The sequence below is a fragment of the Argiope bruennichi genome, chromosome 3, assembly GCF_947563725.1.
Source record: "Argiope bruennichi chromosome 3, qqArgBrue1.1, whole genome shotgun sequence".
Taxonomy (NCBI): Eukaryota; Metazoa; Arthropoda; class Arachnida; order Araneae; family Araneidae; genus Argiope; species Argiope bruennichi.
In genome coordinates this window covers 112,963-185,051 of record NC_079153.1, presented here as the reverse complement: position 1 = coordinate 185,051, position 72,089 = coordinate 112,963, and the positions used below count along the sequence as shown (strand labels likewise).

The 72,089-nt window shown below is 32.1% G+C and overlaps 1 protein-coding gene across 3 annotated transcripts; it reads left to right on the top strand.

The window, feature by feature from the left end:
• Positions 1-28,360: 28,360 nt before the first annotated feature.
• On the top strand, positions 28,361-71,575 carry LOC129963743 (juvenile hormone acid O-methyltransferase-like). 3 transcript variants are annotated; one of them, XM_056078276.1, is made up of 5 exons: positions 28,361-28,447; positions 46,036-46,332; positions 55,186-55,396; positions 55,482-55,629; positions 71,223-71,575. In XM_056078276.1, exons 2-5 carry the CDS (start codon positions 46,037-46,039, stop codon positions 71,387-71,389), a joined length of 822 nt encoding a protein of 273 aa, XP_055934251.1. In that variant the 5' UTR covers positions 28,361-28,447; position 46,036; the 3' UTR covers positions 71,390-71,575. The 3 variants fall into 3 exon arrangements, with proteins under 3 accessions (XP_055934251.1, XP_055934252.1, XP_055934250.1); XM_056078277.1 differs by having other exon boundaries at positions 28,370-28,451; XM_056078275.1 differs by lacking the exon at positions 28,361-28,447 and adding an exon at positions 31,230-31,293.
• The last annotated feature ends 514 nt before the right edge of the window (positions 71,576-72,089 follow it).

The window sequence follows — 72,089 nt, the reverse complement described above, 5'->3', positions numbered from 1 at the left end:
AATTATAATTTCATAAAAATGTGCACAACTTTTTAACTTACGTTAAAACAGGAAGAACAGATGAAAAGGAAACAATGTTCAATGAAAAAGGGCGACAAAAAATTAGAATAAATATTTATATAAATAAAATTGTAAACATCCGTTTGCCCGAAATCGGTGATCTCCAAAAGTTCTCCGCTGATTGCTTTGAAATTTTGACACAACGTTGCATTCGAATACAGGTGGGTTTTCATTTAATTATAAAAGATAGTTTTTAGTAGTTAGTTTAAACAGATAGTTTTTTATACTGTTTTTGATAACAGAAAGTAACAGATAGCGTGATGTCAGTCAGCGCCATTTCTTGGAAGTAAAAACAACACTCGCTATATTAATTATTTTGCGATTCCATTTCAATGTTTGCGACTGCATTGTTAAATAAAATATTCATAAATTTAGATTCATTTTCATTTTGTTTTCATTATTTCGTGTGACATTTCGCTGGAATTGAGTTGTGTATTTTATCATAGCGCTCATTTCGTGCACTCAGCAGAATGGTAAAAGAAAGGATTTCAACACGCTCATATACAAATTTGGATCTATAACAAAATAACTTCAAACGATATCGACAATTTAATATGTGCTGGAATACACGTTGCCGACGTCGAAAAAGACATGCATGAAGTTGAGACGAAAAATAGGATGCATGTTCCTTGCGGTGCACTGAATCCAGTTTCTCCATGCATGACAGACGAAGAGGCTCTAAGCATCTCTCGGGCATTCGTATCCAACGCAATTGCAGGAAACCAAGTGTATTCTTTACGCAGCAGAAGATGCATTACCAACCATAGAAATGAGAAATGGCCGTAACGATATCCCACTGCTTCCAACAATCATTCACAATGGATACATTCAGGCTAAGTCTTTCAGCAATATCGCGAGAAGAAAGTCCACCTTCTAATAGCCCTATTACACGACCTCGTTCAAACTCATTGAGCTATTGATAATGACTTCTTTGTCTTCTTAGTGGCATTCTTGGCTAACATCAACTCAATGCGTTAAATTTCAAAGATAAATAACACTCACGAACTTTACAGCAAGCATTTAAAGCAAACCTGATTTAGCGCCACACTTATGCGCAAAGTGAAATTTGAATCGATGTCATCTTTCAGATGTATAAACATGACTATCAAATTTTGTTTATCTAGCGAAAATCCTTCTTGGTGTTGGGATTTTTTTTCCGCCAGTGTATATGCAGTCAAATATCCCTCAGCAAACGTCTGAGAAAAAAAAATACATTTTCGATCAAATAATACAAATTGTCCACGAGAAGGTTGGAAAAATCTTCTTCTTAGATATGCTATGAGCAACTGGAATGAAAATACTAATTCCTGAAATACTCTAGACGAAGTAATTAACTACAATTTTGCCAGTTCAGCCGAAAACGATTGAGTAGCCGATATATATTAAAAGAAATTACCAGAAATTGGGAACAAAATGGTGCCGATTGATCTGACACCAGGATGAATTTCATCACCTGAGTTGATAACTTCTACATTTTAGTGGCATCAAAAGAGGAATAGAAAAAGTGTTTCTCAATATTCAAATTAATTACAAGAATTAAGATTGGCTGAACGAACAAGTCATTTTTTCTGCCACGGTTATCATGTTGTGAAATAGACATAACATAGCTTTGCAACCGCTGTTACTTGCAGTAAAAGAAAAAATGAATGAGTGATATCACAGAAGCAATAATCTTTATTTCACTTTTCAATGGTGAAGGTGTCCTCATTCTTCGCATTCCTGTGATGCCTGCAAATATGCCATTTTTCAGTCACCATCAACAGAGCTCTGGTCTAATCTTTAGAATTGTGCGGTTTAAATCTGTTCATGGACTTTTCTCATACGGATAATTGTATCTTTTGTGTTCAAGAGTGGACAAACTAGACAATTTCTATATGTGCACAGACAATTGAACAACAAAAAATATTGTATACTTGCAAACATTGTAAAATTAATCATATTCGAAGCATTCTCTTTCTCTTTTCTTCCTTTCCCATTTGTCCACTAAGCCATAGAACAGCTAGTGCAGTATTAAAAATCAATGTAATTTCCCTCAAAGAATGGACTTGATTTGAATTCAGCGTGAAAGACAAAAAGAAATTTTGGAAAATCGAAGTTGGAAGAGGGGTCTGAGGAAAGAGTGGTTCTTGTAATTTCCTTATATTTCTTTTTTTTTCCCTCCTTCTTCTTCCTTTTTTTTTTTTAATAACTAAAACGCACATTTGTAGCGTAAAAGACAACGAAAAAGAGAAATTAAAAAAAATGCAGAGATAAATTTCGTTTGGTCATTGACTAGAATAATGCATCCCGATTTCGGATACCAATTTGTCACAAAAGTATCGGTAAAGCTATTTTTTTTAATAGTAGCAACACGAACAGTAAAAAAATATGGAATACCAAAAATTAATTCCAAAGTATTAGTAGCATTCGAATTATGTCTTTTTTGCGTGACTTTGAAAGTCTCAAATGTAGTTTCTACTTTTAAGATATAAAAATTCTTGGTTTAAATTTTAAGGATTAAAGGAAATTGCCATACGAAGGAATTAATATCTTATAACAACAGAATACTTCCTCGAATACATAAATCTCTTGATAGGATCAATCTACTTCTCCACTTCTTCACACTGAGACCATCGGGAGTCATCAAATGGAAGGCTTTTTAAAGTGTCCAAATGTTCATATATGTGCTACATAATTCGTCTGAAAGGACATTATAATAAAGGAAAATTACTCTGAAGTACATGCCAGAATGCAGTATTTTTTCGCAATGATTTCTGGAATCGAATTCTTCAGAAAAGTTACTGAGTAAAGTCTTTTCAGAATTTGGATACAGAACTAGCTAAATAATAATTAGATACAAAATGAAGCATACAATTTATTCCTTTTCAAGACAAATAAGGGTAGCGAATGTATTCAACCCGAAGTTGTGAACTAACACAATACAATTAATATATACCATATGTTATACAAGGCAGTTCCATCTGAAATATCTTAAACCCTACAAATCCTTTATCTTCAAATGATCAGTGTCTTAAAAGTATTGTGTAATATTAGGCTGCAAAAGTCGCATGCTCAGTTAATAGGATGTCCGTAAGCGGATTTCTGTAAGCAGGCGCTTTCGAGAGTGCTTATTTCTCATTGAAAGTGCACTTCATTTGGAAGGCAAAAAACAACTCATTATGTTATTTAGTTTCAGTCATATGTGTTTGTTGCCAGGTCCAATTTTATGTTATTTATTTCAACATTTTTGTATTTTCTGCCGTATATTACCTGTATTTTTAAGGGGTTTCTTTTTTCCCCTTTAACTTTCCTTCAATGTTTGATAAACTTTTTAAGTAAGATTAACTAATTAATTAATTAAATTCCCTCTTCTTTTTCAAATCATGATATGTTTACGTGAAATCCAAACAAATAATTTTCAATAAAAACAGCATTATTATATTTTCGTTTTGCATCCATCTTTTGAGTAATATATCGCTTTCATAATCCTGTAAATTCCTTCAAAAGTAATTGTTCCAGTAAACATTAATGAAAATATTTTTTTATTTAAATTCTACAGTTATGACGCGGGAATATATTATCAGGGAGTGAGGCCTTGAAGACGATAAAATAACAAAGAGGAAGTCAAGAATCATCGACTGTAATCACTTTCTTTTATTTTGAAAAGAAAATTAAAAACAAATTTAGCGAAGAAACGTCGAGTAGCGCAATGCATTCATACGTAATCATCCGAGAAAACTGCTTCGTCATTCATTCTTCCATTCAACTTTCAAATGAGTGAGACAGTTTTGATTCTTAGAAAATTAAAACCAAGTTGCCAAACGCTTTATTCATAACAAATATTTTAGTAAATCGTAATCCTACCATGAGTTAAATAAGACCTCATGTGGATCAAAATTTTAAAGAAGAAAGAAAAAAAAAGTATTTTTCTGGGCTGGCTGGAAGGCAAAAGTCGATTTCTTTTCAACTAAGTTACTATTTTTAGATTCCTTTCAATTCTTAGACGAAGACAGGAGAATGGTCTCCACGAAACATTCTCGTTTACCCTCCAAATAATCTCATCTCCCTCTCTCCCCGCATAGAATAGTGGATCTTCTACATAGGTTGGCCCTTATATGTTAAAGAACAACAAATATTGGAACTAAAGTGTCGAAATCGTATAACAACAGGTGAGGCAAGTATACTTTTTAATCAATCAACATGCACAAAATATTCTACAGCCATCAAAACAATTCTACAGGCATCAATTATCGAGATCGAAAAAATCCTTAATGACAAAACAGACTCTATTAATTCAAACTATTAATGAAAAAATGGCAATCAAAATCTCTCTTGGAAATGTTTGAAAAAACAGTTGACACTCTTCCTGAAAAGTTTTCTAACACATTTAATCAGAGTGAAAAGGCTGACTCGCCGATCAGAAGAAAAAAAAAGCACTTCAAAATCTGGTCAAATCTAAGTGAGTTCCCATGCAATAGGATGCAAGTATTTACGGTGAAAAATCTGGGACTTAATTTTTCCATTTTTATGGTCTCATTTTTTTCTTTTATTTAATTTTTCTTTCTTCCCTTCTTTTTTCTTTTCCTTCTTTTTTCAATCTTTTCTTCAAAGTTCTATCTACTTTTTTTTGTTTTTGAGTGTGTGTGGCATTTCCTGCAGGGCAATTATTGAGTGGAATTGCAGAGGTATTAAAAAATTGTCTTAACATTCCTCCCTTTTCTACATCAGAATTCTGGATCTTTCAGGTGACTCACACAGACCAGATCGACCTGGCGGAGGTTAAGCGACAGATATCCCCAAGACTGCATCTGATATTCCAACAAGAATTCCTTACAACATTAACATTGAAATGTTAGCAGGTGAAGTAGTCTACAAAGATCTAAAATTTATCATCATAAATTTATATGCTCCTCAAGACATTAACCCCTTAACTGTTTTATTTTCTGTATTATCTAATAAGATGACACCTTCTATTTTGGGAATATTTTCTTATTTTGATTCAAATAAAAATCCATTGAATACTTCACTTATCTATTTATTCGAAGCAATTTTAATATTGAATTATAATCATTATGAATGGTTCATTTTTTGCTTACAACTCTCAAAATTGGATAAATCGATGCACATATGGCATGCGGACAAGACAGTTAAGGGGTTAATATAGAAAATACGAAATTAATATGGTAAATACGAAATACTTTATTGATTCATTTTTCAATCTTGTTTTCATCTTCGGTGACTTTAATCTACATCATCCTTTATGGAGTTCAAATAGATCTACTCCAATAGACTGGCTACAAAACTTCAATTTTATCCACTTCAATTCTTCAAATCCTACACATACTGCTTACACTTGCCAGAAAAAGTCTGCTGACAAATGCACAGTAAACATTCAACCAACAAAAGAGCAACTGTAGTGACTATATTAATTTAATTTTTATTTAAAGTCTCTATTGAACAATTCATTAAATATCAATAACGATTTCAGAAATATAACACGCATTGTTTTAAAGTACTAATAATAATTTAAAATTACATAAAGAGTTATCAGAAAAAGTTTGCGTACAGGTACAAATTAAAAGGATATTTGGAAATTAATTTCCCTTTTTTAGCTTTCATGAATTTGCGTGAAACGAAATATCGCTTAATATACGATATTATAAATTTATATATTATATTAATATAAAAAAGTTTTGCTACTTATTCATTTTTGACTGAAATTGATAGGTTCCTACTCTGGTGGCAATACAACAAATAGAATTTAAAAAAACATGGTTTTTTTTATATGATATACATTTGCAAACAAGTATTTAGTTTTATTAATTAAATTAAAAATTGCATTTTGAAGATTTTTGAAAGATAGTACATATTGTGTGTTGACTTAAAATGGATTCTAAAGGAAAAGAGATTACTCCGGAAAATTAGGGAATGAAGGTAAAACTCTTCGAGCAATTCGCAAGATAGTTGGGAAAATGCATTCTTCTATCCAAAGAATGATTAACAATTACAAGTAATCAAAATGTCTTATTTCAAAGCCGCGTAGTGGCCGCCCATCTAACATCTTTACGAGAAAGGAGATACATCCTGAAATCCGTATGCTTAAATCCAAAGATTGCTGCATCTCAAATAGTAATTGGTATCAGAGAAAAATTTTAAATATCTCTTCATGAAGACAATATACGGAAAATATTGAAAAAGGCTGACTGCCGGGGGCGTGTAGCTCGTAAAACTCCACACGTTTCAACTGTCAATAAGCAAAAACGTTTGAATTTTGAGCAACAGCTCTGGTTATTGTACAATATCAAAAATCAGTTACATACTCCCCCATAACCGTCAGACTTTAACCCCGTCGAGTATTTATGGGACTTTTTGGAATGCAAGATTTGGCAACATAATATAACATCGAAAGGAAGAGTGATTATGATGGAATGGAATAGCATTCATCTTAGGAAACCACTAGGCTAGCCTTATCAATGCCTAAACAATTGACTGACATGAAGATTATCCAACCAGATATTAAAGTGTTACTGACAGCCCATGAAAGCTATTTTTGGAGACTTTTTTCATCTCTAGGCAAACTTTTTCTGATAACTTTTTGTGTAATTTTAATTATTACTATTATTACTTTAAAACAAAGAGTGTTATATTTCTGAAATTCTCATTGATATTTAATGAATCGTTCAAGAAAGACTTTACATAAAAATTAAATTAATATTGACAATATAATGCACTTTTATTCTCTCTGGAATGTTTACAATGAGTTTGTACGCAGACATTTTCTGGCAAGTGTATTCCGGTACGATTTCTTTACTTGATCTCATTTTATTCTCTTCATCCATTTCTCTTCAAGTTTAATTCCACTTTTCAGATTCGAATTTCAAAAGTGATCATAGTCCAGTCATAACAAAATGTCAGATTTGAGAAAAATATCTAGAGAAATCAAAACCATTGATTGGAATAGCGCTATGAAAAAATATTCAAAAATTTTATCGACAAAAAGTAGTTTTGATTCTTTAAAGAGCAATATTTCAGAATCCGTCAAGAGGAAAACAAAATCTGTTACATTACCAACTGACAATTATCACCGGCAGTGGAATATCTCATGCCATAATTTCAAGAAGCTCAAGCAGTTGTTTCATAGAAAAGCCCTACATGACATTTCAGTTTCGTACTGGAACAAGTACAACAATTTCAGTGTAAAAACTTCTTTACCGCATTGAAAAAGCAAGACACAAAATGTGTAGCGTAACCCGAAATCTTCATATGTTCTACTCCATGCTTAAGCATTGAGTAGAACATAATGAGGGTTGAGTAGAACATTACATAAGGAATTTCAAGATTATTTTATCATCCCCACTGATGCATCTAATATCTTCTTTATCGCAGGCCCTTCAGACACTCAATCCTTCAGCTATCGTATTCATCCTATTAATTCTATCCTTAAAACCGAAATTTTAGCAGTTTATCTTGCCATCGAGACGCTCACAATTCCAGGAAAAAATCTTCTGCTGTTAACAGATGGTTTTTCTGTCCGTTATACTTTGTAAAATTCATCTCCCGAATCTCCGAAAATTATTCATAGAATAGCCAAAACAAATTCTAGTTATAACAAATATCAATCAAAAAATTTGTATTGTTATGAATCCAGGGAATTCAAACATTACTTAGAAAAGATTATCTCCTAAAAAAATCATGGAGTCGTACCATTATTTGGATTGCTGTTGAAGGTTTAATCTGAATAAACCTCGCTCCAAAATATGCGCCAAATGTATCGGAATAGCAATAATCAAGGAACTCTAGGGGATATTCCATCTGTTCTTCCCTTTGCCTCATGGCTTAAAAGTAGAAGAGAAGATGTGATAATAGCATGTCTAATTACGCCGATGATCATCACCCAAGCTCTTCTGGATAAATTTGAACTTTGTAACAATCCTGATTACAAGGGGTGTTCAAATGAAGAGGTACAAAACGACACTGTGGGTATAAATGAAGACTTTATTCAAAGTATACACCATAGGCCAGATCACAACGATCGCACTGATTTACGAATCGAAGGATTCCTTTTTCTCGGAATTCCTGTGGCCGTGATGAGATCCAGTCCTTCACAGCGCCCTTGAGTTCGCCATCCGAGTTGAAGCTCCTCTCTTTCAGATGTTTTTTCAGGTGACCAAACACATGAGAATCACAAGGCGACATGTCCGGGCTGTAGGGTGCATGGTCGAGCTGCTCCCATTTGAACTTGGGCAATTCCACTTGTGTGACCCTGGAGACATGTGGAAGCGCGTTATCATGGAGCAGAACCACACCCTCAGTGAGTAACCAAGGTCTTTTGTTCTTGATAGACTTGCGTTGTCTTCGGTGTGTCTCACAGTACACATTGGAGTTATTGGTTCTGAAATAAACACCTGAAAGGGAAGAGCTTCAACTCGGGTTGCGAACTCAAAGACGTTGTGAAGGACTGGATCTCATCACGCCCACAGGAATTCTAGGAAAAAGGAATCCTTCGACTCGTTAATCAATGGGATCGTTCTGCTCAGACCTATGGAGTATATTTTGAATAAAGTCTTCATTTATACCCATAGTGTCGTTTCGTACCTTTTCATTTGAAACCCCTTGTATCTCTTCTGTAATCAAGAAAATGGCATTAAATATATTCCCGTGCACTGTTTGAAGCATTCAACTGAAAGAATATGCCTTTGAAACTAGCTCTCTTTCAGTCACCAAGAAATTTCGTCTCTTAAAATTCTGCTGTAAAAAGACTGTTTTTCATAAGTGCTTTCCTCAAATTTTTTCTCGTTTATTGAAGTCTTTTTATATTTATTAACTCTGACTGTCTGGCATTTGGGGATAATAGCCTTTGCTGCTGAAAATTCCCAATTCTCCACTTCAACAATAATAATAGGACTTGAAAATCAATTTTAGTCCCTAACTTCGAAGCAAGTGCAGTTATCAAAAATCTATAAATAAAAAGTTGTTCGTCTTAATGAGGTTCTAAGGACCATAATCGGTGAAGAATGACAGAAACTTTCCCGAAATCGTATCAAGGGAACCATCGCAATAAATATTATCTATCTATATATCTATATATATATAAAAAAAAACGTTTACGTGGACGCAAAATCAGGCCGAATTTTTTAATCGCCTTTGGCAACCCTTGACACCGCCAAATGAGTAAGGCTTCAGTCCCCCCCCCCTCCCCCACTCTAACGAGGTTAGGTTTAGCATGTTTCGACCGATTATTTCAAACGATTCTGTTGATTTTCTTAGTGTTTGATGCAGTTAAAATTAATGATGATTAACTAATCTATCTTTCTTCTTTTTTTCATTCTGAAGTACTTTTGAATTAAAATAAAGCAGAATAAAGGGAATTAAAAATTTCTAATCTGCATTGCGTTACTTCAACTGGCGAAGGAAATTCACGCATGCGCAGAGTGTTCTGATTGTTGACAACTGTATTTTTAAACTCAGCCAACATCAGCTTCACATCATCAGCCCAATCACCATTACCTCCACATCATTAGCTTAGCCATCTGCAACTCTCACTCTCCATGTCCACCCAACTGTTTAAATAATCGTTAAGATTATAGTCGCAGGGGCATGGAGAGGTGTTAAGTGTATTTTCATCTATCTATATAAAACGCTTACGTGGATGCAAAATCAGGCCGACTTTGTTAATCGCCGTTTGGCAATGCTTCGACCTCGCCCGGGAACATCAATATGCAGTTTGATAAGATTTCAAGCGAACACTATTCTTGCATCGTTTTGAAAATTTTTTAAACAAAAAAAAGTAACGGTAAAAAAAAAAAAAAAAAAAAAAAAGGACAAACATTTTTACGATGGGTTTAAGTCGTGCTATATCGATTTTAAAATAAAATCGTTGAAAAAGAGAAAACATGTGAAATGAAAATGCTCAAGAATTGTTCATAAGAAGATCCATTCATAATGAACAAGATATGGTGAGACGTTTATGTGTATGGAGCGAAGTTTCCGAACTATCGGAGCATAGTTGTGGGATTATGTCAGGACTCTATTCTTTTTGCCAGAAACGTTACTGGTAAAAAGAAATGAATTCAAGTGGCAAATACACGAAATGTTGTCATGATTTTTTAAAAATTGTTTTGGGGCATCTTTTGAATACGCCAGAAATATTGAAAGACTTGCTGATCAGTGATTCAATCGAAGAAAGAAACTATCGGAAGCATATAAGAGAATATAATTCTGCTTTAGCTTAAATGGAAGCTCAAATTAAACCTCTTCCTGGAACAGGGCCATAATGCTATAGGATTGATGGTTGATACACCACATGGTTTCTTATTTATATAGTGGTCATAACAAACCAGGTTATGGTCAATTATAGGTGCATGATATCAGTGAAGCCACTGTAAAACGCATGGAGAGAAATAAAGGATGTTTGCTCTCTGTGATGGAAAGATTGAATTCTATGTTGGTAGCAATCAATCCGTTCATCCATTGTTACCTGCAGATGCATCGTATAATTGAAGAAAATCCTGCTACAAATATTAGGATGGTTTTAATGTTGACTAGAAAAGATATACATAGATATAATCAACCTATTACAAAAACAGAAATTGCAGCGATATTTGTTGGAGATAAAGGTGAACCACCTGCTAATCGAGACATCTATTTATATTGTAGGTGATAGCTGCAAATATATTTCTCTATTAAATCAATGTTGTGATCCTATGGTGTTATTTAATGAAATAATTATTTAAATGAAAGGTTATTTGTGTTTACTGAGAACTTTGATGCAGGTGATATTTGTTAGTGTACTTTTTGCTTTACATTTTTTATTTCTTTCATTGTTTTATCATATTTTAGAATAAATTGAATCTGAATATGTCTGTTGCTATACTGAAGTGGTATAATGGATGGCGAGCGAGCGAAGCGATCCGAGAGGAACTGCATTAGTAGTTCCTGGGGGTTGGCGAGCAGAGGGGGGGGGCTCCTTATTTGTAGGAATCTATCTAAAAAAACCTCCCAAAACAAGATATTGCCTACTATTTAATTGGACATAAATGCTGCTATCCAGGAGAGAATTACTCACGGAAAGAATAAAGATTGATTATCTACACAAACGTTTTTTAAAAGAATTAGCTTTTAATTATAATGGTTTATTTTGTGTCAGCGGTATTTGAAAAGGTATCTTAGTGGACTTAGTGGAAAAAGTGGACTTAATTTTAAATCAATAAAAGACATCAAAATACGGAGAATCCTACACATAAGAGCCAAAATCGAACAATCGATTAATAGTTTGTTGTTTAGTACCAGAAGTCTTTGTTTCTAAGTACCATACTTTTCTTACTTTAAGAAGCATAGAGAAAGTATTGTAATCATCAAAAGATTTGAACTCGAGACTTGGATGAATCTCTACATTTTCCCCCTCCCATGAGTTCGAAAAACGCAAACATAGATTTCTTATTTTTTTTTAATAAATCTCTCGCAGAATGATAATTTTATAAATTTACATTATCCAGTTAAAAACTTTTATTTAAACGTCATTGAAATCAATTCGATGTAAAGCAGAAATACCAAAACCAAAACATAAAACGTTAATTAATTTTCTAAAAAGAAATGCATTGAGAAATGATTTTCTGCCCGAAAAGTTTCATCGAAAATATGTTGAAAAAGGCACTTAATGTGTCAATCGGATGAAAAGGCTGCTTGGGGAATTCTTACTTTCACCAGTTCCGCAAAGAAATACATCAAATACTAAGAAAAGTTAACATTGTGCAAAGCTTAAAATAGATTTGAATGCTCACTTGGTCACTCTTTTTGGTGAGGCGGGAGGCAACAAAACAAAATGAGCATCCACTATTTGAAGATAAATGGCAGTTGATCCCATTCAGTGCATATTCCTTGTTTTCCAAGACCGTTACATTTCGGCCGAAAGCCTTGCGCAGTTGTCCGCCGTTTCCGTCATCTGTGTCCATGTCCCATTCTGTGCATGATGAAATTTTTAAATGAGTTACCTTCACTGCTTTTTGATCTTTGCAATAAAAACAAAAGTATGCTGTGAATCGGAATGAGAGATGAAAGCAACTCCTCTGGTACTCTGACATTTCAATAGATACGTGGCAACAGTTTTTCAGGAAATAAAAGAGTATTATCGATTCTCTAACCTGTGGGGGTTTCAAATGAAGTACCTTTCTGTGTTTAAACAATAAATTTGTATCAGAAGTTTTTGGGTTGTGTGAAATAGAACAAAGAATCCATGGATTCTTCCGAGAAGCTTACTTTCCAATTGATAAGTTGTTTCCTATTCAGGTTAATGGCTTTGCATCAAAATAAAATATTGGCATATTTTAAATAAGATTTTTTTTTATATTTGTTCAATAAACTAGCTTATGAGAAAATTACAAGTTCAAAAAAGTAAAAAAAAAAAAAAAAAAAAAATGCCGTTTTTGTGTTCCAACATTTTTGCTATTCATCCTTATTGTATACAATTTAGATTTAAAAAAAGAGAGAGGTTTTTCTCTATTCTCTCTTCTCTCTCCTTTTCTTAAGTTGTTTCTCTTCTTTTATTTTTTATTTTTCACTTTCTGTTTTCTTTTTCTTCTTTTTCTACTCTTTCGTATTACGCTTCTAGTTTTATTATAAATATTATTTATTTAGAAATTTTTGGAAATTTTATATTAAAGTCATTGGGATGAATTATTAACTATGAAATCTTTTGAAGATTGATTAAATTTAACTGTTTTAAACCGAAACTAAGAGTAAATTATGCATAATTTTGAACAAGCTTATGATTAAGTGATTATCTTTTTTTTATCAATTATAATAAAAGTAGATTTTTTTTAAAATATAAAAAAAGAATTTATTTATTAGAAACTTTAATTTATCGTTATTTCAAAATTCAAACTACATCGTCTTATTCTTTCAATATGGAATTTACTTTGAATAATCAGTGTATGCGATACCATCGTCATTTGGTAGGTATCGTCAAGGGACGAAGAATATAACTTAGTGAAAAAATAATGGTAATGAGGCCGTATAATTAAAAATAATAATGAAAATAAAGCTAATATTTACTTTTGTGTTTTGAATATTCTTCATTAAATCAATTTTTCTATTTTACAAGCTGTACCCGGCGACACACAGGGATAGTGTGCAGCAATTCTATCCAAAATGATATATCATTTTGGAATACACAGTTTGGAATGACAATTCTCAGTTAATGGAAAAATGCTGTATTTGACACAATTATTAACAGCACGCGAAGAAAGACGCATTCATCTTGATTGGGATGCCCGGTGTACAATCTGCCTACCATTAGATTTTACGAATATGCTGTGCTGTCCACCGAGTCGTTTTCCGCGTGTGCGTCGTAATAAAGCGGAATGCGGAACACCCGCCCAATTATCTCATTTACCGCCATCTTCTGTGGAACCTCTTCTGTATAAAACATATCGATAGTTTCTTGTAACTGTGTCGGACATATATGCTCGAGTGATGTTTAGAGCATTTGTCATCTGTCATGCATGGTGAAACTGGATTCTGTGCACCGCAAGGCACACGTATCATATCTTTCGTCTCAACGTCAGGCAAGTCCTTATCGACGTCGGCAACGTGTATGAAAGGGCATGTTGCATCGTTTGGGGTGATTTTGTTACAGAGCAAGATTTGTATGTATGCAATCCTTTCTTTTACCATTTTTGAAATGAATATATGATAAAATACCCAGATTAAGTACATCGAAAAGGCATGCAAAATAATTAAATAAAAATAAAAATGAAATGAAATGTATGAAAATTTAATTTAGCACTGCAATTGAAACACTGAAATGCAATCGTAAAATAATTAGTATAGCGTGTATTATTTTTACTTCCAAAAGATGTCATTACGTAAAGCAGCGTCATCATTATCAAAAATAGTAAAAAAGGATCCTTATTTTTATTTGTTACAAGTATGACATCTATGTAATAAGTACATAAAACCCACCTGTTCTCGAATATAATGCTAAGACAAAATTTCAAAGCAATCGGTACTTTCGGAGATGACCGATTTTGAACAACCGAACATTTACATTTTTTTATATAGATATTTTATTGATAGGCCTGTAATTTTTTTAAAAAAATTTCTACTGTAATTTTTTTAACTCATGTAAAACTTGTGTAAAAAAAAACCTTTTTTAAACAACAAGATTAATTGGTTTTTTTGGCTCAAGAACCGATGCTAGCCTAACTAAGCCAGGCATGTGATTAAAATGGGCAGCTGTACTTAAAATATTTGAAGAATAAAGTAAAAAATGAGTAAAAAATCCGTAAAATGAGAAATTTCTGATAAAAGTATCAAATATAGGTATTTAAAACAATTACTCAAAATTATGTCAAAGAAAGAATAAAAGCAAAGAAAAAAAATAAGTGCGTGCAAATTATACAACAGTTTTTAAAAAGTTAAAAACATTGAAGCGAAATTTTTCACCCACCAAGTTAGGCAAGTTTGGAGAAGATGAATGAAGAAAGTACTATTTATGAGAACTGAAAGCTGGGCATTCAATTAAAATATGTTTCACATTAAAATCAGTATGACATGCCAGACGGTGCTCTCTCACAGAAAAGGAGATGACGATGTGTGAAGTGAATGTGAGCTATACGAGAGCTAATCAACTTGACATCCACCTCTCGTACAGGGAGAATCGGACATAAAGCAACTGTGGGAATATAACTTGTTGTTGGTATGTGAGTCCTTAGTCTTCGGTAAAATAAAATGGAAATAATGAATGTTTTACATGCTCGTGTAGCAATGTGGAAGTCCATCTTGTCAGAACGGATGTAATCTGTTTAGCAGCAGAGTCGGCCTTTTCGTTTCCGGAAATACGAGATTGACGCGGGACTCAACAAAAAATGACATTAAAACCTCTATTGTGTAGGAGTTATAAGGTAAACAAAATTCGGGAGGCAACTGGCTTTATTCCACCGCGATCTACGAAATTTTCTTAGGCGTGAGGAAGTATTGGGAGTAGGGATTGCAATACTGGTATACCGGAATACCGAATACCGGTATTTTGAGCCATTTGTACAATTTTGTAATACCGGCATTCACAAGTTTAAACACCGTTTTTTCGGTATTTACTAGAATTTTTTAAAATTGTCTCCATTATATGTTCAGGGATCGCCAACATAGCAAAATAGTATACGCTTTTGTTTTTATGACTCTCTAACGGGCGAAGTTAATTAGACTGTGAATACAAAGTTGCATCGTACAATCAAGAGAAGTGAAAAAAATATGTGAATCATTCAAGGAGGCGGATCAAAACTATCCTATTACAGTTCCCAGCAATATTATACACTCACAGGATTCGTAGTCTGATATTCATATCTGTGAAAACAAGGTTGTAGTTGTGAAGAAAGTGCGTAATATTTCGATATTTTTTAAACTGGTGAGTTTGTCATTCACATTGTTTTTGCATATCATACTTTAGGGTCCAAAATATTTATCAAATTTATTATAGATACATACTCATAAATAATATCCCATAATAATGAATAAGAATAACTTTAAAAATCAGTTGATAATACTTCGGTGTATGTAAAAATGTTGTTATTCACAATGTAAAAAATGTTCAAAAGTTATTAAAGTGAACGGAGAAAGTACAAGCGGACTCCATGCACATTCAAAAACGAAACATGATACAAATTTGTTAAAGAATAAATAATCTAATTGCAATGAAGATACAAATTTAAGCACAGTTTCTAAGCCCAAGCCATCTGGGATTTTAGATTATTATGGAAAAAAAAGACATTTTGGATGAAATTTTAAGTAAAATAACAGCGTTAGATGGTTTGTCATTTCGAGTGTTTTGCACCTCTACTGAATTAAGAAAATCACTATCCACCAGAAGTTTTAAAAATCTACCAAATCGATTAACACTATAAGAAGAACTATTATAAACTACAGTAACGGTTTTCGCAATTCTTTGAAACACGAGCTAATACAATTAGCTCGTAAAAAATGGTGAAAAAAGTAAATGTTGAAAAGTTTAGTCAAGATTACTAAAATTTTAGCTAAAAAATAGACGCTATATAAATATAAATATTCATTCAGAAGAAAAAATTGGAATATAGGACTTACGCATGTCTCGGAAAGTATGCCAGCTGAAAAATGTCTGAAAGAAGATATTGTATCCATAACGACTGATGGAGCAACAGCTATGAAAAAAGTTGGAAAGCTGATTGGTGCAAATCAGCAATTGTGCTATGCTCATGGAATTCATTTAGGAGTAATAGAAGTATTATACCAAAAAAAATAAAGAACAAAAGAATCCAAATACTGTGGATATAGAAACTTCTGATCTCGACTTTGAAGAGAGTGAAAGTGATATTGACAATGAAGATAATGACAATATAATTGTTGAAGAATATATTGCTAATGAGGATGAAATATTAACCCATCAAAGATTGCCTCCTATAATTTATAAAGTTCGAAAAATTGTTAAGATATTTAAACACTCCCCTAAAAAAAATGCCACATTACAATAAATATAACTGAAAATAAAACAGAATATATTTAATATTAGATTCTAAAACACGTTGGAACAGTTTACTCCTAATGATGGAGCGATTTTTGAAACTGAAAAATCCAATCCAAAAAGCAATAATCAACTTAAAGCTGCAAATTAATTTTTCAGATAGTGAATTCGACTTAATATCCAGAACAGTATTAGCTCTACTTCCAATAAAACTGGCTTTCGTAGAGATACTAATTTATTAACAGCTAAAGAAATAATAATTTTCACTGAATTGCAGTCACTGAAACAACAGCCCACATCACTATCTGAAGAATTATATATTACATTGAAAAATCGCACAGAAGATAGGCACACCGAAATAGAAAATGTCTTATGGTATTTACATAATTATAATGATTTTAAAAATGAAAATGAAAAAGAAAAAAATATATTAACCAATTCAAATCTGATCAAGTTTATAGTAAACTTTCTTAAATTTTTTTTACCCACAAACCTATCCACATTCAGAAGAATTCGGTACAGTTATCGAAGGTTATGATGACACTAATGTCGATAGTGAAAAGGAATTGTCTCTTGAACGAGAATTAGACTTCGCGATAAATAAAAAAAATCAACGAGATACAGAAACAACCAAAATACAACAAATTCAACAAACCAAAATACAATACAGAAATCAGCTATATCCAAAACTATCCGACAAAAAATCGATTTATTTGAAGATGAGGAATTTTGAGGTAAATACGTGGAAAAAGTATATCGCGCATTGCTATACTCTGTTTCACCCTAACTTGGCAGTATTGTAAAAGGTAGAAAATGTGACGCTCCGCGTTGGGAAAGAGTTCCCCATGAATTCCGACTTTAAAATAGTTAAAATGCGCGGAAATTTATCAAATAATATCATAAATTACTGAAATCCTTTTTTGATCAGTATGTATTTAAAATTATTCTCAAGTTAGAAGTGCTTATCTGTTAAGTATTTTGTAAATAAAGCGAACGAATGAAACTAAAAGATTGACATAATGAATTCCACTTTGGCTAGAACCGGTCTTCAAGGTCAAATATTTGGCGCGCTTTTCTTTTACGTTTCTGCCAACTCAGCTTCATTCAGTTCGCAACCGTTATCATCTTTCGTACTTCTTTATTCTCGCTTTTTTACCAGCTGATATTTTTGATACTATTAATCACATTAGTAGTTATTAGTTTTGATTGTTGAATATTTATTCGATTCGTCATTTTTATTCACTTCTAAAATATCTGAAAAATAGAAAGTGTTATCACCGACTAAGCTGTGCACACCTTCAAGACGAGTGAAACCAACAAAAAGTGAAGCATGCAGAAACATATTAAAATGTTTATTCTCGACTCCGAGAAAACCCTCAAGATTCCATCAATCAAATCGTCGATAAAGTTTCGCACCTTACAGTTGTTTCGCAATGAACAGTTTTCTTTTTGAAAAAAAAAAAATAAAGGCATCCAGTCCTTGAAGTACCCCTGGAAAGAAGCGACCTGGCTTAGTAGGTAAACATTCAGGTCTTGTAAAATATGATGATTTTACATTATCCCATATTTGACGAAAAATCCATGCATTTTTTCGTAGAAATGAGATCCCAACATTAGATAAAGTTTTAAAAGATGTGAACGATGATACAGATATCTTTTCGAAAAACATTAGCCGAACTACGCTTTACAGAATACTGAAAGATTTAGGGTTTTCTTTTCAGAAACGATGAAACGAAATGAAATAACATTAATGATTTATTAAAATAATGTATCAATAATATTGAAAAAATAATGAAAATAAGGAAACAATTAATTCTCCGAAAAAAAGTGATAATATAATAAAGTAAATAAATATTTACTATTTGGCGAAAAATTTGCGAGATAAAGTTTCGCCAGCGATCTGCATTTCTAGTAACTTTGTACTTTAAAGTAACCCAGTTCCCCTGACAACGACTGCGATTCGGCTAGCCTAGAATATACACTACTGCCAAGTTAGGGTGAAACAGAGTATAACAGTACCACCAACTAGCGTAGATGCCGAAAGAGCGTTTTCGACAGCTGGTAATTTTTGCACAAAATTACGTTCCAGGCTGATGACAGTACAGCTGATGCATTGTTTTTTAAGATCACATTTCAAAAATGTGTAATAGTACCACAGACTCAATAGTGATATTTACACTTTTTTTGTGATTTAAATAAATAAGATATTCCTTTACTTTTTTGTGATCCTTTATATATTGTTATAATTAACAAATTAAACTATTTTTTGTGATATTTACACTCTCTAATAAAACTGGCAAATAAAACAAAGAAACACCTGTGTTTTCTTTCTTTTTCTAAAATTTCTACTACCGGTTTTAAAACCGGTATCCCGGTATTAAGATCTAAAAAATACCGAATACCGGTATTGAATTTTTGGTCCGATATTGCAATCCCTAATTGGGAGGGTGATATTCGCGACGTTCACTATCGTATCAATGGCATTTTGTGCTGTTTTAGAAATGTCTGCATTACTGATCATAGTCTCTGTTATATCTGCCAACTGAGAAAACGCAGTCCAGTCTTCTTGATGAAATAGGAAACCCAGAGGACGAAGAATTCCCAGCGCTTCTGTCAGAATGGAAGGCAATAATACGAAGGTGATCACTGTTGCAGGGATCTTCACTAATAGCAAAGTTCAACAACGGCAGGAGTTCAGGAGAATGTGCGGCCAAGTTGAGACTAAGAAAGTACATTTTCTCGAGATTATTAAGCTGGCAGTGGCAATTGTTTATGATAAATGTTTCCATCTGCTACTCACGAGACTTTGTACTATCCGAGTTCCACGAAGTGCTACTGCTGTTGAAATCCCTTAGTAGAATATCTGCATTTTTCCGAGTACAGTTATAACTGTGCAATTTAATGGGAATGCTGGGCGTCAAGAAAGTTTCTAGAGCACCGAAACAGATAGGATGATGAAAAAAGATGAGTACCGAAACAGATTGAAAATGGACTTGATGTTCTGAAGTCAGGACCGAATGCCACGACAATTCCAGGAGAGGAAGGTATCCGTTAAAAAAATGTATTTGATGGAGAACGATTGAAAGCATTCATTGGAGTTGCCTGATATTCGCAACTCATCTCCAAGACATCTTCATCCTCTGACAGATGTAATTTTGTATCGTCGCTATAGAGCACGTCACCAAAGATGCATGGCACATCTTTATGGATAATACCTTCCGTCGGAATCCCCAGATTGATTGAATTTTTTCCCTTAGATTTTTTTAAAATTTTAAACTAAGTTCTTTTTGCAAAAGGCCGCGTTTGCTGTAATGTCAGCAACTTTTGAGATTTACTTTTCGGTTTAGATTTTTGTCTTTCAACTTCAAATATTTCAGGAGAATTTGATGTGGAATGTTCTGCATTTCAATCCTATTTTTTCAAAGTGTTTTAGATTTTGTGTCATTATTTTGTGCAATTTCTACCAGAACAGTTTACACAGAATGATTATTTTACGATGGAAGCATAAGTGATTTCAGGAATAGGACGCTTACGCTAGGCTTCAAGGTCGGATAAATTTTCTTTTATTTTAATTGCAGTTACCTGTTTTCCCACTTTTTAGCGTGGGCATGATCGCCACTGTATTTCACGCATTTTCTTGTGTAGAACATTACTGGCTATCATGCCCTCTTTCAGTACAACGAGTACATCCTAGTAACCTGTGGTAATTCGAATGGTCAAAGCGATGGTATTGGAAACATCTCAATGGGTTAGGAATATATGACCTCACTGTACATTGAGAGACCACTTTATTATAGTCAATCAATAGTTCTGTGAAAACGAACTATTGCGTCACAGTGTGCCGCTAGAGGGCGGGATAGCTACAGAAAGGAATGCAGGAACATCAATTGCATGGTGATGCTTGCGAAGATATGGACAAAAAACGTGATTCAAAGAATTTTGAAAGCGGGATAATTGTAGATACTTGGAATGTTGGAATCAGTAGCAGTAAAACGGCTGCACTTGTGAAGTGCTCGAGAGTAGCAGTTATTAATGATTACAAAGAGTGAATACGAAGCAGAAAATCGGATCTCAACGCTAGCATTGTGGTTGTCAAAGGCTACTGAACATTCGATCTGAAGACAGATATGCCAGAATTATTCAGTCCAATAGAAGAGCACAAGTACGTCAAATAGGGAGGAATCTAAATGAAGGAGAAACTGTAAACTTCTCTGAACGAACTGTTTGCTGCGCCTTACACCATATAGACTATGGAAGCCAACGACCTGTTCGAAAGCCTCTACTGTTGGCCTTGAACAAGAGAAGACGTCTCCAGTTTGCAAAGAAGCATAAGGATTGGACATTATATGACTAGAAATGGATCATGATGTCTGATGAATCACTTTTTTCAATTACACTTTGTAGATAGTAGCGTGCGAATATAGAGAAAACAGCCGAAAACATTTCCACAACATTTCAGGCTGGAAGAGGTAATATTATGGTTTGGGGATGTTTACTTGGTATTGCACTGGTCCGTGAATTCCTATGAAATAACGTTTGAATGCCCAAGGTATTGGCCTGCCGGGGTTGAACAGATAATGCTCCCTGTCATTAAGCTGGCATTGTCGTCAGATGGGTCGAAGCGCATGACAGAGCATTTATTTTGCTTCGTTGGTCCGCACGATCACAAGATCTCAATCCAATTGAGAATTTGTAAGATGAGAACGAGCGGGACATCAGGCAGTTGAATCCAGTATTATCAACTCTTTCGGAACTGGAAAAAGCAGTTCATTGGATATGGTTTCAGATTCCTCCTACCAACAACCAATATCTCATAGAATCCCCACTAAGAAGAATTCATGCACTATTAAAGGCGAAAGATAGCCCATCATTGTATTGAGGAGGTAGTCATAATAATTTCAACGCTAGGAGTATCCCTTGCATAAATGTGCTCTGATAATTTTGGTGTTTGAAAAGTTTGAATATGTTGTTTAATTTCAAGAAGTTGTCTATCGTTCCGTATTGTGATGCGATGGATTCCTGTAACACTTTGCGGTTTCATTTCTACTTTTATTAGTTCTACGGAGACATTTAACAGCTGCTCACAAATAATAACATCTTTCGAGGTATTTAAGGATTGATAAAGACTGATATTAACGGCTATTGTAGATAACGTTCTTACTTTTTTGAATCTGCTGGGCTTGCTTTCAACAATTCACCTCTACTATCAAGTCTCCAGAATGCATCTTTTTTTATAGAAGTAACTTCATCGACAGTTACAGATATGGTCTTTTGAACTACGAATGCTGAGACAATTGCAAAGAATTCATTCTTGTCTGCGATTCTTTTTATCGCAAATAAAGTATCAAAACGATTATTAAAATTAAATAATATTAATTTACATTGTCTACTGAAAAGACCTTATGACGAATCGCCCATACGATACGAAAATAAATTCGGGCCCGATAGTATCACCCAATACGGAGTCCAAAAAAGGAAGGCAGCTACCAACTCTGACTATTACCAGCCTCGCCGCTTATGCTAGTGTTATCCAGAACCTATACGTTCTCTGAGGACAGTGACCACCCTTAACGTTACCCAGAACCTATACGTTCGCTGGGGACAGTGACCACCCTTAACGTCAAACATAAGAAATCACTCCTTCGCTTGATCCTAAAAAGAATAACAATTCAGGTACTGGTAGATTGATACACCAGGGACCGCCCATCTAATATGTCGCCATGCATGACCAACGCTTGGAGTTTCCGGCGGTCCATAATAGCGGCGACAGCTTCTCATGGCATCGATGGAAGGAAGGAAGAAAGTAGAAAGCAGCAGAATAAGAGGGAGATGATCGGGGAGATAGACCAGACAACTTAGGGTACCTCAGAGTTGTGAAGCGTATCGCACTTGAAGAAGGCACCCTCCTGAAGATAGTGGATATTTAAAAGATTTGCATAATTTTTATGGCATGTGAATGCTCCTACGTGCTGTTTATTAAAATTAGAAAAACATATGGTTGATTCAGTTTGAGGAACTGAAAAATAAAAAAATACAAATTAAAAAATATTTACATTTAGCAAATTATCGGACGAATTGTAGCCCCAAAATACTTTTTATTTAACAAAATTTGGCAAACATTATTTTTTCAATGGTACTTCGATTGAGAAATGGTAACTTTATGTTGGAGCTATACGCAGTGAATATAGAAAGACATAAAAGGTTTTATTTACACAGCAATACACATATGAAGGCATTACAGCAAATTAATTAGAAAGAATATGAAGGAAGAATTGTGTGCAATTTAAAAGGTAAATTAGATTATGTTTGCTCCCTTTCATTGGAAAATTTCGACTGCAGCCTCTGCACAGCATCAAACTTACAGGCCTAGCAGCATCGTGGAACATCGTTCACTATCAGAGCGCCAAAACTCAAATGCAGTGGTGGCCAAAATTGTGGACACTTTTGAAAATTTCAATGTATTCTAACTTTGTATGCTTACAGAAAATGTAACGTTTCCCAAAATGCCAACTCTTACATATCATTTTAAAGAGAAATTAATGCTAATTTCAATACAAAAAGCAAAATTCAAATATTTGCAATACAAAAAAAATCATAATATATAAGGCAATAATTATCGAGATTCATTACATGTTGATGACTGCAGTGAGTTACGAAGTAGAGTGGCCTTTATTTTTTATTACAACTTCACATTGATGTTTCATTGAATTGATGAGAATTTTAAACTCTTCCTTCGTTATAACATGATGCCAGGAAGCAATTATAGCTTCAATTAATTCTCTTATATTTAATGGACGCTTCATATGTATAGGAGTTTTCAAACAAGGCCATAAGTTCTTAATAATTTTGAGGTCAGGACTGTTTCCTGGCCATGATAACAGTTCAATGCTCTTTTTGCTAAGCCACATTTTCGACATTTTTGATCTGTGGCAAGGGGCTGAATCTTGCTGAAAAATAAATGATGCATCGTCGGGAAACAATTCACTGATGGAAGGTTTTGGCTCTAGAATAGTGTCAATGTATTTTCTTGCATTTAATGTCCCATCGATAACATAAAGGAGACCAATATCGTCCACTGATATGCATGATCAAATCATAACACTAAATGAGTTCTTCATAGTTGCGAAAACGCAGTCAGTATGCAGCTCTTTGCCTATTCTCTGTCTTCGTCATCGCTACCGAATAACAATATCTTTGTTTCATCACTCCGAATAACTTGTGATCACATCACTGATCATCTGTCGAATTAATGTGTTCTTTTGCCCACTGTAATGTATTAATACGCTGTTGTAAATTGAAATAAAGAATTTTTCGTTGAATTCTACCTCTTAGTCCAACGTCTAATAACCTTCTCCTGATTGTTCTTCAACTGACATAAATGCCAGTATCATTCAAATGACTTCTGGTGGCCGCTGATGACATTCTTATATCTTGGAGACAGTCTTTTTATTCTTCTACCATGAATAGATGTGGTGAAACCTTTTTCAGCCATTTCCTGCCTTATTTCTTCATTCAATTTGACTCCTGATATTGTAAACAAAATTTTCGAACTCCAGATGTAGTTACTGAACTACCCACCTGTCTTGCAATTTCTGCATAAGAAAACCACATTTTTGTAACACAATAATCTTAGTTCTCTTACTAAGTGTACAATCTATTCTTTTATTTGATGTCATTGCTTATGGACTAAATATTGGAAATATTCCGAAAAATTCCAAAGATGTATTAAAAAGTTTAACAAAATTTCTAACTTGCCATTTGATGACATAAGCAACATTCTTCCTTCTACATAAAAGAGACACAGTAATGACTTGTTCCCGCTTCAAACGTGATGTCAGCTTCTGCCAGCAGTTAACAAATTTTGATTGCTTCCCAGAACAAGAAGAGTGATTGGACAGGACAGTTAGAAATGACAATCCTCTTCATCACTGTGTTTGTTGTTCAGATTAAAGTAAGAATAACTTTTTTTGTATTGCAAATATTTTAATTTTGATTTTTTGTATTGAAATAAGCATTAAATTCTCTTTACAATTCTGTGCAATTGTTTGCATTTTGTGAAATGTAACATTTTCTATAAGTATACAAAGTTAGAAAACATAACGATTTTCAAAAGTGTCCACAATTTTGGCCACCACTGTATATTACCAAGAAGCATCTGTTTGCATCCTAATAAAATGATTTCAATTTTCCAAAAGCAATTTTTTTCAACCTTTTGTGAATAAGTTTCAATTTTCTTACTTAGAATGCCTTAAAAATCAGCTTTCCCTGCCCTCAGAAGGTCAATAATATCCTTGTGTTCCTCCTTTATTTATGTATCCATTGGAAAGATAATTGAACGTGTCGTTTCTCATCCTGTTTATTTCCTGTATTAGTAAATTATAGTAGGAGGTTAATCTCAGAATTATAGGCTTTTTATGTTTTTTGTTTTTTTTAATGTGTTCCATGTTTCGTTGTATTTATTTCGAGTAGCTACAGATGCATTGTTTTCTTTAGTCAGAGCATGAATCCTAGCATTTTTATTGTTATGAAGGGAGGTAATTCCGCTTTTAAGTTTCTTGGTTCGGTTTTAATATTGTAAGAGAAGATTTGCGTTTTTCTTTAGTTTTTAACGGGAATCCTAGAAAGACAGGGTAGGAACTGACCCTGAAATTCGTGATGCTTAGTGCATCCAAAGATTACACAAAAGTCTAATCAGAAAATTCACTTGTTGCTTTATCCTACGTTGATGTGAAATCCACTTGATATATATGCATAGTTCTGTCTTGTGATGATCTAATTACTACAGTCTACTAGTCTTCGCGAGAAAACGTCCGAGTTTGATCATGTCTTTTAGCTAGTTGGAAATGTATCATTCTCTTACACTTTGCATAAGGTCTCCCTCTCTCGCTGGCAGGTATGTCTGTAACATCAGTGTCGTTTATCAAAGGCACAGACCTAAGAATTTGTTTCGTTGTTGCTTTTGATACGATTAGTGGATTTTCCATATGAAGGTCTACATGTAGCAATCCGTCATCATCGTTATTCTTGTTGACACACGGGTGAGTCTCCATATCTTCTGGAACCCGTATTAACATAATACCAGTTAGCCATCCATCACGGTGCTTATAAGAGATAAGTCTGACTCTCCGACCCGCCCGAAGGCCCACGGATAAAAATACTGATTGACCGGACCGCCGTAATAGCAACACTGGCGGGAACTGTATCACCGGCCACGGTACAACCCTTCCTGAAGGAAGTACGTCCCGTCCTCTATGGGTGGAACCAGACATCCCACCTTTTGTGTACCCTCCAGGGTGGGGAGTCCAACCACCATACCGGAAATATCTCATTCGCATTTCGAGATGTCCCCCCGGGGGCTTATAGGAGATAAAAAAAAATCATTAAGATCAATGCTGCTATATACATATTTGTACAGAACTAAAACTCAAGGCATTAGCAGTAACGCCATCTATATGCACACACTTCTCCCCAGGACTGTTCAGGAAGCTGCATATTTTTAGCAGCAGTCTCAATTACCAGCAAAGCTGGTTCCACAGGGTGAGAGGTTGTCTCAAAAAATTATTTTCTATAATATATTTTCTTTATTTTAGTTCCTGACAATTAATCTGCATTCGAGAGGTGACTCATGGTCACCATTCGATACAGTGCATCATTTCGACAATTTATTTATATTTTTTTCAATTTTAATTGTTAAAAGTACCTACAGAATGGTAAAAAGATATAAATTAACTTTTCGGGGAAATTCAACTTGAAACAATTATATATATATATTTATTTTTCGGAACAATAAATAAGCCCTTGCATTAGCTGAATAATTATACATCGAATTACTTTCCCGAATGCAAAAGGGTTAAATGTTTTGGGGTTGTCTGCGTCCGCAACAATTTTTTTTTTTTTTTTTTCTGATCTTTACTTGGGCTATTGAATTTCAACTAACCGCAACGTTTAATATTTCTCGTAGGGCATTAAGTTATCTGTAAATTTATTAAATTTAGCTTGGTTTTTATTTTGATCTTTTCCCTAGCTTAATCGGATTGTTTAGTTTCACTCGTTTCAGACGGTCTCTGATTAACTCTACTGCAGCTCTCTTTCGACTCTTCGATTGATTCTGGAATTAAACGGGGAGACAGAACGGTGCGCTAAAGATCTTCTCGCAACATCACTCTATTTCGAGATTTCCTTCGTCACTTGCAAGTGCTATGTTCGCTTTTTTGTGTTGTTGAAGCGCAGCCGCCCATTCAGATATGGTGTATGCCCATTCAGATATGCATAGTATGATTGTTTGAATGAAAGTAAAATAATCTTTGGCAATAACTGAGAAGGTAGATGATGCAGGCCATTGTGGAAGCTCCGCATGGCTTGGGGGATCAGCAGCTGGGATAACATCAAAAGAAAAAAGCAGCGAGGGAGGAGGAAAATTCCTGAATGCATCATTCACATGACTTGTATTGATGGATATCTCTTTCCATTCAAATCCTGAAAAAGGCCCGACCGGGTAGAAGTTCGCGACTTTTCGGAAGCAGTCCTTTTTCTGCAAGCAGAAACCTAATTCTATAAATCTTTCCACATGAAATCGTCATATTTGTTTAAAGAATCCTCTTATTGTAAAGAATCCTCATATTTGTTTAATCATCAAAAGTACAACAAGAGAAATGCAGAGATTTTAAAAGTAGATGAAAGCTTCAAGTGAAAGGTAACCGCAAAATAACATAGAGTCATTGAATCACCATCCTCATTGCAATAGCACTCTGGCAGATTTATGGTTGATCCCTCATGATCATCACCAGCCATGTTGCAACCTCTCAGGCAAAACGCATGTCCTGTCTTTGGAGTTGAAGGAGAAAACTTCATGTCATTACTTCAGAAACCAAAGAAGCGAGAACCACACAGGAAGCTTCTCGTCACTAATTTTTGGAAGTCCTTCAGTGGGGAAAATGTCATGTTAAATAAAGGATGTTCACATTTCAGATATAAAATAAATCCTAAATCAAACAAAGGAATAATATTATATAGAAATGCATATAAATTAATATACAAAATACGGCGTACCTCAAAAAATTTGGACAGAAGGAAATTCGGTTAACTACCTCTAGGATCCTTCAAATGAGGATTGTTAGAAGAGCAGAATGTGGTTTCTAAGGTTTAACAAATTTTATTGGACCAACTGAAGAGGTTTTATACTCAAAAGGAATATTATTTGTTATAAATTCATTCCTAAAATTGCTCATGTGTATGTATTGAGTATTTTTATTTGAGGAAATGGCGACTGCTCATTTGAGATAATTCATTAAAGTATATCTATTTATTTATGAATTAATGAATTTTTTATTCAAAATATCTGTGAATATTTGTTTATTTGAAACATTGGATGATTAAAAAGTGTATCTATTGAGAAAAAAATTAAAAATCTTGCATTTATTATAAAAACTTTCTGTTATTGTTTTTGTTCAATATATAGGCTATCTATTATTTTAATTTCTAATATATGTATAAAAAAACAACACTCAAACATGTGCAAGCAGCAATAGAAATCAGAATATGCGTTTTTAACGTTTTAAAATAGTCTCCTTTATTTATTCCTTAAACTTATCATTGTTTATTTTACCTCTAGTAGCAGATTTTATTATTAAAATACCCCGAACATCTTGTTCCATTTCAATTCATTCGACCCCATTTTAAAACGGTTTGAGATACTACGTAATACTAAATACGTAATACTACGTAAATTCATACTTTAATGATTAGTTTCAATACTACGTAAATTGGCAACGCACGTAATCATGTAACTATTTCACGAATGGCAACAGTGACACCATTATAAAGCACTTTCCTTAGACATCTCTCTTTCATTCACAAGGTGATCCTGATCCTGCAGGTTTTAGAACTCAGCTGAAAAATAATTGCACTCAAAAAATAAAAGTAGGTAGGATTTTTTCAAAATTTCTATTCACTTCATATATTTTGATTTTTATATTTTTGTTTCGCTTTTTCTAGTATTTGTTTCTTTATTAAATTAGTCATTTTCCGATTATTAATTAATGTTTTGAGAAAGCCCTTTTTTAACTAATAAATAAGAACTGAACAAGAAACATAAACTTTAGGCGATTTTCTCTACGTATAGAAATACAAAATATCCTCTGCATAACACTTGTTATATTTTAAATTGAAATTTGTATTTATTACATTTAAAATTCATCACATTCAGTTTAGATATTAATGTTTAAGCTTTCTCGATTTTTATTTTATGATAAAATAATGAATCTGTAGTGTCTGCATGAAGGTTCCATTCAATCAAGAGCAATATTTTTTCTTAGTATTAAGTCATTAAAGTGTTCGATCCCGATAATATTATTATATATTATAAAGAAAATTTATCACTAATAATGCTACTGTTAATTCTATTCAACATTAGAAAATAAATATAAAAGCAACTAAAACGTAACAAATATAGCAAAATAAATTGCTTTAGGATTATTCCTGGATTGTTTTAAATTTAACTTTTGGAATCCTGATATCTTAAAAAAAAGACCTATGAAAACATTAATTCATTATTATAGGTAGAAAAAAAAGCGTAGCAATAAGAGTTCAAAAAAAAAATCCCAACACTTTTACTTATTTCTTTTTAGTTTTAAAGTGCAAATAGAAGATTGCTTATAAGAGCTATTTTGACATAATCTGTGGTAGCACGAGGCTACCCAAATGAATAAATCTATTCATTCAGAAAATGCATTTCTTCGCTGTAGCATAATAATCCTAATTATTATTTATAATTTTTAACGGCTTTGTTTCGATCCTTAATTTTATTTGTTCGATCATTAATTGCATTAGTGTGCTTTCGAGTCATTTTTCATCGGCCAATCGCCTGTGGAAAAAAAAAGCATTATTTTTTTTAATGTGAAGTTTTAATTCTTTTTCATAAATTTTTTGAATGTCTTAACGAACTTACCTTAAGAACGAATCTTCAAACCGTTAATCTTAATCCGCCCTCTCACGCATTCATACAAGAGGCGAGTTAGGTTTTTTTCACAAGTCCGAGGTGTGTGAAATCAGCTGTTTTCTTTTTTTTAAACTTGCTTTAAAGATTAATTCATCAATTTTTTCCTTTTAATAGACGTTTTTTTTCTTGTTTTATTCTTTATTCGTTATAATTGCTTTCCTATTTCGATCTTATGAAGAAGCGAACTATTTCAGTACTTTCTAAATTTTGTTCGAAAAATATCAAATTTTGAACAATGTTTCAGGAATTTTTTAATAAAATTTTTTTTGAGTATTGATTACATATGCTTGTTTATTTTGATTACAGTGATTTTATTTTTTAAAAAGTATATATAATGTACCATTCTTTTTACATCATCAGTAAAAAAGTTAATCCTTCAATCTGATCACTTATTGCATTAAAAAATCTTCTTTAGTAAGCACAATTGTGTTTAGTTACTTCTAAACCTAAAAATAATTTTGATTAGAGTTGTTATTAAATTATTACTGCTAAAAATTTAGTGAACCAATTTTTTAGGTGTCAATCTTAAATGTTAGAATCTTGAAAAAAGCGTAAGAAATGTATTCATCTCTGCTGTTTAGATTGGTTGTACAATAAACGAAACGAAACCAGTTTTATAATCTTTTTGCAGACACCACAAATATACAGCTACATTATAATAATTCTGAAATGCTTCAGTTATATGAAGTTTTGTAATTTTCTAAGAAGTAATGAAACTATAAATGTATTTCTTTAATGAAATATCAAAATATGAATTTAATTTTATTTTTCGTTATTTCTAAATCACTAAATTTTGATAACCGAAAAAGTGAATCGTGTATAATATTTTAGTATAGAAATTAACTATGTACTCTGTTTAAAAGCTTTCAATCTTCAATGTGTGCCACACAATGCACATATACATCTATCATTCCTGCAGGGAGTTTTAATATTATGATTATGTACAGAGGAAAATTTCTTTCATGCATGGCACAGTTCCAATCCTCTGTAATAAGTATTAATAATATTTTACCCCACATTGTCAAATACTTCCGAGTATAATGAGTGTTAATTTTTTTTAAAGAATTTCCATTATTTACTAAACGTGCTTTGAATTGTTTTACATAAATGATGAGAATAGAAAACAGTGTAATTACTCTATCCAAAGGTTTCTCTTATACTCTCTAATAAAAGAACTTTTATATTATTAACTGTATAGTTTGGGGACTAATAGTAACGAAGGTGCCCATTAGAATGCGAATATTGGTGGTTAATCGATGGAATGCGATTAAACACAAATGTCAGAAAACGGGGTGTGTATTTTGGAAGCTGATTGGCAGAAAACAAAATCTGACATAGATCTAGAACTGTAACCACAAAATCATATAAATTGTATACATTAAAATAATTTCATTTTCGAGTTACTGAGCTTTCAGGCTTGTCGAAGACCTTAATGAATTTGTTTCAAATTCAATACATATCTATCCAATTTTAACAAATACGGATATCAAATTTTATACACCACCCTCTCCTCGTGATGTAATTATCATTCAAAGCTTTATAGTTCGGTCAGGCTTGATCGCAGAAGATTGAAACGATTATATTGTTAGATATAGATTAGATTTGATGTTCTGTATTTATTTTTTAAAAATATGTTTAGTTTCAACAAAACATTCTTCGTCTTTATTGAAGTTTTATCTCTTCCATAAATTCTTCCAAATTATTCAAATTGAAATCTCATGGCAGGTGACAGAAAATTGAAGATATGTAGCACAATGAACAAAATAGAGTGAGCCTTTTGTAATATTGAGTTATGTGATTATCGAAATGTGAAATTAAAAATATTTTGTTGAAGAAGCTAGTAAGAGACCGAGTTCATAAATATTTAATTGAAAATTTTAGAGAGTATTACTATTAGCGAACCAGCTGGTTTCCAGAGATAATTAGTTTTTAATAAATGGTAGATCATAATAAAATCTCATTAGAATAAAAAAAATCCCTTATTAAAAAAATTCCCCAAACTGAAAATTAAAAAAGAACGAATAAAGAAAGAATTGGTGAATAAGAAGAAATAAAGTTCAAAATTGAATCTAAACTCGTTAATTGAATCTAAATCCTTTTTTTTTCCCTTCAGTGAAAATTAAAAACATAAATTTTAACTTACTTCTTTTTGGGGTGTCATATTTTTTTCTTAAATGTTCCCTAATTTCAAATACGGCAATCAATTATCTATTTAAAACTAGCCGCTGAATTCGTATCTTCAATTGCACTATTTGTTATACATATATAAGGAAAAAAGAACACATATATTTCAAAGTGTAAAATTTTTATATTCAACACATAAAAGATTTAAATCTCGACCCTCGAACATTGAGTTTCTAGGTTCATAGAGGTGTTTTTAAAAGATTAAATTTTAACTTAAATATTAATAATGTCTAGAAAAGCAGCCTAAAAGCCGTTTGATATCAGATGCTTAATGGTTCTTTTTTCTTCATATATCTATTCATTGCGATCTCCCTTTAGGAAAAAACGCTGTCATCCCCTACTGTCAGGAAATCAAAGTTAGTATACGTCAACAAATTTGTGATCAAAGATTGTGCAGACTAAAAAAAGGTTTTCTGGAGAATAATTGTTAAAGACTTTATTGACTGGTGATTAAAATCAGTTCTGGTTCAAGTTTCTTCAATGAGTTAAACATTCCATTCAGTACGAGAAAATATGGTCAATGTAAATTTTTGATTACTGGGGAGAAAATAAGGATTTTCATAAATTCCAAATTTATTCAGTATAGAGTACTAACCATCCAAGTCATTAGGCTTGTTGTTATTATAAATACTCTTTTATATATATATATATATATATAGCCTTGGTGTAAGAAATAAAAGGAAGGAACGTCCCTAGTTTAATGATTTCTCACTATACTTCCGTAAGTGTAAAATGTGAGGAAGGTTGGGGAATTTCTAATCTAGAATCATTCCCCAAAACCCTATTTCATTCACCATAAGAATGGAGATGTTCCGAATATGAATATTCGGATTGAGGTGAAGATTTCTTTTCCGGTAGAAGTGCTTCGACTCTTCTCGGAAAGATAGCGGGTCCGTTATTATCGCGCACAGCTGCCAATTTGTTCAATAATTTGGAACATTAAAATATATGTTATTTAAATATAGGCACTTAAAAGAAAGTGGTTTATTAAATTTAAAGTACAATTAAATGAGGTGAGTGGCATTGAAATGATTTGTAGATGTAAGTATTGGAATGATGAGGAGGGAGAAGTTGCAAAAGCAATTCTTGAAATGTCGTAAGTAGTAAGAAAATCTTCCAACTACGGATGTTAAGTTTCCATGCTATATCAGTTTTTAAAAAAATCAGTTTCCAGAGTAGAATGCTATTACAAATTTAAACTTTTCTGTTTATCATCGTAGATTTAATTTAAATGTTGTTACATTTTTTTTTTTTAATCTGTACTCTGATAAAGATAAATTATTTGTTAATTACTTGACTTTGCATTTTGTATATGAAATATTGTAAGTATACGGTTCATAAAATAAGCAGCTTACTAAATTAGAAGTATATTAATATTTTGCTAACTGATCATTTGTATCTGTGAAAATTTGTAGGAGATATTAGCTGAATTCACATTTCATTTTCTTCTAGTTGCACTATTTATTAAACCATAATCCAAATCTACTGTTATAAAATAAAATGGAATTAAGAAAAATGTTTTTTACTTTAATATATGTAGTACATGTTCTGCAGAAACTTTAATTTTATTGAAGATCGTTCTTATATGTACAATAAATCATAAAAAATAGGGTTGAATGAAGTTCTGGTAATACACTCTTCAGCAATATACATCTACACCTTTATTGAAATGTTTACTGATTAGCTATGCGGTTTTTCCATATTTTAAACAATGCAATTATTTCTAATTTCAGAAGAATTCATGGCCGTTTTAAACCTTCCAGGGGCTCTGAGATAATGCAAATCTCAAAGCCCCTTTTTCTCTCCAAATTTTTTTTTATTGATTTTAATTTAATTTTTATTCGGCAATTTTAAGTAGTAAATTTTGAAAAATTAAGTCTCAAGTCCCTTTCTAAAAAGTCCATTTCAATATTGCACAAATGAAAAAAGTGCACAGTCGAAACGTAAAATTAATTTTAAGCAAAATATCGAAAACAAAAGACAACTTTTTATAATACTCTAAACAATATTGTAAAAGAAGGGAATATATTTTTTTAAACTGTAAAGCTCCTAATTTTTTAGAATTATAAAATAGCATAACGAATAATTAGCAAATGGTGATTAGGAATATTACTAGAATAAAATTCCAAAATTAATTTAATCAATACTTGATTATGACTTGAATAAATTTGACTGCACGGCCTTCTGCCATTAAATGAAAGTATAAAACTAAATAACTTTCTACAACTACTAAAAATTATCAAGAGCTGAGAACATTTTTCTTTGTTGCTTTTTTTAACTAATCCCTCTTTGTGAAGATTGGCATTTAATCAGACTCGTCATATTTAAATACTTCTTCGTCCAACTAGAATATTATGTTAACTTACCTGCATATGCATTTTGCGATTAATATTTATCATAAGTATTCTTTATAAGCTTCTTATTCATTCTGCTTTCAAAATTTACATCATCAATGGAAAAATAAGAGAATACAGCGTTTCAAAATTATCTAAATTTGTAACAATGTCACAAAAGATAAAAGAAATCACACTGAGAATATTTTAAAATAATATTCAATACATTGCGATATTATGAAAATAAAATACATAGTAAATGCGGGATAAGTTTAAAAAATAGTAAAAAATGCTTTCTTACGCATTACTATTCCATTTTCAGTTGTACTGTTCCATTAAAATATCCCGAATTTTATTTTTAATTCATAAAATAAAATAAGGACTGTTTTAGGAATTTAAATAACAAACTACCTGATAACATACGCACACACATACACACACAAAGGAGGGGGAAGGGGAGGGAATGGAAAAAATTGACTTTTAACACGGAAGCATATACTTTAAATTTCACATATATCTCCAAATTTTTCGTTTTAAATTATTCAAAAATTAAAGTGTGGAATATTCAGACTTTAATCTAAAAGTTTTAATTAATAGAATAAGATTTTCTTCCAAGAATAAAAGTAAATGTATATATATACGACTATCAGTCTATTTAAAATATCGACCATTGCACGTAGAGATACTAAATTTAACACACGTATATTTGGGAGAAAGAAATATGCAATTCAGTGCATTTAAAAATATTAAACAAAAAATAATGTTATCTCTAACATAAATTATCTTAAAATTTTTAAAAATTCATTAATTTTATTGGTTTATTAGTCTTTGCGTATTTTTATTCTATAAAAAGAATACAGATCTTAGATAGCATGTATGTTTTATAATCAAGACTTTCCGTTTATATTTATGTATGAAAAGATAAAATTTTCATATAAACTAGAACACTTGATTTTTAAATATAAGATAATATGTATTTTTATAACTATATCAGGTTTGTTAAGTTATTTATTTCATGTGTGTATGAGGTATTTATTTGATTATCAGATTTATCAAAAGCTTTGGACAGATTTAATTTCAAATAGTAGGAAATTTATCAGCTGTTCAATTCTCTTATTGACTTGTGTGATATTAATTAGCTGAAATGCACATTTAAATAATCCACTTATATTAAAACAATTGGAATCGTTTGTGATGGTAATAGTGTTCAGGTGTAATTTTTTAGAATGGAATTTCTATTTCAGGTTTTCTTTTAAAGTTTATTGATTTTTATTTGAGAGCTATATTTAGCACACTTTGACTGTGAATGAATAATACAGAGAATTGATATGATTTGAAAGTAAAAACTTTTTTTTACCGTAAATTTTTTGAAAGTTAATACGGAAAAAAGTCAATATTTCTCTTAATTTTTGATTCATTAAAATTCTAATTAAAAGTTCAAAAAATCACTTTCCTACCCTCCGAAGTATATATTTGCCAAATTTGATGGGCAGACGACCTGGGGTGTACAGAGCCAGTATATACACATAGAGACAAAAGTTTTTTCCTTGTGTTTAAGTATCAAAATTTAGTTAAAATTCCAATACATTTTCTCACCAAATACTCTTGCCAACAGATAACATATGTTTTAGCAAACCTAGACTAATCACTCCCTACCCCCTTTTTTTCACAGAGCTACGCGTGATTTATTGGCCTTTTATGGCCCGTAAGCAAATGTTCATACGCATTTGTCCCATTACCCTCCATCTCCAGCTGGTCATTTACGAACTGAGTCAAGGGAGGATGGAAAGGGAAGCGCCAGAATGGGGTTGAAACTGGTTTTGAATGCTATCAGGCAAGACTTCCAATGGGAGAGAGAGCAAACCTCCCCTCTGCCCCTTTCATGTTCGTATGGTTTCCTAAGAAACACCAGCGCCTCAAACCCAACTCGGCTGAGAGTGTGATGGACGAAACCAATTTTTTTCCACACGTTGGTAAGGAAGTGAGTGAGAAAGCCATGTTGGGGTTTTACGTCACATCTGTGTCTAATTCGTTCGTATTCGCGAGATTCTAAGACACGCCATTTGTTATTCTTTGCAGGTTTTATTGATGCGAGTGTGCTATCATTATGACTGAAAAAATATTATTTGCGAAAGATGCGAAATAATATTTACGATGAAAAAGATTTTAAATGCTCATATCAGACAATTTCATCCTGAACTGGAAACTCAAATCAAGGCTAATCAACTTTGTGGGAGTGGGAGAGTACATTTCGCACAGTTGCATTATTACATGAGCATTTAGAGAATAGACATTCTTTAGCTCTTCAGTTTGTAAATAAGACTTTTTATTCAGAAGAAGAATTTTTCTACTGAAAATTACAAATTGAGAAGGAGATTCAATCATTCTTCGTCATCCGGAATTCTTCAGTAAAGAAAGACGTTGGCAAAAAAAAAAAAAAAAAAAAAAAAACCTGTCTTATTGCATTTGCAATCGCAGTGGATCATTTAAACCAAAAGGTGAAAAAATTCGCAACCTGAAAGCCTCTGGATCTATAAAAGCAGGTTCCACTTGCCTAGCACTTATGAATGTTACAACAGTTACTGTTGATGGTATAGCAGAAATAAATATTCGATATCAGTCGGTGCATGTTGGGCATGATTTGGATGTTGAAAAATTACCTCCATCTGAAAACGAAAGGTTAGATCTTGCTGCAGATTTACAGCGGAATCCCTTTGGCCAAGATATTGGATGAAACAAGGGAGGACTTCTCGGCAACAAGCAGATTTAAAAACAAGAAAAGATCTGCATAACATAGCTGGGACAATCGAATTGGAAATGGCACTGTCCATCATGAAGATTATGCTACATCTGTTGATATCCTAATAAAAAAAAAATTAAAAAAAAGAGCCTTTTCATCCTGTGCTGCTGTATAAAGCAATTGGTGAAATCCTGCCAGATTACCCTTCAATTCTTCAAGAAGAATTTTTGTTGGGTCTAATGAATGATGCACAAGAAAACTTTTTGAATTATATGGTAGTTCATGTGTAATGATTGATTCCACTCATGGAACAAACCGATATGGATTTGAATTAACAACTCTGGTGGTCAGTGTTGAAAATCATGAAGACTTGCCAGTTGCCACTTTGTTTTCTTCAAGAACAGGAAGCCTTTCTCCTGCTTTTTTTGAAAGTATCAAGAAACGTATCTCAAACTTAAAAACTGCGATCCTAATGGCAGATGATACAAATGCATTTGTTAATGGTTGGGAAATGACTTTCTCTAATAAGCCTATTCATCTCCTTTGTGTTTGGCATGTTAACCAAAATATAAATAAGATTATAAGTGTTAAAGTTAAGAATTCTGACAATAAATCCATTATTAAATCTGAATTAAAAGATATACTTACCAAAATAGATGAGACAACTATTCATGTATTAGTTGAAAAATTTGTTGAGAAGTTTGAAGAATATTTCAAAAAAACATTCTACAAAAGAGCCCAAAAATGGGCATATTGTTATCGAAAAGGCTTGGGTGTGAACACTAACATGAAGCTTGAAAAGTGGCACCGACAATAAAATACGAAGAAAGTAGAGATACAATCATGAAAAGGTTGGATAAATCTATGTCCATCATAATGAACGCCATTGCAAAAAAGTTGTTATCGCGAATTATATCAACAGAACGGGGTAAATTAACACATAAGATGGCTCTTATTAGGAAGAGACATGATATAAGCACTAAAATGTCAAATGAAGGAGGTTACAGCTTCATCCAGCTGAATGAAATATCGTATGTTATTACCAAAGAAGTTGGACCATCACTTTTTCCGTATGACATTGAAAAAAACCAGCATTGCATGTTGCTGTAATGTAAAATGTGATCAATGCAATGTGCGCATACATTCTATGTCTTGCACCTGCATTGATTACTGTTTGCAATTTGTTATATGTAAGTACATCCGTTACATTTGTCTAAATGCAAAAAAAAAAAAAAAAAGTATTGAATTTGAAAAACAGGAAATAATCAGGAAGATCATTTAGTAATTGATATTAACAATTGCAAAGAAGAGCAGGCTTTTGAGAAAGAAGCAATACTTTCTTCACTACAAAACCAAGATGAGGATACAAATATGAAAAAGTCATACTACTTAAAGAATTAAAAGAATTGGAATCGACTATAAAAGATTGGAAAAGTTTAAATTCTCTGCCTGCAGCTCATGAAAAAACCAAGTCTATAAAAGCAATGTTTCAGATTGCATCAGCTGGTTCTTAAGAACGAAAAGTATTGCCAGAAATTTCAAAATTGCCACCAAACAAGCTCATTTCCAAACAAAGAAAATTCAAAACAATAAAAAAAAGGATCTAAGAAAAATAGCCAGTAACAAATTTAATTTCTTTAATATGATCTGTTTCATGAGTGGATTCTGCATAAACTCCCATGTAATTTTCCTCCGTTTTTCTTGGGTATCATTGTTATGTGTCATAAAAATTTGATCACCGATTTAAATGTAGTTTAATGAATTTTTGTCTAAAGATTTTGCTGTAAAATTAGAGTGGCGGACATTTTACATTTTTTGGAAAATGGGAATTTCCCTTATATAAATTAATTATAAATAGTTATTATATTTGATATTTTTGTTAATGTATGAAAACAATTTTCTACAGAGCAGCTGTTTATTTAATTTGCATATTTACATAACTTTTACAATTATATTGATGTCAATAATGGTTAATATTTTATGATGAGCAAATGATCATATTATCAAGTAAATATGTGGTGCTTTTATGTATTGAATATTTTGAATTGCTTATTTAATTGGATATGTAATAAATTCAATCTATTTAATTATCTTCAGTAATTAATTTTGAAAATCTAATTCCAACCAATATGTTCTTTACATTTGATATTTTTAAAAAAACTCTAAGAAATGAAATTTGTTTGTTGAAATATTTGCTTTAAAAAAAAAAGCACCAATTGTTTTGTATGGTTATATTTATTTTTCTTCTATAAAAATTTTCAAAAACCAGTTGATATATTTTCCTTTATCAAAGTGGTTATATGAAAATTAAGCTAATATCTGAATAATGTAAATAAAAATAATTTTATACCCAATTAGTATAATTGTGAATAAATAAACTTATTCAGAATCTAACATGTAGTAAATTTCAAGCTTGGTGAAGAATTATATAAAATGTATACCACTTCTCTTCATATTCTTTTTCTTATGCTTTTTCCCTTTTCAAATTTGACCATTTGGTCAGGGCAGAAATTAATTTTGTTGTTTATTCTTTGTAAATTATACTATTTTTTCAATGAACTATGTATGCATTGTGACATTAAATAAATATTCGTAGAAATAAATTCTTACCACTCAGAAATAACATATTATAAAATACAAATTAAAAAGAGATAAACTAATAAAAAGTAAAATAAATTAATAAAAGAATTGTCTGTCTATTATTAAATTATTAGGTTGTGGTATAAATGAGTCTATTCACTACAATTATGTTAATTAGGTTAGATAGATTTGGGAGTTATATATTACAAAAATTACATAAAAGTAAAAAACTATGTGAATTTAATAAAAACTAATAACAGTTTTTAAAGTAAATAACAATATATTACATAATTTGAAAGTTTCCTTTAATGTTTTATATGCATGCAAGTGTTCATATTTGAAAAATCTTTTATCATCGTTTTTTGATTTGAAATGAGCACTAAAAAATTTATCTTATCCATTAATCAAATGCAAAGAAAAAGTTTCTTTTTCATAGAAAAGGAGAAATAATGATCGAAGCAGAAAATTTGTCAGTTTCAGAAAAGAAAAATATGTGTAACTGAAAGTTTGTAACTCATAAACACACACACAAACGAATGACTTTAGATTACAGTGAAACAATGTATAAAATGGAGAACCTATAAATTCTTCACGGTATAATACCGTGAACATCAACATTTCATTAGACTGTTTAAATAATATCATAAAAGGAACTAGGTAATGAAAATTTATAATAAGGAAATTAATATATTAATCGCAATAATTCTGGAAGAACAAGATGTATGATCATTATAAACCAGAAAACATTTGGTGGGGTTTTGTACATTATTAGAACTTGTATAAAGGTTTGAACTTATGTACGCGGTTGGTAATGATAAAAAAAAAAAAAAAAAACAGTAAATGTGCAGGGTGTCTCAGAAACCTTGACTGGGGCTTTTTATTGCTGAAATATTGATCGTAGACATATACCGTAAATTACAAAGTTGCGTAAAATAGGCGCAAATTGCTATGAAATCAATTAAAGTTTTGAGGGGATTAAATTTCAAAAAATACAAAATTAAATTTTTTATACGGACCCAATACAAAAAAATTTCCAGTGAGTAAAATATGCTGCATCCTCTAATAAGGTTATGTACGAAATTTCAGCATTTTATCACAAAAAGTCTCAAAGATATGAAACTACATAAAACCACTTTTCGATGCTTAGATATGAGTTAGCAAAGAGAAAAAAAATCATGTCGGATGTTCGTGTTTTAGGGATCGTACACAAATTAACAAAGAAAGTAATGATTAAATAAATAAATAATAATTTTACTATTTATTGGTTCAAAAGGATTAAAAATGTGTAGAAATAATAACTTAAAGGAAAGATTACATAAAAGAAAGATTACATAAGATTTTTTACAAGTTCACTGACTGTGCTATTTTTAAGTTATATTCTGTAATTCATGACATAAAATTTTAAAATATTTTTCAGGAAACATAGATTTTAAAATTTGTATTTAAAACTAAAGATGTGAAGCATATTTAATTTTCTTGCGATGCATTCCTGCGTCGCGTAAATATTTGCACTGAAGCTGTAAACATTTGCATTTTAATTTGTGATTGATCCTTCTCCAACTTTGTTTTAACATATCTTTGAGAATTTTCATGATAAAATTCTGAAATTTTGTACATGACCTTATTACAGGATGGGGCACATTTTACTCATTAGGAATTTTTTTGTACGGGGTCCGTATAAAAATTTAAATTTTGTATTTTTTAAAATTTAATCCCTTGAAAACTTTAATCGATTTTATAACATTTTGCAACTTTTTTTACGCCACTTTGTAATTTACAGTATATGTCAACGATCAATATTTAAGGAATAAAAGTAGCGGTCAAGGTTTTTGAGACACCCTGTATAACATCTCGTTTTCTGTAAGTGCAATAAGAAAAATTTGATATTAAATCCCTAATTGAATATATATAAAAAAAAATTGGTTTTCAAAGTAATTTTAAGGTAATTATGTGATCCCAAACTGGCGAAAATTAATTTATTTTTGTCTTAGTTACTGAAGAAATTCTAGAATTTTAAATTCTAAACAAAAGATATCAGCTATTTTTTTTTTCTTCACATTTCCTGTGTTTGTATTTGCGCATACGATGGCTCTCAAAATTTAATATGCATTAATGTTGTCGTTGTTTTGAGTTCATAGAAATCATAATATATTGAAGATGTGTTGGGGAATGAGAAACTGAAAATAATGAAATAAGTCTGTTCTTGTGATAATCACAGTTTTTTTAGGTTATTAAGCTAAGTATACATGTTATAAAATTTGTTAAAAAAATCAAAGATTTTGCTGCATTTGCTCTTGACATAGAGCTTACAAAATTTGGGTTAATTCAAGGACAGTTTTTAAGGACTGTTCATTGTGGGCTTTGTTTTCCCTTCAAAACTTCCCAAATTATATTTCTTGTACCAATTTTGTTCAATCTTTATACAATAAATATAATGTTGTTGTTTTTGATATGTTATATAAGAAGTTCGATTTAAAACTTTTCATCACAAAATAGGAAATATATATATATATATATATATATATATATATATATATATATATATATATATATATATATATATATATATATATATATATAATAATTCTTTATATATATATATATAATTCTTAAATACCTGAATAAAATGTAATGTTTGCCCAAGTTATTTTGTCTATTGAAAAACAATAACAAAAAAAGCAATACTGATTTATATACCAATTTGAAAGAAATTCTAAGTGTGATGTTCAAAAATTTTAAATTTATTTTGTTTTAATAAGTGTTTTAAATGACCCGAATGAAAACACTTCATAAGATTATTCTGAAAAAAAAGTAAAATATCACTGGAGCCTTTGAAGCAGAGATATTCTTACTTATAAAACTCTTGAATTAGCAAGGCAAGATTACTAATAGTTTATTTAGAAATCTTGCCTTGCTTTAAGACTTACGAAGTGCACTTTGATTATTTGTGAAGCTTTGTTTTTTTAATTAGTTATCAACACAAACCTCAAATATTAAAACATAGTAAAGTGTGCATATTTATACACAGCACACATCATTTTGCTAAATTATCTTTCTAGCAATATTTTTAAACTGGGGCATTATATATTACATTTTTCGGAAATTAATCCAAGTATTTCATTTTATTCATAATTCCACCAATAAAATATAAAATTCATCAGATAATTTAAAGCTTTATGGACAATTTCCTAATCACAAAAATTCTAACTTAATAAAAAAATGTCTGTGTATAAGTTTCTAAAATTTCAGTGAGGAAGCAGGAGCAAAAATAATTTAAGTGTTGTTCAAATGTTCGAAGTTCATTGTACTAACTAGCATCTAGACAACACGGCTTATCTCCGATATAGCTTTCGAAGTGATAAAATCCCAACGTGCTTTCTTCTCGCGGATGTGACGTAAAATACCAACATGGCTTTCTCATTCACTCCCTTACCAATCTGTGAAAAAAATGGTGTCGTCCATCCCACTCTCAGCCGAATTGGGTTTGAGACTCTGGTCTAAGAAACCAGGTGCGACGCCGGATTTCCTGGTAGTTGCAATTCTCTAACTGGTCGGCTGACCACTGCTTTGAGCGACCTAGTTTCAAACCTTTTATCTCATCTTGGGTTTTGCGAAGTTCCCTTTTCGTCTGATGGTCACGAGAACATATCCTTTGCAAATAATTCCACAATTTAATTTTGGTTTGGATTTCGAAACGAAACTTCTCGGAAGGTTTATTAAATTTTGGTTTAGAGGCTTCTGCGAGAGCGTCCTTTTTTCCCTAAACAACCAACTGCATTCCCTGCATCATCATTGCTATTAATTTTGAGTGGGTGAAGGGGTTTTAAATTTAGAATATACCGAAATTTCTCTCAGTTGGTGGAGAGTTGTACTGGTGGATTAATTGGAAAAGATTCAGTATTAAAAGTCAAAACTACTGAAGGTGATCAGAATTTAAACAATTTAGAACTCTAACTTGAGAATTAATTTAAAACTCTAACTTGAGAATTAAAAGGAATTCGCTTTAATACAGCGATATCTAGCACAGTATCAAATTCCCTAACTTGATTAATATGAGTTGGAGAGTGAGGTGCCAAAACACTGACACCGAACTGTCCTGCTAAAAATTTAAACAGCTGGTTACCGCGTCAGGTGGCTCTATTATTGTTCCATGTGATATGAGCTGCATTCATATCGCCCTTAATGATGACGTGTGGGCCTAAATTTAAAAGTTTTTTGAAATCCTCCAGAGGAAATCTATGTGCACCCCTTATTCTCACATAGGGCGACAATATTCTGATGGGGAGAAGATTTCCTAATTTAACCTCAAAAATTGTCGCGTTTATCCCCTCTAAAACGGGGATGGGGATGATGTGATGTTCAATTATTGATTTCACATAACCTTCACGTGTCTCCAAAAATGCAACCATCATCATTCCTCACACCGGAGCTCTCATTTTTGTAAGTCCGGCAACTCGTGATTAGGGGGGTGTACTCTGGGGGGAGTAGGGTCTCTTAGACCAAAAACACGTAACGATTTTTTAACATAATATATTTTTATCAACATATCTGTAATTTTTCGAAGGTTGATGCTTCCTGGGAATATCCCATATCGATCTGGTTTCCAGCCGGGTCTTCAGAAGGTTTTTAGTGGTGGTGTGCCTTCCACAAGTTTTAGGGAAGCGTGGGTAGTGGCATTAGATCCCCACATGATCGCCTGCGCAATCCGTACATTTTAATTTATCCTCAAAGGCTAAAGGACAGTCCTTAGCACTATGAGGTACACACTTGACATATTTCACAAGAAGCTTACATATTTCAGAGCTGTGGCAGAAACCCTAACATTCGGAGGCTGTATTAGAATATTTCTTATTATTTACTCTATTGCAATTATCAGTTAAAGTTTTAACTGATAATTTAAATAGCTGGCCAGGTAATTTAAATAGTGGGGTGCTTAACCTAACTAGGACATTATTCAGAACTCCGCTTACCTGTGCCAGCTCCTTCTTAATTCGTGCATATTCAGTAGAGTTCTTCTGGTGGCCAAAAAGTGCTTGTACCCAGCTGGCCACCGTGTTCTTTAAAGTTATTGCTAGGGTTATTTCCATAGTGTTGGCATCTATAAACGCATCGGTAATTTCTACCGGTCGGTAAGGCTGGTCGCTGCCGCTGAGGGGTGATTGGTGACCTGGTGGCTCGTCTTGTTTATTATTTTAGAGGGTGAATGGTTGGGTAGTTGGCGTTTCAACAACCATCTCATCTTCTGTGGAAGAGCAACCCAACATGCCTTTTCCACTTAGGTCCTGAAATGGACCGGTCCGGGCAGAGGTCGTAACTTTGAACTTCTTTTCTTTCCGGCAACATTATTTCTTTTTCCTGCTAAAGCAGCCCCTATTCAATCATTGACGGAAAGTTAGGAACATACATCTTACCCATATTGAATCTGAGGAGACAAAATTCCCGATGGTTGTGTGTCACTTGCTCTCAATCACATCTGAGCTCACTCATTAACTAGTATTATATGCGCTCAAGCATTAAAAGGGCGGCCATATAATAAAGTTTATCTTTGTATATAAGACTTAGCGCACTGGCTAACGAAGATTTGTCGCCAAGTTAATCAATCGATGTTCAATGTGAGAATGATAAACTATGTCTCAGATAACGAAATGGAGTTTCTGAGGAAAAATGCTTACATATTCGGAAATCACATCCAATTGTTATAAAACTTCATTTATTAAATTATAAATTAAAAGAATTTCATTGTATCAATCTGATACATCAATCAATACAATGAATCTGTTATTAGTCAAGTATAAATACTTCTTGATATCAAGGTATTGCTTTTTATGACATGATTTGATCAACAAACATTATTTCAGTATCAAGAATATTTTACCAATATATTTTCTATTTAGGTAAAATATGGTATAGAATAATATAAGCAAAAATTTCTTCAATTCATCGATTTTCGGACAATTGATGAAAAATTCATTGTGTTATTAGTCCATTTTGGTGTTGGAATATTTGTTTCTTTATTTCTCTTAGAAGTTCAGTATTTTTAGCTGTGTCTTCAAGATCTGAAATGAGTTCAGACCTCAAAATGAAAATGCATTCTTTACTTCCAAAAGAAAGTATCATCACATGACTAAAACTTACAATCTCTGCAAAAAGAATAAACAAAAGTATTCTTCGAACAATTTCATCCTTTTCTCAAGAAAACCGGATGTTTATTGAAATTTATAGGAGCCAAAACGTTATTTCTCACCGATCTTTTTGCCTAATCATTTAATATTTCCATATAGATACGTTTCACCAGAATTAATTCTCGCCTTATATGCAATCTAATACCTTTGTGAAATCAGTTTATTAAAGATGTGTCGTTTTGTAGGATTTTGTAAGAAATAGTATAAAAGACTTAAAATTTGAAAAAATTAAAAAATTTGAAAAGAAATATAGAATTTCCCCTTATAAAAATTTTTAAGCAAATTAGATCAAATGAAACGAAAAATAGTCTTTTCAAGAATAAAAAATGGAGAATGATTTAAATTGAATTTCAAATTATAATACATGACTTCAATCGACCTTCAAATACATTTCAAATGCTGAACTTAATTTTTTTAAAAAGTCTGTAGTGACTGTGAAAATGAAATGAACGTGAGTTTTTAGCTGACTAATACAACACATTGATTTTCAGGATGAGTTTGAATTTCCGCCCTCAAGATTACACCCAATGGCACTCACCTTTAGAAACCGTCAGAGACTTCTTCAATGGTATCTTGACAACGTTGGACTGGAACAAAAGTAACGGCAATGACATCATCATGGATATCGGCTGTGGACCTGGTGGTACTACGAAAGATATCATCCTGCCTTTCTTTTCTGAAGTGCAAAAAATAATCGCTCTAGATGTAACACCTGGAATGATAAATATTGCAAAAAAGAAAAATGCCCATCCTCGAATAGAATACATAGTAGCTGACATTTCAGAATGGTATGTATTTCTTGCTAAAATTTAAATGCCAGGGCATATTCTAAGATCTAGCTTGGCTCATTTGAAACTGGTGAGATCATCGGATTTATTTAAAAAATTCGAATTTAAAAAGAAAACTAGATTTACAAACGAGAATAGAAAGCTGTCGTTTCTAAATTAGAAGGGATATTAATATTTATAATATTAATAAACAAACATATAATAAGTAAATAAACAGCAATAGTTTTGATAAATAATCTAATCAGTGCAATCAAAATTAAAAGCCAATTTCAAAAATGATCATTTCACTAGACACTCGCTTGATGAGTTGCGCTTGAACGAGTTGCGCTTGATGAGCGCAACTTGTTCCCGAATCTTACTCGCGCATTTTTTGGACATACCTTAATCGAAAAAGTTTTTTTTTTTTTTCTTTTAAAAATGCATACAAAAATTGGACAATGGTTTCCGATCAGAAAAAAAAAATACTCAAACAAAATTACAATTATGTGATTCACTATTTTTAATGCATGCTTTTTCTTTGACAAGAAAGACATGTTTCTTTGATTACACATGGAAACTTGGCGAAAATAAAACATAGCATTAGCGTTAAATAAGTTTCTAACGCTTATAAATATTAGGATATTGCATTAGGATAATGCACCTCAATATCTGATACAATAGTTTCCCGTGCTTTCAGCATATCCCTTATTTCCAGGAAAGGGGTTGCTCTTCTGAGGCTATTATTTCTTCCTCTCCTGACCGCATTTCCTCCGCAACTTTTTGCTGCGGCACAGAATGCCGCTCCACGAGTTCTTTGACAGTTCGCACTATGTTCTTTCACCAGCAATTCGGTGTTGTCGCTATCCAGTTCTATAATCTCGGCCAGAGACAATTCATTTGTCGATGAAGACTCCACAAACATTTGCTCACGCCCCATGAAGCCCCGTTTAGCAACGCCATCGGATCAAAACTTCTTTGGTGCAGAACTCTTTTCAAACAAGGGCAGACTGATACACGAGATGCAGGTCAATCCAGCATGAGACGCCCTGATGTCTCATCGTCACTCGTTTTGTAAAACATCGCTTCCTAAGAGAATCATTTTTTTTAATATTTTGTTTCACTTGTTATCCGAATCACTCGTTATGATGATGAGAGACGTTATGAGATTTGATTTTATATACTTATCATAAATAAATTGTACATAGGATTTGGAATGCAACAATAATATGACAAAGTTTCAAAATGAACAACGTCTCGTCTTACGTGATCTGCAAAAATAAACTTTATTTTTTAAATTAAATGATCGTATTTTTTTAATAAATACAATGAGCAACATTAAATTCTTCGAAATAAAATGGCGGCATTAGAAAATTATTCATGACGATCATTCAGCAATTTTAAAACTAACGAAAAATATAGAAATAAAAACAATTCCTATTTTATTTTCGTATTAATCAATATTTTCGATTTGCAGAAGATATTTTAACATTATTTTAATATGAAATCGAATAAATCAGAAAGACATTCAAGAATTCGATAAATTCAAATTTCAAACTGTAGAATGAGTCAAATTCCATTGAATTATTTGTAATTTCAATAATTCAATGGAAAATATGTCTCATCAAATTATGTTAAAATTAAGAAAAATATGTTTAGTTTTATAATTCTTTCTAAAGCCATTTCTCACAGTCATTCAGTGAAATAGTTCCTTCGTTGTACTTGTGAGTTGTACTCGCGCGTGTGATTACTATGCGCATTCGCCTGAAAAATATCGGTTCCATTTTCGCCTGACAAAAATGAAGCTATTGCGGATTTGCCCTGTTCGGAGAAATCAATGAAACAACACTTCCTGCTTTTCCAGTCATATCGCGTTCAAAGACACATTACCACCAATAATTTATAGCATTATAATTTTCTTCAATAGTGAGAATTTCATTGATGAGCAATTTTCATCCTTAATTTTAATAAATTTTTAAGTATAGTTTGCCACAACAGACTAATTTAGAATTTGTTTCTTTATGCCGATTTTATTTTGTTGTATAATATTCTATTTTTAAAGGGGGAAAAAATCCATCGTAATAAAACATGCTACCTTACTCAGTTCCTTCATATGTTTGTCTCTGCTTATTGATTAACACCTTCTACTCAAGTCGTTTTAACCACTGAATGTCGTATATATATATATACACACACAAATTTTTATGCTCGCTGTTTATTTCATTTTATGAGATTTCACATACTGCAAGTAAATTGTTTATCTATATTTATATAAAGCTCTCTCTCTCTCTCTCTCTCTCTCTCTCTCTCTCTCTCTCTCTCTCTCTCTCTCTCTCTCTCTCTCTCTCTCTCTCTCTCTCTCTCTCTCTCTCTCTCTCTCTCTCTCTCTCTCTCTCTCTCTCTCTCTCTCTCTCTCTCTCTCTCTCTGTGTGTGTGTGTTGGCGCTCTACAGGCCAGACCGTTTGACCTAAAGTTACCAAATTTGGTACATGTATACCTTGGAGGTCGGGAATGTGCATCTGGGGTCCCTTTTTTTGAATTTTTAATTAGAATTTTAATTATTAATTAAAAACTAACTTTCCCGCCAAAAAAAAATCTTTTAATTTTCCCTGCCGCCAAATGAGTAAGGCTTCAGTTTTTTTCCCCACTCTAATGAGGCTAGGCTTAAGATTTTTCGCCCGATTATTTCAAACGATTGTGTTTATTTTCTTAATGTTTGATGCATTTAAAATTAAACATTGTTAATGAATCGGTCTTTCAAATTCATTCTGAAGTACTTTTGAATTAAAATAACACAGAATAAACTAAATTAAAAATTACTAATCTGCATAGCGTTACCCCAACTGGAGTAGAAAAATTCACGCATTTGCGTTACCGTAACTGGCGTTGAAAATTCACGCATGCGCATAGTGTTCTGATTGTTGACAATTATTAACAACGGATGCATGCGAACTGGATTTAAATTATTTTTAGGTTAGTTGCATGCTTTTGTAATTAAATTGCATTTCTGTTTCGTATATATTTTTTGTATATGCTTAAAGTTTTAAGTACATCGGGTTTTTTTTAACCGGTTTTCAACCGATTATTTTAAACGATTCGTTTCATTTTCTTAGTGTTTGCTGCATTTAAAATTAAACATTGTTAATTAATCGATCTGGTCATGATGAATCTGAGAAAATTTTGTTGACAAATTCTTGAAATATTACATAAATTAAAAAAGATATTCTTTAGTTCCCATAAAGTTTAAATGCTCAGTGACTCTGTTTTCAGTAATCATATTACAAAAAAATAGTTTGTTTCAGTAAAAAATATTATTATTTTAATTGCAGATTAATCCTTTCCACTTTAATTTAAAGTATAAATTGTACGGAAGCTAACAGAAAATTAGAGAGGTACATATTACGTTATGATTGAAGGCCTTTATAATATTATGAGTGAATTAATTATATGACTATCAAAATTTGAAGTTTTAAAATATTTTGATGAAGAAGCTATTAAAGAAAGAATTGCATAAAATATTTAATTATTAAAATTTTAACGAACATTTAGATTGGCGAACTGGCTGGTCGCCAAAGGGGCTAGTATATAATAGAAGATACAGGTGGTAATCGAAATAAAGGAAATCACAAATGAATACAAGAATCTTTATTACATTAGCTACATAAAAATCAATTATGAGCTGTTAGTAAGAATCTTTATGTATGCAAAAATCCACAGATAGATGATATATCAAGGTAGACAAAAACAGAAATTAGTTGTACTGATGCAAAAAATAATATGATGTAAAATATATACAAATAATGAATAAAAACTTTATGAATATATTCAGTGGCCGATATTGTTCTAAGAATGTAAGACAAAATTGAAGTGAAGATCAGAATAGATAAAATGTAATAATATATGTATGTGCAAAAAAAATATGAAAACTCAAATATGAAACTCAACTCAAACGATATACATTTTGAAACAAATGAGCAAATGTTAAAAAAAATTAGTAGATCTAAAATGTAACTAATTGAAAAAATATTAAGGAAAAAAGTTTTAAATTATCCAAAAATTGATAATTTTTATTATTGGTTTGTCACCAAGGAATGATATTTAAGTAAATTAAGATTTTTATAAGAAATGAAGCATTGAATGAATTAAATATCTTTAGTAACATTAAGATGAAAATTTATAAAGCAATTTAATGCTTGAAATTGCTTTTATATTGTAGTTGGAAACAGTTAACATGCATGAGTTCATAAAAATTGATAGAATCTGCAGTAGCCTGTAAGAGTGACGAATTTAGTCATTATTAGTCAAAACATTTGAACTTTTGATAAATATTTACAATTAATGAGCCAGCATATTAAATAACATTATAAGGAGAGCCGTTTTATATTTTATTCATATAATATTTGCAATAATGAAATGCTATTCATCTTAAAATTAATCATATATAATTGGTCTGGTACAGAATTGCTAAGAATAAAATATAAGAAGTTATTATTGTGCAAAAATAACTAGATATTGATAGAATTCAAAGACGACCTGCATCACTTTATTTAACATATTATAAGTATTTAATTAATTTTAAGGCATGACTCACCTGAAATTATTTGAACTCGTAATAATTTTCACTTCCTTGAATATTTAAAGAAAATAATCTTAATAATATTTGAAATACTTGCACATAAGAACTGAATTAGTCTGAAAACTCATTTTATAAAGAATAATATAGAATTTAGGAATTCATTAATAGATACTGAGTACATTTGCAAGTTAGATATTCAACTCATAATAAATACATAACACTTTTTAAAATAAGAAACGCAGATTTATTGTACATCCTGGACACAAAATTGGTACAGAAAGAACAGCATTTTAAAAATTCATATCACTTACAATTGTCTTTTTAGTACACATGTTTAAAGATTTTGAATTCTCAACGGATGCAAATAAAACAGCACATTCACTGCTATTTAATTTAGAATAATTAATTAAAATTTTTAAAATTGGAAATCTCAAAGACAGAAAAGATTGAACTAGATAAAAATTTAAAAATGAAATATTATTATATTTATTTATGAATATACTTTCGTGCTTAATCGCGCACATGTGAATTTTGAAATGTTTTTATTTCATCACTCCAGAGGTTAAGAATAAAAAGCAAGTTATCTCTTGCATGCAGAATTTGGAGTTTTCGTCAGCTCTTGAGTGATTTTTAATGTAAAATAGTGCAGACTATTCAACCGACAGGCCTTTGCAGCTTGCGATACAGGATCGCTGTAGTTCGTGACTTTGTTTTAGAACAAAATCTTGATGGTCCAAGAGACCCTTTTTCCCTCGGAGGACACATCTCTAATCACTAACTATAGGATCTATAAAAATGAGAGATCCGGGACCTGTAATGACGATTGCCGCATTTTCGGAGAAATGTGCATTCATAAAAAAAAATTGATAATTGAACATCATGCGATCCCCGCCCCTGTATTAGAAGGGAAGGACACGATAATTATTGATGCCAAATTAGGTAATCATCTCCCCAACAAAATCATATCAGCCTATGTAAGAATGAGGGGTGCACATAGATTTCCTCTGCAGGATTTCGAAAACTTATAAACTTAAGCCCAAACGTCATCATTGAAGGCAATATGAATGCAGCTTACATCTCATAGAACAGTCAAAGTGGGAGTAAGTTATTTAATTGTCTATCAGGAAAGAATGGTGTCAATGTTTTGGAGCTCCACTCTACAACCACATTAATCTCGTAAGAGGATTCTATACCGTCCTCGATATCGCTACATTAAAGTTAATTACTTTCGAATTACAAATTAGAATTCGAAATTGTTTAGATTCTGATCATCTTTCAGTATTTTCGTCTTTTAATACTGGAACATTTTCAAAAAATTCACCAGCACAATTCTCCATCAACTAGGAGAGCTTTCGGCATATCTTAAATTCAAAATCCCTTCCCCCTTTCAAAATTATTAGCAATGATGACTCAGAAAATGCAGCTGGTTGTTTAGGAAAGGCTCTAAAAGAAGCCTCGCAGAAGATTCGAAACCAAAATTTGATAACCCTCCAAAGAAGCTTCTTTTAAAAATTCTAATCAAAATTAAATTGCGGAATTATTTGCAAAGAATATGGCAACGTTCTCGTGATCCTCAGACGAGAAGAGAACTTTGCAAAGCCCAGGAGGAGGTGAAAGAGTTAAAACTAGATTATTTGGAACAGCGGTGAAACGAACAGTTAGAAAATTGCAACGCACAGAAGATGGGGCGCCCCTCCTCTTTTTTTAGAAAACCATTCACCTTCGTTCCTCTCTTGAAAGGTGGAGGCGGGGAATCTTTCTCTGGCTCTTATCGGAAAAACTGAAGTTTTGGCTAATAGCTTACAAAACTGGCTTGAACCGCTCGCTGGTGCCTTCAATCCCCCCCCCTCCCCTCCCCGAAGCGAATCGCAACTGATCAAGCTAGAGAATTTCCTTTCCAAACCACGAACGAATCAGTTTCTATTCGGCCAGCTGAGATCATGGAATTCATGAAAAACCTCAAACCGAGCAAATCGCCAGGATCGGAGTAAATTAGCAATCGCTTTATTACATATTTCCCACCTAGGTTTATATTATATTTAATAGCATTGCTATTATTGAATTGTGCTATTTAGCCGAATGTTGGGAAACAGCTGTGGTTGTCCGTATTCCAAAAAAAAAACTCTGATTTGTCATTACCGCAAAATTTTGGTCCTATCTCGCTACTCAGTAACTTGAATAAAGTGTACGAATCTGTGCTTCTAAAACGCCTGAATCAATTTTTCAGCGACAATAACGTAATAATCTCCGAACAATTCAGATTCACAGAAAAAATCTGTCGACGAATCACCAGCTTATGCGTGTTTCAAAATTGATTCATGATGCCTTTGTGAAGTTCGAAACCTCATGCGCACTTTTTCTGGACGTAGCCAAAACCTTTGATAAAATTTGGCACGTTTTCCTTTTCTTCAAGTGCATGCGACTTGGATTTTCGGCGCAATTTATGAAAACTTTACGCTCGAACTTATCTTCTCGTAATTTCAAGGTGCGAGTAAACAGCATACTTTCTACCTCCAGATCAATCCTGAGCGGTTCTGCTCGAGGAAGTTTGTTCTCTCCAACACTTTTCAATATTTATATCAAAGACATGCCAAGTGTTAGGAATTGTCCTTTAGCTGCTGTTTTTGCAGACGATACCGGTATTCTTACACAGCATAGGGATGCATAAACAGTGATAAAACTACACAATACATGACCCTTTTGCAGTGCTGGCTCATCGGCTGGATAATAAAAATCAACCCAAATAAATGCGCGTGCCTCGTGTTTGCTAAAAAAATTCTTAATGCCCGATCTAGCCCCTATCCACTTATTCGGCCAGCCTGTCCCCTGGTTAGATGAATGTAGATATTTAGGGTTAGTTTTAGACGTCAAATTATCTTTTAATAATTATATTAAAGATGCCCACATTAAAGCTACGCTTATGAGTGTTAAACTCAACAGCTTAATTGCTCCATGGAGTAAGCTCTCGATTAGGCACAAGCTTGTGCTCTACAAAGCTATTTTAAGACCACTGTTGATGTATGGTTCCCAAATTTGGGGGGGGGGCACTTCTGCCCAAAACATTAAAATTTTGCAAGTTTTCCAAAATGAACATCTGCTGAAGATTGTTAATACCTCCTGGTACATGAGAAGGTAAATACTTCATGATGACCTTCAAACTGAACATGTTTCAAAATTTATCAGAGGAAAGTCAAATAAGTTCAATAAAAAAAATATCTCAGATTCTCAACGAGGTGCTTCGATTGCCAGCATATGATCCTGCTGTGCCCAGCTCTAGGAAAAGGCCTAGAGGAGCTATCGACAATATCTACATAAACTTCCCGTTTGTAAAAACACTTAGAATTTCTAACTTTGTTGCCAGTCTGGAGAATTAAAGTTTTTCAAAATTATTTCTGTTTCTACCTTAGATAATTACAATAAGGTACAAGCGCGAAATTTTTTTTTTCGAAAATAATTAACCGAAATAGTTTACTAAATCAGTCGCCATAGTAAAGTACGTGCAAAGTAAATCCATTAAAGTTCTCTATTTTCCCATAGATAATTAAAATATTATTTCTTTCTTACTAGCTCGATTATAACAAATAAATAATTATACCAAATTTCATGACGTTAGAACTTTATGCGATCGTCCAAACTAGTTCAATTAATTTTAATCTTTCCTTTAAACTTACAAATTATAATCGCTATTCCAAATTATGTTGTGGAGGATAATCTTGACTAATTTATCACACCGCGGAACTCCGAAATATCAGGACATTACCACTGCCGATAAACTTTCCTTGTCGCTATGACGTCATCTTTCAACAAAAGAAGTCAGGGAGTACCGAAATCGGCAAAATTTATACCGTCACTCTACCAATGTCAATCACCCGAAAGCCCCGTCTCAGTTCCCATAAAATTACATTTCACGTCCTTTTCCTGTAAACGTGTTCTGCTTTCGCCTCGCTGAACTGTTTTGTTTCCTATTAAGAGCTATTGAAATTTTCTTTTCATTGCTTTTCCCACCAAGATATGGTATTCAATGAAGTGCTTTTTCCGTGGATACAAACCGGTTAAGAGTCCTGATGTTAGGAAAGAATTGAGACTGATTCAGCCAAAAATCCATAGTTTTTGCGGTTTCCGCTGAATATACATCCTCATTTGAATGACATTTAAATTTAGAGAAGGGCTTCAGTGTCTGGTGATCATAATACAGAATGATGGATCTTTTATCAAATGGCTCTTATGCAATAAAATATTGATCTAATAATAACATCAAGATATCGAAACAGTGATTTTTTTTATCACTTATATATTTTTAGGAACACTGTTGAATGCTGGGAAGAGAAAATAGCGAAAATAGTCTCCATTCACTGTTTCCAATGGGTAAAGTACCAGGAGAAAGCCTTTCAGAATGCTTATCGACTTCTCAAACCTAGCGGTGAAGCAGCCTTTTTCTTTGCAATGGAAGCTTCTTTCTTTGACGTAATTGAGAGACTGCAGAATGATCCGAAATGGAGCCAGTATCTGAAAGTAAGTCTAGTTTCTATTAAAAAAAAAATAACGATATTCTTTCTTTTTTAAATTTTTAATTCATCTGCTTATTTTCTTATTATAGGAGCGCGATAACCGAATCCCAGATTCGCATTACCGTAAATGCGGCGCCTCTTATTTCCAGAAGCTGTTGGAAGGATTTGGATTTGAAATTCTTTATTGTAAAGAAGAAGAAAAAATTGATGCCTGTTCTTCCGATGAAACCATTAAAAGTAAGGCACTGTTCTTCACATATTATTGCTAAGACAATAAAATTATCATCTTGAATAAAAGAGTGAAATTCGGATCAATCCAGATTTTGTCCATTTAAGAGCCAGTTATTCAGTATGAAATGTAAAATAAAATGCGTCTCAAAGAAACAAAATGCATTTTCACTATTGTTATATAAAAGTCTTTAGCTTTCATTTTAAACAATCTGCAACATACACAATGTTTTATGATGCTCACATGGAACTGCCACCATCATAAAAGGATTTATCTCAGTGTGGAATCTTGCTGAAAAGACTTTTAGACCAAAAAATACCAGTGCCCTTTCACCTCGGGCCCTCCCCTTCCATCATGTTGAGCCTCAGTTTGTAAGTAATGCTGTACCGATTTTTGATTTATCGAAAAAAATCGATATTTTTTTTAAACTGATTTTTTAATGTCAGTTTTTGAAAAATATCGATTTATCGGTATCGTGATCAAGAATCAAGGATTCACGATGAATCGCGATACAATAAATTGATGTCCACAATTAATTATTACCAGAAGCCTTTTGATTTCGTTTTTAGTTTCCGGTTAGTGCTTATTTTTGTTACTCTTCATTCTTTTTCCACCTTCATATACAATTTTTGTTAATATTTCTATAAATACTGTCATGTTCTAATATATAAAAATGCTTGTTTTAAGCATGTCATTTTGGAAATAATTGCTTTCTGTTCCCTAACAGAATGATGCCATCAACAAATTTATATTTCAATGCAATAAAAGAATTATGAATCTTTTATTTTCATTTATATACACAATAAAAGTACATTTTTTTATTCTTTGTTCGTTCTAAACAGGCGAAGTATCTTCCAGAAATAATGGTTAAATAATATTCTGTTATAGTTTTTAATTCTTTTATGAATTAAATTTAATATTCATTTAAATAACTGAGCACCAAATGTATCTGTTCAGAAACAGATGATAAAAATTATTTAATTAAAAAAACTTAGAACATATTTCCAATTAAGAAATGACATCCCAATTAAAATATTAAGTAAGATATTAATGATAATGTCATTAAAATACATTAACTTAAATTTGAAATTCAGAGTAAATATGTTTAATTAGAACATTGCCATCATTTTTAAGCATTCTTTTTTGTTTAATTCTTTCTATACAAATTTTTGAGAGTCTAAATTTTGTAAGGCATTTCAAAAATTTACATAATTAAATTACTATAATAATTTTTACTATTAAAATTTACATCATTTCAAAAATTACCTGTAAAGTTAAAACCTAATTTTTTTTATAAATTCCATTTAAACTATTTCCATTATTTCCTATTTTTTTTATAAATTCCATCCTTTTTTTTTTTTGAAAATTTTTGATTTAATGATTTTTTAAAGTCCGTTTTTAATTACAATAATAATTTTAATTACCATATTTTTCTATAATACTACAATAGTTCTAATTACTATAATAATACGTTTTTAATTACTATAATAATTTTTTAAACATTTTTACTGCTTTCAAATTCTGTGTTCCAGATACAAACAAATGGAAATGCAGAAGAGCAAAATCGAAATTTTCAGTTGTGCATAGAATTTCAAAATTTAGTACAAATATAAAGCTATATGTGAACTCTAACAATCTGGAGTAAAAAATTTATCAGCCATTGAAATCTTTCAGATATCCTTGCAAAAATACATTTAATAGAAATTAGTATCAGCGTTTTTAATGTGAGATAAAATTGCAATGCGAAAGCTTAATCATCCGCCATAAAATGCTCTCTTCACATATACTAACCTCTTTGGGAGTGAAAATATCTTTCCCTCCGTCTTAAAGGACAGAAAAATAGACACTCGAGAAGAAATCAACATTTCCTAAAACGATGACCATTTGAACTCTTGGAAATTCTTTTCAAAACTAATTTTCATCGAACTACCGATACGTATCGAATTTTCGATACATATCGGATCTCTGATACTTATAAAATTTTCATACATACAGAATTTTCGATACTTGATATTGATCGAATTTTCATGACTAAAGTCCTAGCAATGCTTTAAGAATTTTTTTTTTGGGGGGGGGGATTTTAAAGCATTTTTGGTGGAAAATATGAGTTGTTTTTCTTTTCTTTTTAATTTACATGCTTTTCTGTAGTATGCGCTTTTATTTTTCTTAAATTGTATACATTTCCTTGTTTTGTATCACAAAAAATGCTCTTTTTTACTTTCATAATATATTTTTATTATAATGTTGTTGTTTTTTTATTAAAGATAAAGATTATTTTTAATGGATAAATTTTATTATTCCGACTTATTTCCCTTCATGCGATTCGATTGTATGCTGCACTGTCCTCAAATTCTCGCACAGAATAAAAGACTTTTCTTTTCTTTCAATTTTTCTTTTTTATTTTCAAATAGACAGAATTTTGAATTGATTTAAAAATTCCTAAATTTTGTGAAATTATTATTTTTCTCTTTTTAAAGTAAATATATTTTATTGATAATTGTTCAATCTTTTTTTATATCTATATATAATTTTTTTTCCGTTTAATTTTAATTTTGGATATTTAATTTTAATTTTCTTTTATTCCCTTTCGAATTTTATAATATGCCAGAATGTTTATAGAATAATTAGAAATAATAGGTGATTAGCTAGAGTTTTAATATTCAGAAAAATAACATTGTACTTAAATGTTGTTTATTTTTTCATTTAGTTTATATTAATGATGGTATATGAAGCGATATTTTTTCTTTTATTTGATCACGTTCAAGGTCTTTTCTAAAATTTTTAATATTTGTGAGAAAATAAATTTTCCCACCATGATATTCATTATTAATGTTTTTCTCATTTCTAGTGCATACTTAAATTAAATCTGTCAATAGTACTATTACAATAAGAATAAAAATTTATGTAATTCATATACAAAATTAATTTTTCATGACAACAGAACTCGAGTTCGAATTTTTTAATTAAAACTATTTCCTTGTTAAAACCATTATTATATTGTTTTCTTTTTTATAAAGAATGAAAGAAATTGAAAATTTTCTCTTTTTTTTTTAAATCGCCTGTAAAAAATGTAAAATTTTAAAAATTATTATATTATTGAAAAAACGCAATATGACAAATTAAAGCATGCAGATATTGCTTTGGCATTTACACATTTTATTAAAGATTTTTTCACACAATTATTTTCTAACTATTTTTCTTGCAAAGAAGAGAAATAATTTTATTACAGTACACTTTCGAGTATCCAGCCTAATGTGACGGAAGGACTGGTGAGAGAACAAAAAGTCGGATAGACCGGAACGCGGCCTCGGCCCAGTGACTCGCAGAAACACTGGATGGTAACATGTCGAATTAAAATAGAAGGCTCTGCAGTTGTAGTTTACCTATGTTTATATCCTGAACTGCACGTTTCAAGAAAAGTAAGTTAAAAGATATAAACTGTTCACATTTTAACATAAAATCTGTAATGCCTTAAATGAAGGAAACATAAACAAAACGATAAAGAAAATCGTAGGCCTAGTTCTTAAGAAAATTGAATCAAACTATGTTTTATTTTTCACTGATAAATGATTACACAGATATGAAAATGTAACCTTATGATAAGAGTAAAAAGTTACAGTTTACAGTTTTTTATAGATGACTACTTCTGCAACGGCTTGCCTTCCTCATTTAATTATGATGAAAGAAAACTAGGCCTGATTGTACGGAAGCCGGAGAGTCGCGAACTGGATACTCGGGAGTGGTGTACTGTATATAAAATGAAACTTCATTTTCTTTGGAACCTTCTGATTAGTCAGTATGTTAAGAGATGGTATTTAAAATTTACATTAGCTATAGATACATAATGATATCAGGATATATCGAAAAATATCGATATGTGTGGGCAATATATATAACGATGATGAAGTTCGGTCATCGCCCAGCTGTATTTGTAAGTACACTTGTAACTTAGTAGCTATTACTCAAGATTCACAAAAATAAACGAGTTGAAGTAGTGAGTATTTCCAAGAGTTGCAATTCATCTGAATTATGAAATTTTGTGTGGTGTTAATTATTAAAAGGTATTCAAAGTATAGGTACAGGAATTATCAACAGGATCAACGATTCAGATTAGACCTAATGTCCATAAATTTGTAATCTCTAAATTTGTACAAATACAAATCTAAGAATTCTTTTTGTGTAGTATTTTGCCCATTAATGCCCAACCTAAGCAGGTTTCTACATTTACAAAAAATGACGAAAGCATTTTTCTCCTACCAGTTAAGTTTTACTATGATACAGTTTCAATAAGCTTCTTTTATATCATCAATGCGTTCAAGACAAGTCTAATATTGTTACCAATTGTAATTAGAGCTAAAATTTTAAAATTGCATTTATTAGGTTGCTCGGAAAGTAATTTTTTTTAATGAAAAGGAAAGACGATTTTCCTATATTGAATAAATATTTTAAAAGTTTGAAAATGTAAGGAATTTCATACTCTTTCATTTGATATAAGCGTGTAGTATGAAAAACTGAGGAGTTTTTAAGATATTCAAGAAAAACTAAAATGTGCACCAGAAAACATCACTGCAACATCGGTACGATATTTGCAGAAGGTGTTGCCAAATTCCAAAGACAAATTTAAAGCGGGGATAGAAGGCATTAGCCTTCTATCCCTACGGGAATATAGGAGATGAATAATTATCCTTAAACATAGGATCGCAGGTGACGTTTATTCGGTGAAATCGCAAAAACAGACGTCGAGAAATCAATCAATGAGCCTATTGAAGAATAAGGTCTTATGAATGTGAGGATTAGGATCTAGTTAGTCGAGGAGAAGAAACCTTCTCGTATGTAAATTTTCCATGTCTTCAAGGAAAATAAAAGCAATGAGCAAGTATTCATTAATGAACTTTGCAGAATTGATGGTCGTTAAACTTTATTCGCAAATAATAGGCCAGATTTCACGAATGGCGAATATGCAGATATGCATTTAACTTATGACAATGGGCACATAGCACAAAGAATGTACCAAGTGCAGTAGCCAAGGAAGTATTGTTCACGCCATACCACATTTGCAAACATCGAACGATAGCCTGTAGAAGACAGAATCCTTCAAAATAACGAGCAGATCACGAATGCGGTGTGCGCAAGCCTGACACAGAAAACAGAGTTTTACAGCACTTTACGGATAATCCATCAACAAGCACACGATCAGTTGCATCTGAACTGGGTATTTGATACAAAATGTTAAGGCTATGCTTGGCGAAAACATGCATGCCTTCTACTTGCAAAAAGTCTAACTATGCGATAATGATTAGCCCCTGCTGATGGAGTTTGCGCGCTGGATGGTTGATGCCATACAGGAAGATGCGCACTTTTCTGTTCAATGTTTATATCGAAATGAAGCCTGCTTCACCAGTGAAGGCGTCTTCAACACGCACAGTGTGAATATTTGGTCATTCGAAAATCCCCACATCACTCTCTCGTTGAACGTAAACGCAAGTTTAATATGAACATCTGAGCAGGGTCATCTTTAGGGACTGTATCTTTTGCCCGAATGTCTCAGTGGCGCAAATCACCTTGTTTTCTTGCAGCATGCTCCTCCGGATCTACTGCAGGGAACACCGACAATTGTAAGCCAGAAGATTTGGTTAATGCATGATGATGAACACCAGCATATTTTAGTTGCATTTGTGAAATCTGGCATGTTGTTTGCGAATGAAATTTAACGACCACCAATTCCGCAATGCTCATTAATGAATACTTGATCACCTCCTTTTATTTTCTTCGAGTATGTAAAAAACGTACATACGAGAAGGCTTCTTCTTCTCAATTACCTTGTTCCTTATCCTCGCATTCATAGGGTCATTCTCTTCGCCGAGCTCATTGCCTTTTCAACGTCTGTTTTTGCGATTTTCACTGATTCACATTACCCGCGACCCTATGTTTCATGATACTTTTTCTTACACTGAATGCCTACTATCTCCGCTCTGTATTTATCTTCCGAATTCGACGACACCCTGTGCAAGCATCGGTACCGATGTCGCAAAGATGTTTTCCAGTGTTCGATTTAATTTTTCTTGAATATCTTAAAAAACTCCTTAGTTCTTACACTACATGCCTATATGAAATGAAAGAGCATAAAATTCCTTACATTTTCAAGATTTTATTTTTCTCCAAGATTTAATATTTTTGCAGATAAGGGTTCTAAACTACTTTTTCATTTGCAGTAATTTTATGAGCTAATAAATCTACTTTATTGCCTAATCGTGTTTTGCGATTCCTTGCATCTTCCTGACAGACTTGTGAGAAGCACCAGGAAGAAATCTTTCAACCCTGAATCGTACTGACTGCCTTCGCAAAAACCTTCAATAAGATTCATCTCCTAAATTACGACTTCGTTTTTCCGATACGAAAAAGAGATGCCTGAAAAGCCAATTGAAAGTATTGTCGCCTACATATCAGCAATTAAGGGGTCATTCAATCTTTCGAGGAGAAACTACGGTGAACCCTAGCAATTGGGTGAAAGAATAAGAAGTGATTGAGTTCCACAAGTGATGTGCCGAGACAATGCTTACTTCTTCCTCTCTGATAAAGTTGTTCCCTCATGCACAAAAGTAATGGGACGCCTTCGTAACTTGCTCTTTATTATCACGTCTTCATAAATGTGTGTTGCTGGAAATGGCTCAAATGGATAGATTTGTTTAGATAGATACATTGATTAACTCAGCTAATTAATAAAATTATTAAATTAGTATCTCACAATTTTACTATCATAACCTGTGAATTTTTTCACTTAATCAAATCTTATAAAAATAGCCACTAAGATTTTTTTTTGAAAGCGTCTGTTAAAAATTTCAAGACATATAAATTTGAAAAATGGCTCTTCTCAATGTTAAATGAATCACAGAGCCTTTTGGCGATAGCTCGAAAATCAAAATATATTTCTCCATTTTTTTATTCGCTTAAAGAACATGATTTTGTGACACAAACGAATGAAATAATTTTTAATGGTATATTAAAATTTTGGAATCCTAAAAATTACTTGCATATTTGTGAGAGCTTTTGAAATATTTTGAAGAAAATTGCAAAATTATCCCTATCGACTGCAAACGCCTCGTCTCGCCTGCTTGTTAGATTATTTTTTAATATTCCCATCAGTCTAGTCGTCGTGATGCGCGAGTTTTAACCGCTGTTATAAAATTGCCATTCGATCATTTGTAGATCATGTGATTTTTATATAAAATGGGATTTACTTTCTTATAAAAAGGAATATATTAATCAGTTGATATAAAAGATGTAGAAGGTAAAGAATTTCTCATTACAAGAAAAAATATTTTTGTTGCTGAATTGCGTTTTTTTTAACGAACCCTTAAATTTTATTGTCTTTGTTTCTACGATTTAATGATCAATGACTAGATGTGAGATAATGCATATTTATGAATTTTAAAGTAAAATTTAATCATCAATCCTATAGTTTAAATACTTTACATTTCGTTGAACACAACGATATCAAGTAGTGGCGATAAACCCTATTAATAAATCGCAATTAAATATACAAATTTCTGTTTTTCATATTGAAAAGTATTTTTGTGTCGAAGAATTCAAAAGAATGTGTTTTTATATATATTTAAGATATTATCTTATCTGCATTTCAAGTATGATTTTATATTTTTCTGAAAACATGCAAATGAAATAGTATCATTCAAAGTAACTGAGCCAATGAATCTAAATTAAGTAGTGATCATCCACTTACCAAAATGATAGAAGTAAATAAAATTTACTGTCACTGTATCTGTCGCAGCAACATTTGCCTATGCTTTGGACTGAAGCGCATTTGCAGATAGCCTCGTTTTAGAAATTGGGAATGCAGTTAAACAGAAGTGGTGCGGAACGAAGTCAATATTCAATCGCCGCTTTTATGATAATTTTCCTCTTTGGTGAAACGAATGCGGACTTCTTTTATTTTAAATTTATTTATTTTTATACTCTTCCTGGGGTTGTTTCAGTCATCTCTTCCAATTGAATCTCTCATTTTTATGTTGGTATAATTTATTCTTTCATGCTAATTTGATTATTTGTGATCAGCAATAAAAATACCAATTTCGTTCTCATTCAAATTAGATAATAAATCTCATCACGTAACATTATTACGTAAAAAAAAATGTTAAATAATGAAAGTTATATAACCTTAACACAAAAAGATATGTAAAGAAATCCAATGACATATTTGTAATTCATATGTGATACAATCCTGTTAACCACATTCTCTTTCTATGGTTCTTGGTGTCTGTAATAGGATTCCAATGGAAAGCCCAATATCCCAAAATTCATATGTAAATGAATGGTCACTTAATCTTTTTATTTATTTCTTTTGTACTGTGATTGCCTTCATCCCTGCATACATATTATATCTATATTGAAGATGAATACTGTTATTCAAAATATTCAAAATGATAATTGATGTTTTAGTTACTTACTTTACAGTAATAAAAACGCATGATTTGGATATTAATTGATTGAATAAAAAATCCAACATGTGACAACACTTTCAATGCCAAAACTACATAATAAATTTTAATTATTTAGCTTGTTACATTTTTGAGAAATCTCGTTTGAACACTCAGAAATCGACAGACTAACAGGTGGTCACTTATTTGATAGAACTAACACAAATTTCAGTGCGGATCTTTAAGTCTGATGTTATAATAGATTTCACCCGTCTACATTTTTAGTGAAAAGACCAGATGCGAGATATCATTGCTCTAACTCGCTCCACTTTTGAGTTTCCATTTTCAAAGAAAAGGAATCGCAAAAAAACTGTGCATGTGTCTGTGGAAGGAGGGGGAAGGTTACTTTAAGTAGGTGAAGTTCCAATATATTCATGGTGTCAAATTATTAGACGATTATTGTGATTTGTCTTGCATACTTCATACTTCATATAACAAGTATTCTTATATATTCTTGCATACTTCATATAAGAGAAAAAAAAGTAATAAAAATTTAATTAAAGTAAAATAAAGAAAAAAAATGGTATTTCGGATGATGAATTATTTTATCACTCTAAATACGACTATATGCAGTTATTTAAACCATATGAGATAGATTGAATTTTCTTCTGTTAATAACCTTTTAATTTTGTAATTTAAAAACCTAAATTTATTTTTACTTTATTGAACTGATTAAAATATTCTTGAAATTTGTTTCAAACCGAAATATAATATCTTTATTATATAAAAAAAAATTATTTCTCAGCTTAAGAAATATCTTATCTGATTAACAATTACTTCGACATGAAAATAAACTTTTCTTCTTTATATAAAAATCGATAAATTCATTGGCTTAAAATGCCATTATGCGAATTAATTTATATCAATGAAATAAAATTTCGCTTAAAAATACTATAACCAATACATTTCTTTCAGAAAAAAAATTTGGGGGTCGTATTGAAATATTTAGGGCCGGATCAAACCGAAAAGGTGGATTCGAAAATATTTTGAAACATAATGAAGTGCTTAAATTTTCAATAAAAAAATCCTATGTTACTCGGAATTTGCAAATGACGCTAAAATTCAACATGAGTCAGTTTATTAATTTTTTTTTTTAATCTCCGTGAAATAAAATGAAAGAAATGCATTGCTTACTTTTAGCAACCTGGATACTAAATATATGGTCATTAGAGGGGTTAGCTCTTTTCCGGCTGAATTTTAAGCAAATAGAATTCATTATAACTAAAGAACTAGCGCGAATTTTGGAATGAAATATGATACACATATACAGAAAGGCATATCAGATCTAATTATTGAAAACTCTTGATTTCCGCAATGGGAAAATTCCGAACTATAATTAATTAACTATGTTAATTAACTGGGTTAATCATTTTTTCGATCCAAATAAACTTGTTTTCTCGAGCAATTTCTATCGATACCAATTTTGCGTAGATGCGAAAATAAACAGCAAAATTACAAAAGTGTTCCATTATTTTTGTTGGCGACTGCACAATAGAGTAGTGATACTGTTTGCCCATCACGAGAACTCTTGCCTCTAAGTATCCAGGTTCAAGGGAGTATCGCTTTAGGAACAAATTTTGGTATGAAAGATCCATCCCAAATAAAAATAATCTGATGCGAAGGCCTGGGTTTATTTTATTCTGTGCGCCAATTTGAGGCGGTAAAAGAACTATTGACAATTCGTCTCTCTCTCTCTCTCTCTTCCGCATTTATACCTATTTTTTTAAATTCTATTGAACTTTTTTCTGGATAAAATGAATTGTATTCCGCTATTTATCAATTAATTTGTCATTTTTTTTAAATCTCCTTTCATTTTAAGAAAGAAGAAATTAAAATTGTGATCATGTAAAGTTATACATCTGGAAAACCGAGCTTCCCTCAGTGGGATTTTTTTTCCGGTGGAGTACTTAGGTATGAATCACATGCTGATTACCAAAGAATAATTTGAATCAGCATGTGATCTGAAATCTTACCTACTTATGATCTCGTAATGTCAATTTTCAATCTTTCAATTTCAATTTTTGAAGATTGCAGATTTCAATAGAATAATCATGAATTCCCTTAGTTTAACATGTTATTCGAAATAATCTGCTACATGTGAATATTCATTTTTTTTTGTTCATCTATCATTACTTATATTTTTGAAACATTCAGTTTTAGCATGGGGAAATCGGGTCTGAAATCGCTATATGACATTTTCAGCATGACAGCAGATAGAAAAAAAAATGCTCTCTGTTGTATATGTGTGTGTGTGTGTGTGTGTGTGTGTGTGTGTGTGTGTGTGTGTGTGTGTGTGTGTGTGTGTGTGTGTGTGTGTGTGTGTGTGTGTGTGTGTGTGTGTGTGTGTGTGTGTGTGTGTGTGTGTGTGTGTGTGTGTGTGTGTGTGTGTGTGTGTGTGTGTGTGTGTGTGTGTGTGTGTTCTTTTATTCTGTAAAATCGAGTTTATTCAGGATAGACACCTATACAGATAAACTTGAAACTATTTGAGAAGAATTTGTTAACATTCTCTGACTCTCAGTCACATTTCAGCTAATGACACTTTTTTTAATCCATTTTTTTTAATTTAATTAAATTTTTTTCAATTAATTAATTTTTTTTTCAATTTCCCATGGCATGAGATGCATATCCTCCAAATAGGAAGTCGTTATGCCGTCTCTCGCCAGGGCGTCTCAAACAGGGAAACTTTCATTTGAATGACACAAGAATGGCTCGTTTAAAGTGAAAGTTGCTGCAGTGTTATGGACCGCTTTTTTACTGCTGCATTGCTAATAAGTATTAATGTTTATTGTGAAGTAAAACTCCTTTTTCATCGTTCTATTCGAAACGACAGTCCTTGGGAAAGCGTTTTCTTTGTGATCATTTCCTTTTCCAAGCCTGGTAAAACGTTTATTTCGTCATCTGGAATAAACTTATTTGAATGAGATTTGTGAATTTTGAATTATTCTCGCTAGAGAAGAAAGATCAGTCGTCATTGATATTGTGGAAATAGTCATCGATGAAGGTAGATAAAAATGAATTCGGCAGTCACTCTCCGATCCAGTGAAAGAAACTTTTCACAAATCTGCAATCTTCTTTAAAACTCCTTTTTTTTTTCTTTGAAAATAAATCAATAATCAAAAATTAAAATTCTTCTTATAATGTTAAATATATAATTCACAAAGAACAAATTTTATTGAAGCTTACTTAAAATGACTCCATCGTGAATAGCGGTTCATTCCTTAACGACGTTATTACAATACACTTGACAGAGATACCTCATATTTTTAATATTTCGGGCAACGGCAATGTCCTGATGTTCCAGAGTTCCGCTTGTGTGACAAAGTGGTCTAGAGAAAGATCGTCGCAATCACACAGCAGGATCATATGCTGACAATCTCAATAGCTCTTAATAGGAAGCAAAACAGTTCAGCGAGGCGAAAGCAGAACACGTATACAGGACAAGGACATGGAATGTAATTTTATGGGAATTGACACGGGGCTTTCGGGTGAGTGACATTGGTAGAGCGACGGTATAAATTTTGCCGATTTCGGTACTCCCTGACTTCTTTCGTTGAAAGATGACGTCATAGCGACAAGGAAAGTTTATCGGCAGTGGCAATGTCCTGATGTTTCGGAGTTCCGCGTGCTGATAAAGTGGTCACGAACACCTCCACATAATAATTTGGAATAGCAATTATAATTTGTAAGTTTAAGGAAAGATTAAAATTAATTAGAACTAGTTGAGAGGGCCACCTAAAGCTGTAACGTCATGAAATTTCGTATAATTATTAAATTAATTTTTATGATATAGATATTGATAGAAAAATAATATTTTGATTATTTATGAGTAATAGAGAAACTTTAATGGATTTTTCGTTCCTTGGTCTTTTAACTTTGGAAACTGATTTAACTATTTATATTAGTTATTTTTGAAAAAATCCCAAAAATTTCCTGCCTGTAGCTCCTCGTATCCATCTAAGGCTGAAATAGAAATAATTTCGAATAAACTTTAATCCACCAGATTGGCAAAGGTGTTAGAGAATTCTCTGCCTTTTCACGGACGAAAAATTTAAGTAAATATTGTCAATTCCAGCCCTACGTCTTTTCCTAGAGTTGGACACAGCTGTATAATATGCCAGCAGTTGAAGTAACTTGCATAGAACAACTTTTTTGGAACAGGGATAACCAACGCTGTTTTCCAACATTAGACTAAATAGCACAATTTTAACAATTTATTTAATTAAAATATTGAGTGTTAAATAATCCTAGGAAGGAGATTTTTAATCATGCGATTGCTAACGAAATCCAATCCTAGCGATTTGTTCGATTTCAGGTTTTTCATGAATTACGTGATCTCAGCTGGCCGAATAGAAACTAATTCGCTTGCGTATGTTTGTGAAAGAAAGGAGGAGGTTGTTGGAACATGGCCGTCGAGAGATAGACGGCTATGTTTGGAAAGGGAAGTAGCAGAATATGGTTCGAACTGGTTTTAAAGGCTATCAGCCAAGACTTCCGCTTTTTCGATGGGAGTAATTGTGAGCCTCCCCCCTGCCCCTTTCAAGAGGGAGTGTATGGCTTCCTAAGAAACCAGGAACGACGCCGACCTCCTGTTTGTTGCAATTCTCTAATTGTTCGTCTCGCCGCTGCTCCAAATGATCTAGTTTTAGGATCACAAAAACGTTGCCATATTCTTTGCAAATAATTCCGCAGTTTAATTTTGGTTAGTATTTCTAAAAGAAGCTTCTTTGGAAGGTTATCAAATTTTGGCTTCGAATCTTCTGCGAGGGACTCTTTCAGAATTTTCCTTAAAAAACCAACTGCATTTTCTGCGTCATCATTGCTATTAATTTTGAGAAGGAAAAGAGGTTTTGAATTTAGAATATGCCGAAAGTTCTCCCCGTTGGTGGATAATTGTGCTGGTGAATTTATTGAAAAGTTTCCAATATCGAAAGTCGAAACTACTGGAAGATGATCAGAATCTAAACAATTTAGAACTCTAATTTGAGATTTGTAATTCTCTTTAATGTAGAGATATCGAGGACGGTGTCGTATTCCCTAACTTGATTAATTTAGGTTATAGAGTGGGTGCCAAAATACTGACACCCACTCCTGTCCTGCTATAAATTTAAAAATTGATTACCACGTTGAATGATTCTATGGTTGTTCCATGCGATGTGAGCTGCATTCATATCACCCCCAATGATGACGTGTGGGCCTAAATTTATAAGTTTTTTGAAATCCTCTTTAGGAAATTTATGTGTACCCCTTATTATCGCAAAGGCCGACACAATTTTGACGGGGGAAGATTTCCTAATTTAACCTCAATAATTGTTGCATTAATACCCTCTACAACAGGGGTGGGGATGACGTGAGGATCAATTATTGGTTTCACATAAATGCAAATGCCTCCAAAAATGATACGATCGTCATTCCTAGCACGGGATCTCTCCTTTTCGGTTGTATGACTTTTCCGTCCTGGACATTTCCGTACCGATCATAAAACTTTCAATCAATGGTCTTGTTTAAAAATAGGTTGTGTTACTAATAAGAATCAGTTCTGTGAGAGGTTGCATCATTTTAAACGTTATCTAAAAATGTCAGATTTGGCAAAATTTAACACGATGTTTAAAGCAGTTTTGATTTCTTAATTTCGTGTTCTTCAATACAATTTAATTAACTTACCTAGATGATATGTTAACTATGTGTTTTAATACAGAATGGAAAAATAGGAATGAAATTTTGCCACTTGAAACATTTGCTTTATAATTCTCCAAAGCAGGTAACCATGAACTTTACATGTTGCTGCTTATTACATAGAGAAGAAGCTGAAACAAACAATGTCAATTTTGATCTATGATAAAAACAGGGGCAAGTCTTTTTGGTCTGATTTATGAAGGGTTTATCATCAGATGTATAAGACAGACTACGAGAATCGAAGAACTAAGAAAGATGGCCAGACTGGGAATTTTGAAAGAACACTTCTTGAAAGTCATCGAAGTTATATTTCTAAGCATCGAGCTGATGCTACACACCCTGGAGATGGATGGTATGGATCCATATGGATCTGTATGAATCCATACCATCCATCTCTAGTATGGATCTAGTATGATATCATCTAGTATGGATCCATACCTTTATCTAACAAGTTGGTCTTTCCGAAAAATACGTAGAAAGTATTTCTGTCTACATCGGGTGTTGGGCTATTTATAATATTTGATCTGTGAGGCTCAACACTTTCATCCTTCTTCTAGAAGAAGAAAATAAAAAAATCTAGTTCATGTATTTTATATGAAATGGACCCGAATTATATGAACCGAAGAACCAAATTAAAACAGAAGGCCTATCCAAACAAGATTGCTTCAAAGCAAGATATTTACCAAGAACATGATCTGGGATGAAAGCAATCAGCTCTTGATCTGAAAATGAAGAACTGTCATTTTAAAAGACGAACAATTCTGCACGTGTAATTTTGGTTCAGATTATTGAGCATTGAACTGTTGATCTCTTGAGTAATATTCCCCGGCCACAGTACTCAAAACTTGGATATTTCATTCAAAATATTATTCACTCTTTTCCATGTTCGAGATATTTCTATATTTTTCTTTTAAATTTTGGATAATTATGCTAGATTAAGAGTTTCCAAACTTTTATATATTACCCATTTTTTTAGAAATCTAAACTACAACAATTCCCTTTATCCCCATGTAATGAATTTTTTCGAAAACAAATAATACACATTATTTAAGAAAGAGATTTTCTGAGGCAATAATGACTTTTTCTTTAAAAAATATTTATTATTTAATATAATTTTATTGAAAAAATATTTTTAATATGTATTTTGATTGAAATTCTGAACCCATATCACATTTTTGCATATTGTAGAAAGATTCATATACATTTCTAAACTTTGTCACTACCTGCCAAAAATTGGACTCGTGATCCTCAGTTTAGGAATTCCATTGTTTAAAGTTATTCTTAAAAATATAAATTTTTAGTCCTACAAATTTCGGCAAGTTCTCTTATGTTGCCAACTGTTGAAAGCTAATAAATCTACTTTATTGCAAAATTGCTCTACGATTCTTTATATTTTCGTTAAGATATGAAATTGGTAATACATTCTTTCGTTTCAGACTTTTGCTCCTCGCTTTGTGTTTTAGAGCCATACATTCCAGAGGAACACAAAGAAGACTTCAAGAATGACATAGTGCAAGAACTAGTGAAGATAAATGGCCGCACCGACAATGGCCTCCCTTGTCACAAGGGCAAAATGCTTGAGGTGATTGTTAAGAAAAAATGATCTTCTAATTCGCAATTTTAAATGTTTGCAACAATATGTTAATCTGAGAAATGCACTTGAATCACCCCTTTAAAAAAATAAGGATCGTTTTTTTATATCCAGTGTAACTTTATATTTTTAGTGAGTAAATTGAATACAATTTTATGCTTATTAAAATCTACAAAAAAAATAAAGTCTCAGGAACTATTTTCTTGTGTTTTCTAATAATGTTAGGACAGTGAAAGTCCATAGGCAGATATTTGGCTTCGACACAAATGACCGCATGTTATTGCGGAGAAGAGTGCACTGTTCTGTGTCGTCAAAATACTCTATAACTGTTTGGTTAAATTCACTCTTCAAATATGGATCATAAATTTGAAAGCTGAAATCCTGATAGGGATTCAAATCACAAGGCAAAATTTCAACAAATCAGTATCTACGGCACATTACATACTAATTCAATAGGTTTGAATTAGGTTTATTGGGATAGAAAGGAATAATGTAACGAAAATAGGGTCATCTTTTGATGTTTTTAAAAAGAAAATTAATTAAAATTTACTAATTACATTAATTTAATATTATGCCAATGTTGCATGCTACTATTAGTCTCCCTCACTAAATTAAAAAAAAAATATATTTAATAAATCAATAATTTGTGATGTGTAATTTTTTTTTCTTTCTTTTTTTGCATTTTTTCTTTTTTTAAATTTATTATCTGAAG

Coding starts and splice junctions, on each gene's coding strand:
- LOC129963743 (XM_056078275.1), top strand. CDS start 31,244: ATGGCAGGTGACAGAAAATTGAAGATATGTAGCACAATGAACAAAATA. Junction 46,333..55,185: donor GTAGCTGACATTTCAGAATG/GTATGTATTTCT, acceptor ATATATTTTTAG/GAACACTGTTGAATGCTGGG. Junction 55,397..55,481: donor AATGGAGCCAGTATCTGAAA/GTAAGTCTAGTT, acceptor TTCTTATTATAG/GAGCGCGATAACCGAATCCC.